General features: G+C 36.7%; 3 protein-coding genes and 2 long non-coding RNA genes across 8 annotated transcripts; 2 read left to right on the top strand and 3 right to left on the bottom strand.

The window, feature by feature from the left end:
• The first annotated feature begins 37,690 nt into the window (after positions 1-37,690).
• Positions 37,691-38,564, top strand: LOC124460500. The gene is made up of 3 exons (XR_006954410.1): positions 37,691-37,911; positions 38,278-38,283; positions 38,372-38,564. It is a non-coding gene; the product is annotated as an uncharacterized LOC124460500 (long non-coding RNA).
• Positions 38,565-39,323: 759 nt separating this feature from the next.
• On the bottom strand, positions 39,324-39,911 carry LOC6648894 (myb-like protein AA). Its single transcript, XM_023179092.2, has one exon. The coding sequence runs from the start codon at positions 39,909-39,911 to the stop codon at positions 39,444-39,446; it is 468 nt and encodes a 155-aa protein (XP_023034860.1). The 3' UTR covers positions 39,324-39,443.
• Positions 39,912-42,753: 2,842 nt separating this feature from the next.
• LOC6648893 (uncharacterized calcium-binding protein B0563.7) lies at positions 42,754-62,564 on the bottom strand. 4 transcript variants are annotated; one of them, XM_023179485.2, is made up of 5 exons: positions 62,143-62,209; positions 43,691-44,480; positions 43,477-43,620; positions 43,198-43,407; positions 42,754-43,065 (listed from the first exon to the last, which is right to left on the bottom strand). In XM_023179485.2, the coding sequence occupies exons 2-5, from the start codon at positions 44,406-44,408 to the stop codon at positions 42,893-42,895; spliced, it is 1,245 nt and encodes a 414-aa protein (XP_023035253.1). In that variant the 5' UTR covers positions 44,409-44,480; positions 62,143-62,209; the 3' UTR covers positions 42,754-42,892. The 4 variants fall into 4 exon arrangements, with proteins under 4 accessions (XP_023035253.1, XP_023035252.1, XP_002071773.3 ...); XM_023179484.2 differs by lacking the exon at positions 62,143-62,209 and adding an exon at positions 45,002-45,231; XM_002071737.4 differs by lacking the exon at positions 62,143-62,209 and adding an exon at positions 44,554-44,880.
• On the top strand, positions 46,974-47,861 carry LOC111519321. Its single transcript, XR_002724320.2, has 3 exons — positions 46,974-47,143; positions 47,420-47,675; positions 47,737-47,861. It is a non-coding gene; the product is annotated as an uncharacterized LOC111519321 (long non-coding RNA).
• On the bottom strand, positions 57,477-57,892 carry LOC111519320 (mitochondrial import inner membrane translocase subunit Tim13-like). Its single transcript, XM_023179487.2, has one exon. It carries the CDS (start codon positions 57,825-57,827, stop codon positions 57,564-57,566), a length of 264 nt encoding a protein of 87 aa, XP_023035255.1. The 5' UTR covers positions 57,828-57,892; the 3' UTR covers positions 57,477-57,563.
• Positions 62,565-72,089: the final 9,525 nt, after the last annotated feature.

Here is a 72,089-nt window from a genome sequence, read left to right as displayed (position 1 = left end):
CATAGATTTTGACTTTCACTCAGAGACTTATCTCGGGATTTCGGTTTCGGCTTATTCGGTTGGAGATTTAAGATTTGGATTTGGATTTGAGTTGAGTGACTTTTGAGCTCGTTTTAGCTAAATGTTAATGTCGCCTTGTGTTGTGATATGAAAGTTTTTGGCATGGACCGAAACAATTTGGGATTGTTTTATTTTTTTTTATTTTTTTGTTGTGTTTTTTTCCTTGTTTCGTTTCGTTGTTGGTTGGGCTAGGTAAGGGTAATAGTAACGGTGTGAGTGGGGGTAAGAAAGGAATCGGGCAGCCCATTACAATTGTAAGCAATGTATGAGTATCTTTTTCGCTTTTTCTTTCTTCCTGTATGTGTGTGTGTGTGAATGTGTGTCTGAGTGTGTGTGTTTGTGAGTGTATTCTTGGCGCGTGTTTGTGTTTCTAAGTTCGTTTGCTGCCGCTGCTGCTAACAACTCAGCGTTAAAGTTTTTGCGGTAATGGCGCTCTGGGACGTCGCCTGATGGACTGTCGAACGAGTAGGAAATGTAGGCAGAGTTCCGTTGAGCCAGGGGCAAAGGCGGGGGCGGGGGCGGTGGTGTGGAAAGGAGAGTTTTGTACCGTGTGGGCGGTGCAAAGTGGTGTCGGGTTGCTTTCGCTCTAGTCCCGGCATCATCATCATCATCAACATCAACAGAAGGAGCAGCAGCAGTACCAGCTTCTCGCCAGCGTCTTGGCCCATTAGGCTATGAGTGCGTTTTACTTAGCTGTAAACTTGCTTGCTCAATTGTTTGCTTTTATACATAGAAAATGATGTTGGCCAGAAAACGACAAAGAAGCAGAAGAAGATGTAGAGCTAAAGCCACGGTTTTTCATTTTATTTTGCCGCTCTATTTTTGGGTTGTATTTGGTAGTCCCATTACCATTACCAAAATTCTCTTTATTCCTCTTCCTCTCTCTCTCTCCCTTTCTCTTTTCCCTCATCCTTGGCGCGTGAAATAATTTTAATTGAAATTACGAAAAGCAAAATTACACGCGCTGCCTGAAAACTGGACTTTGGTTTGGCTTTCCTTTCATTTTCCTCATTTCCATCCGTTCCATTTCCCTTCTATCTCTCTCTCTCCCTGTACCTTCCTGTTTACTCTATCTGCATCTCTAGCTCATGGCCTAGGCAGACCAAAAAAAAAAAAGAAAAAAAACAAACAAAAAGTTATAATTTTAAATCATTTTGTGTGAGGCCACAAAAAAATGGGCAAATAAATGTCGTAATACTTGTACATTGCCCTTATATAGGCAATATGTTAGGAGATAAAAAGGCGGAGACCTATCTAAGAATACATTTGGTATTTTGTTCCCCTTAAATTTTCTGGGAATCAGTTTCTATTTCTTGCGAAAAATTACCTAGACAAGTCCCATAATCAAAACTTCTTTGAAGGGTCATGCTTTAAATATGTCGGGTGAGACACACAGACAGACAGACAGTCACTTCCTTTGAAAAAGTTGCTGGCGATAATCAAATTTCGTCCTCTTCCCTTTCACCACAACTTTAATACTTGTTGCAGAATGGAATAAGTTCAAATATTTCTTGTTCGTAAATATATGTATGTATTTTTTAAGTTTAGTTAAAAAATTAGCGGGTTGTCTTTATAGCAATTATATTGGGTCGATAATCATAATCTGCCGAAGGAAAAGTGAAGGAAAAACTTCTTTCTTTTCAAAATTTGTGAAAACATTATACATACAGTGGCGGACCGTGCATTCGATTTTGGGGGGGGAAATCGAAGACAAAAATTTTTGTAGACCAAGTATGGAAAAAATTTCATTTTATTACACTAAGTCAAAAATAATATATACATACATACATAGAAGTGTTTTCAAACTGGATTTTTGGTATATTATATTACGCGTAGATGACAAATCTACAATTCATCAAAGAATATACGTTAATGAGATTAATAACACAAATAAGTTGCTGTCTCAAACATAAATTGCAAAACCATTCGGTGTGCTCCTAGATTTGCAAACCGTTGAATGATATCTTCTGGTCTTACTTCAATGTCATAATGAATATTCAGCAGTGCTAGGCCTACCAATCTATTCTGTAGCATGGTTGTTCTTAGCCATGTTTTCATACGTCGCAAGGTTGAAAAGGACCGTTCGGCGCTTGCATTTGTGACGCACAGTGTACATAAAATTCTGAGCAAAGCGTGAATTGTAGGATAGACATCTTTGTCGCAAAGTTCCAATGTTTCCAAAGCACTAACTGGTATCGCAGAGTTTTTCGGAGAAATCTGGGTTATTTTATTTTTCCAAAAGTACTGCCAGTGGGTCATTTCTCCTTTGAGTCTCAGGTGCAAAAGTTTTTCTGGTTACTTAAGTAGAGTGCCGAATCGTTGAATTAAACAGTTGATTAAATCTGTATTTTCGTTTGATGTCATATCCTTAACATTTGCTGGAAGCAATGAACATAATTTGAAGCCATCTAGAACTTCTTGAGAAAATCGAATTTTTAAATCTTCAATAATATTTTCCAGAAGTGGAATATACATGGAGACTCGGAAGTAATCTTCACAGTTAGACGTGTCGTGATTTTCACGTTTCGTTTGTCTACCTGCTGTTCTTGGTTTCTTTACTTCTATATTCAATTCCTCAGCCAATTTTTCTGCATCTGTGTATATTTGTTTGAACTTCTCGTCGGCCTCTTGCCTTTGATTCGCTAAAACTTCAACTAGACATTTAATTTTTTGGGAAGCTTTCGCCAAATCCATGTCTTCTTTTTGAAGAATTACACTGAGGGGTCGTGTCAAGGATAAAACATCACTCAAAGAAAACAGCGCAATGATGAAGTCGAAAGAGCTAAGAGCAGCAATAAGTAATGTTGCTTTACCCGCTGTTTCTCTGTTGTTCCATTTACTCACTTTGGTCAACGCCTTAAAAATTTTCGGCAAATCCACTACAAACTGGAGAACAGAATCATGTCGTTCGACCCATCTTGTATCGCATAAACTTTTCAGCTTGTGTCCAAGTAATTTTGATAATGCTGTACAACGTTTTGGATGTGCATTCTGGAAGAATTTTGTCACCTCTCGTATGACGTCGGAAACTTTTTGAATTGACTGAATATTAGAAGATTTCATGAGACTGCTTTTAAGTTTGTGAGAGAAGCATGGAACCATAGTAGCGTTATTTGCTTCTTTTCTGATTTCATTCACAGCTCCACATTTTTCTGAAATGTTAACAGCACACGCATCAGCCCCAATGGAGATACAGTTTTCTAAATTCAAATTTAGTTTCTTCATTGCTTTTAAAACGATCCTGCCTAGAGAAACTCCGGTCAGTGATAATTCTACGTCGTTTTCCGAATCTTCATCATTTTCATCGTTATCTTCATCGTCTTTAGTCCCCTCATAAACATAATTTCCCTCTTCTTTACAAAGTTATATAATATATTCACAAAAAGTCTCGCAATCCACGCACAAACAAGTAGTTGAATTTGTCAACCAAAATCTGATATTCTATCCGACTCGGAGTTTTGGGGGGGGAAATTTCCCCTATTTCACCCCCCGTAGATCCGCCACTGTATACATATCGTATCTGGCTAAAAAGAGACATTAAATATCTTGATTGTAATGAATCTTTGCAGGTGATACTAGGGAAGAATGAAAGCAATTTCCTTTCGCCAGTTTGTCGCGTTTCTATATCGAAGAACTCTTTATCCTCCAAAACGCTCTCTTTGCCCTCGATTGTTGATTTCCCCCATCAAAATTTAGACCTGACTGATTAATCTACATGCTTATGGCTAAATTATGGACTGATATATTTAAAAATCATTCTAAAAACGTTTTAGAATATTGATATATTATTTCTTATATATCAAAGTCATTTCAGGATAATAGCTTAGAGTATTAATCTAGTCGTTGCCATAAATATTTGTGGCAGGAGTCAGAAACAAAACATATATATTACGAATGAAATTGATTTAAATTCCAGCAAGTCGTGACTTAATTTTTGCACATATATTTTAGTATTTCAGGATTTTTTAACTTGTGGTGAAAGGGGGATGGGCGGATTGGGAGGTAAAAGAGGATTTCCTGCTGTCTCACTGCCCCAACCGTCCGCCTTATCGTTCCTTCGTGAATTCATCTTATTTGTTGTTCATCTTGTTGCTTTTATGTTGTCTCTAGTTTTATATGCCATAGTTCCGTAGCGCTTGTCTGGCCACCCATGCCCCCTCTCTCTCTCTCACTCTCTCTCTTATCTCTCTTTTTCTCTGACTCTTCCTTTTTGAGATGGGATCTCCCCTCCTCTCTAGTGTTTTTTTTTTTTTTATTATTAAAATAATTTCATGCATTTGGCCTATAAACTACAGGAAGAGGCGGTGCTGCAGAGGAGTTTGGAATCATAAAAAAACGCCGCTTGAAATGAAAATCGCATAGCAACGCTACATAAAACAAAAACAAAAAAAGAAAAAAACCAGAGCAACAACTTGAAAAACACACTCACACACCCACATGACCACATAAACAAGAACAGCAAAAAAAAAAAAAATTGTAATACAAAATGAAAATGCTAAAAAATAAAATTAGTTTTAATAAAGTCAAAAAGCCACAGGAAACGAAACGGTCATAGACCAACAAGATACTGGATGATAGAAAGAGATAGAGATGAAGAGTGGTTGTGGCGGGGCGGGGAAAAGAAGTGGAGTGTGAGCAGTCCACAATGGACGTTAAATTTCAAAAGCAAATGAACCTGGGCGCGAAAGAGACAGGAAGTGCGAAAGATAAAGAGGGAGAGAGAGAGAGGGAGAAAAAGCGATGCGAATGAAATGAAATTAAATGTGCAAAATAAAAACGATGAGTACAGCTATTAAATTGAACAAAGATCAACTACTCAATACCCTGTAGTTTAATTCTATTCATCAATACCCACAGGCGACACCTAGCGGGCATATTGAAATACTCGGCATACGTCTCTGCAAATTTTTATCCAAAATTGCTTGGAAACTGCTTCTGCAATTGAATTGTTGCCAAAAATATTATAAATACTAACATTCTGGCGCCATCTAGCGCCATCTAGAAATTGGCTTGTATTAATCTGTTCTTGTTTACCTATATCTATGTTAAGCTTATTGTTAGATATTTAAGATATATCTCAAAAATAAAAGTCTATATCGTTTGATTAAGCATTTGCCTAGTCCCAATATACCCAAATTGCCAGAGGCAATAGAAAATAAATCAGTATAAAAGCAAAGAACAACAAGATTGACAAACATGAATGAATCCGAACACAATAATATCCATATATATGTATATACTTGTATATACCTTTGGATATACTTGTATTCCCATGGTAATATGATAATATAATTTATTGTCAGATTCAATCAAATACGATTGAGGTTATATCTTTCAATATTCGTGTGGTTTTTAAATTTTTTGCCGTAACCGAAATATGCCTGGCATATGTAAGTGAATATATATCAGGATCGTGATGTGCCTACAATTTAAAAACTAAAAACCAATAAACGTTATTGAATTCAATTAGATTTTTGCCATTTTTGTTGAAATTGAATTTCAAACGGGCTCTAATCTGCATACAACAAGTTAAACATGGCCAGAAAGCCATATGGATATATGTAGATGTCATTTAGTGTACAGTATATTTGTAAAGAACTATATGGTGGAAATATATATATATATACATATATGGATACTATATAAACATATGTACAGATGTCTGTGAGTGACGAACAAATACATACATAGATAGATGAGGAGAAGAAGAATGCCCTGTCATGCTCTGCCCGTTGGCAATTGTTTTTTTTCCTGTTTACTTAAACTATTTACCCAGATAGATATATATATATATATATATATATAAACATTGTACATACATATGTATGTATACCTATCATATGTGTAAATGTGTGTGTGTGTGTTGTATTGTTGTTGTTTTTCTTTCGTTCCATTTGCTGGTATTTGTTCGAAGGCCCTTGCAACGTTAGGCAAATTGAAATGACTGAATGACGGACATTGAAGAAGTCCCCCATTGGCCATCACCCATCCCCCCGCGTCCCATCGCCCTCATCTACCATACTGACAGCAACAGCTATGTCCAAAATAGAAACATCAGAGCGAAAACAACTATGATGATGACACTGGAATTGGAGTATTTCTTGTTTTTGCTCTCGTTCTCGTTCTCATTCTCGTTTTCTTTTTTCGTTCTCACTCTTTTCTGTTTTCTTTGCACTGAGTTAGACTAATAAGTAAATAAGACGTACTTCGCATAACAACAAGAGGGCAATGCCAAATGCAGTTGCTTCCCTCAATTCCCCCTAGCTAACTTAGTCAAGTGTCAAATAAAGTTGCCACAGTGAGAAATTTCGCCAGCCAATATAAAGGCATAAGAAAATCACAATGAAGATCAGTCAAAAGAAGACTCAGCTACAAAACAAAAAAGGATTTGATAACCAAACTAATTTTGAGCTTTATATAGCTGTTTCTTTCGTTATTCTAAGTCCTGTCTAAAGGCCCAGTTAGCTCTCTGGTAGATAAAAATAGGAACAGAAATTACTCATCTAATACATAGTTCTATCAAGAAGTTTTTCACTTAGAAAACTAATCGAGAAAATGTGATATAGTCATTCTCCTACCAATCCTATTCTCGTTTTATAAAAAGTTATAGAAGATATCCATTGTTCGGTCAAATCCATATGCGAGTCATCAGATTGAAGCCACCCAGCCCACTTACTTAAATTAAGTTTCTAAACATCTTTTATGTATCCAGTTTGAATCGTTTTTTCTAATTTGTTTTCGATAGTTAGCCTACATTTTTTTTCTGTCATGTTTAAACGATTGGAAAAAATAAATCTTGTTTTCAAGATTGCCAATTTTTGGCAGAAACATAAAACTTTCTTGACCCATCAGCGAGGACAAAGACACAGCATTCTATTGAGTGAGAAGCCTTCACTTGACTCGACTTTTATTTAAGTAGATATATGTATGTATGTATACTTTTGTGATACAGTGAAAACGAAATTGACTCACACAGGAGATCTCACTCATTCACAATTGAACTTGTTACTTTTTTTGCGGATTTCGGTCAGTGTATGCAGTTTATTCAACTGCTGCTCGTTGTGTTGTTCTGCTACCTCAATGGGTACTTGGCATTTATGGTGTGCCGTGCACCGTGCACCGTGCACCTTATGCCTCGTGTCTTGTGCCTGCTTCTCTATCAAACTTTCTGCAACAATGGCCAACAACAACAACAACAAAGGCAGCAGCAGTAGGAGCAGCAGCAAAGGACAACAACAAAGTCGGTCCCTGCCTCGCTTGTCCACACACAGTTTCGTGCTGCCAGCTTCGAGCTCCGACCATGACCATTTTGGACTGCAGCAAAAGCTGGCACTTTGCAATTGTTGGCGGATTTAGCGATATTCGCTTTATGGCCCGCCAGAAGTTGACTTCGGGACTAAGGGGACTGAGAGACAGACACGGACGCGAACATGGACACCGACATGGACATGCACACGGACCCGGACACTGAATCTCATTCTGACTACGCCTCGGACACGAAGTCAATAACTGTGTGTCCTGGTTGGGCCATTTCGCAAAAAAAAAACAAAAAAAGGGAAATAAAAATGGGGCACACGATGCCAAGGCGATGCAAAATCGGATCGGAACTGCTTAAGTTGAAACGGCTTTTAGTATCTTTATTTTTGCCTTTTTTGATTGGTGTTTTGTTTCTTCTTTACCTGCCGATTGTTCTTGCCATTCTGGGCTGCAGTTAAAATTTATTATATGCACTTATATAAATAATATTCATTTCCCCCAGAGAGATGCAAACGTATAATGAGAAGCATGCATAAAGGTGAAGGAGGCGATGAAATTCAATTTCTGTTAATGGAAACTCATCGAGATGGACGACGATAAACTGAGATAAACCAAACCAATCTTTTGTCATGGTATGAGTAAAACAAAAAAACATGGAAAGAAATTTTAAAAACCGAGATCAAGTCCATTTCTGATGGTAAAGAAGATCAAGGGAATGTGAAACGAATAATTTTGAGATAAGTTATAAACATTTTGCCTTAATAATCTTTGATCTTTCTCTCAATTTATGTAAATTTTTTGCATTTCCCTTTTCGTGTTTCTGATATCTTCAGTTTAACCACATTTCGTGTTCCCAGGAAAGCAATTGCTTTTAATTGTCGGCACTCTGATTATTGCCAAATCTATTGTCTCTTGATCTATGTCATTTGACCTAACCTTTGACCGCAACCACCTCGATTCCCCGCACCGAACCACTCGGCCTGTTGGCCTGTTAGCTTTGGGGTTTCTGTCGCATTGTTGTCTTTGTGTTTTCTTTACATTTTATTTTTTGTTTTGTTGTTTTTATAAACTTTCTGCCAACTCGCATTATAATAACGGGCATATAATTATGTAAATATATTTTAACTTGCCCTGGGCAGCACAATTGCATTGACACTGGGGCGAGACGAGAAGGACAACAAAAAGGGGTCGAAAGCTAAAGTCTTTGGGAAAATGTTTATTATATTTGGACGTAGTTTTTAAGTTAAACTTTCTCTACCCCCGTTCCTAACTTCCAGTATCCCATGCACCCACTACCCACTACACACACACACACACATACATACACACAGTTCAAGCAATCCTCGGGCTGCTCATAACCCAAAGTCCATGCCATGGCAATTGCTACGTGCTCTGTGCAATGGAATTTTTATTTTTCCGCTTTTGGCTTTGGTCTTAACTGTTAAGGCCAACTTTCTATTAGCGATGATAACGTGATAATCATCATTATTATTATTATTCTGCTTCTTCTGTTATCATTATCCAATATATATATATATAGATATATATATAAAGTTCTTAAAACGAATTTAATTGCCTCAAGCAAAAACAACATTCCAATCTATTTGCCAAATAGCAAGATGAAAAAGTTCTTCAACTTTGAAAATTAAATGGCCATCAATAAAAATTACTGTAGACGAATTTTATTAGCTACAACAGCAAAAATTACAAAGCATTTTACCTTCTACTTGAATATATACAAAGTTTAATACCTTTTAGGTTTAGTGGATTTACATTAGGGCGGGTCAATTTGTTTGGAGATAAAAACTCCTTATAATCGTCCACCAGATTTGGATTCCACGAGGAGTTCTCAGACATTTTCCCTATATACAACTATGTCTAAAATGAATTCCTAGCCCGTGGTGAGAAGCCTCAAGTTTTGAGTTCAGGTATTTTTTTATGTATTTCAGGTATTAACGTATTTTTTAAAAATGTTAGATTGAAGTCTGATTCATATTGATGACAAACAAATTTCATAAGTATTTTCAATACCTCAAATACCTAAAAATACTTCAACCGGAAAACTTCAGGCTTTTTTTGGATCGAAATTTTGTTATGGAAAATCTGTTTGAAGTTATTTTGGTTTAAGAATTCACCTCAACTTTTAGGGCTTCAGAAATTGTTTCTCTCGAATAGCTTTGAGGCGAATATTTAAACTAATTTAAGTACTTTGTATCAATTTACATTATAACTTTACCATTTTAAATTTCTATCTACACAGTTTTCGCAGCAACTTATCTATGTTGTCAATCGAGAGATATGTGTATATACATATATATTGTATTTCATTCTTATTCACATTTGTATGTAGATAGTTTAATTTGCCTGAACGTGACACACGTTTTCATGGACACAAACTTCATTTTTATTTCCATCTCCAGTGCACTGTTTCTAGCTAGGGAGTCGCGAGTTTGGGGGATTCAAGAAACTCGAAGTGGAGATGAAGGTGAAGCTATAGAGAGAGAGAAAGGGATAGTGGGAGAGAGAGGCAGTTTAATACCGCCTTGTGTAGTAGTAGTATATGTAGTATATGGCTTGGCTATTAAATTTCCAGTTCAATGATTAACGAAATTTATGTTTCGGCTTATGTGTGTGAGTGTGAGTGAAAGTGAGTATGGGTTGGTATGTGTGCGTGTAAGTGCGTGACGGTTTCAAGGTAGTATTAAGCTAAGGATGCCCTGTTGCCGCCTGCCGCCTGCCGCCCATCCTTTTTGCCTCTACATACATATGAGGCAAGGCAACAAATTTTGCCTTGAGGCTGCCGCGCGGCATTATGAGACGACACCATATCGCAATCGCAAAGCGCGCGCGAGACGTGTCGGTGGCTCATTAAATATGTATGTCTTGTACTATAGAACAGCTGCTGCCAGCCTGCCATTCAGACAGCCAGCCATCCAGCCGGCAGGCAAAGCTAACGCCAACGCCTCAGCCATTCAATTAAGGCGCATTTTGTTGCCTTCACTAATCTGTTTGAAATATTGACCATGCGCAAAATGGTGTCAGGCCCAAAAAAAAAAAAAAAAAAGGAGAGAGGAGAAAAAATTAAACAGAAAATGGAACGTCTAAGCAAAACGTCTATGTGGACGGTAAATTGAAAGTGAAAGGCATAAGCCAACATGTTCAGGGATGCAAAATAATGAAGTTGAAGCGCAATTAATTTGAAGTTGCATACTGCCTAACCTGGTCAAAGTAGTGCTAACGGCAGAAGTTTAGTTCGTATGGCGGAACAGTCTCAACACACGCACACAGACACTCAGACCCAAAGGCAGAGAGAGGAAAGGAAAACTGCATAGTAAACCAGTTCACTGAAGGTAAAGCAAAGTTAGAGTGAACCTAAAACGCAAAAAATTTCCTACTCCAGCTGGAAAATGAACTTCCTCAAATAATATAATACGAAAGCGTAACTCTAAAAAAAACACAATTTTAAGTTAAGATGATCTAGAAACTAGAAAATAACTATCATGCAAATCCAATTAAAAAGAAAATATGAATCGAAATTCTTACAATTTGATAAGCTAGCAGAATTACTTGGCTTTTGGTTTTTTATTTTCTTCTTTGTGTTTTTTTTTTTTATTTGTTTGCCTTTAATCTGGATATTTTCTATTTTGCCCAGTCAGCACTTGGAAGCAAGCCGAACGCATCAACGGCAATATCAACCTGAACCTGGACAGAGGCTAACCCGCTCAAATCTCGGCCATGGACCGCCTTTGCACCACCTCGACATGCAGCCTAACGTCACTATCACCATCAGCATCATCATCATCATCATCATCATCATCATCATCATCATCATCATCATCATCATCTCGAATGATGGTGCCTTTGGCCAGTAGTCGACTTACTTTGCTCAATGGCAAAAAGAATTTTCTTGGCAGTAAGTCTGTTGTTTTTGTTGTCGTTTCCTCTGCCTCTGGACTGTGCATTGTGTAAGTGTGTGTGTGTGTGTTTGTGTGTTCTTTTAGTCCGTTGGGAACTGGGACTTCATATACACGAGTATATAACATCTGTATATATAAATATATATATATAGTTAAATGTTTGTATGTAGGTATAGGTATGTGAATATGTCTAGATGGGTTTTTATATAGAAAGCCGTTTTTCTATGTCAGTTGCATTTTTGTGATACGCCTCAGTTACATTTTGGTGTGTGAGTGAGAAAGAAAGCGAAAATGGGAGGAACAATGGGGTGGAAGTTGCTCCTCTGACCCTGTCGACAAACCGAATTCGTTGTCGTACTAGCGCGATAGGAAAAGCTTTTTTCAATTGTTTCCGTTTCGAGGTCATGACAAATGCATTCGTTTCTCTTTATTTTCCATCTTTTTCACAATGTTTTTCACCGCTCTTGCTCTTTCCAACTCTCCATCTGCCTCTCTCTCTCTCTCCCTCTGTCTCTTTCTCTCTCTCTCTCTTTATGGTTTTTTATGGTTGTGCAGATTTTTCGGAGCAAACAAGCGACAGGCGGCAATGAACTATTCCAACATTCCTCCCCCTCCTATTCGTTCCTAACCTTTCCCCTTCCCCATCCCCCTATTCACCCAAACTCTTGCACATCTCTCCCCCAGCTCATGTAAGCTGTATGTCATTTTTGCGTTTAATGTCGAGACCTCAATAAAAATTGCTTACCTTATGCGGGGGAGCAAAGAGATAACAACGCATCAGAAGAGGTGGAAGAGGAGAGGTATGGAGCATGCGGAATGACAGGCAAAACCTGCAACAACAACAAGAAATTATTACAAAAAAACCCAAAAATAATAGTTGACACAACTGATGCTCTTTTTTTTTTTTTTGTGGCAGAAGACAACGTTATCTGCTATTCCACAGAAAGCAGCCCCAAAAAGCAGGCAACAGTTCTTTAACCAGTATGTAGGCACTTAATGCGACAATGCCCAAATAAGTAGGCAATTAATTGCGTTTAATTGCAGTAATGCGAAAGCGGGAATCAGAAAAACCAATTACCAATTTCAAAAAAGAAGAGTGGGTAAAACTCATTAAGAGGAAACTAGTTAATCAATTGCAAACAAAACAAATTAAAATCCTCTCAATTTAGATCAATAAACTAACTAATGTGTTTAATTTAGTACTAGATACTCCATAACAAAAGGCAACTACAACCATTTGGATACTACTTTAGAGATGCAATTAATGAACTGTTGTTAAATTGCCACGTGTAAGGAAAGAATGCAAACCCACACCTAAGAATTGAAAGATCAACAGAGGTCCAAGAGCAACTTAAACAGACAGATTAAGTAAGTGAAGCAAAAAGCAGAAATCTTATTTTCCACACTTTTGCCCACGCAACATGGTTGGTCAATGAAGATTATACGGCACACACATACATACATACATATATCAAAAGTGGACCAAAATTCGAATGAGATTTGAATGGTTTCAGATTCATTCAGATGTGAGCCATTAATCATTTCCAACTCAAGTCATTTGCAAGTTCCCACTCAAAGTGCATATGCCCCATAACTTTGCTGATTCGTTGAGGTGCCGCTGGCCCCTTTAACAAAATCAGGCGATGATGGCAACAGTGCTGGGAACAACAACAACAACTGCTACGACTACTACGGCATCGTCGTCGTCATCATTCTTCTTCTTATTGTTGTTGACGTCCTTATCCTCGTCCTGCTGCTTGTTGTCGCCGACGATGACGACTGTTGCAAAGTGCTTTGACTTTGGTGCTTCTTTTGCTGCTGCTGCTGTTGTTGCTGCTTCTGAAAAACGGGTGGTTGCCGCTGGTTCCTGGTAGTCATAAAAAATGTAGTTTATATTCAAAATAAATGAGGTTGACTTTATTTACGCGCTTATGCTTTTTATGCGCTTTGCAACAAATAAGAAAACAAACACAAAAAACGAACAAGAAACGAGCGCGCAAAAAAAAAAAACAATGCAAAGCCAAGAAGCAAAGGGAAACATTGCTGCCGCTTTCTACTCTCTTTCTTGATTTTCTGCTTGCTTTCCCTTTTTTGTGTTTTGTTTTGCTTTGTCTCTGTCTGCCGTTGACTGCTGCAACAGCAACCATCGAAATGCCTAAGGTAAGGGCTCAGGTGTGATATGGTGGCTTTGGCGTGGGCTGCTTATTCGGATAGGAGAAGGTGGCGCACATGGAGTGTGCAGGTTGTAAATATTTCTGGCCCAAAACGGTTAGCGTAATGTTTGTAAGTGATTTGGCGGCAGCATTGTTACATGTCGTGCACTGCAAAAAAAAAAATAAAAATCAAAGCAGTAGAAAATCGTGGAAATTGCTGAAAGGATTGTGAACACAAGGAATTTCAAACTACATATCTAGTTTGGATAACTTTCCGATTTCCAATTGGTTGCACTTTGCAATACACACAGCAAATCAAACATTGGACATTGATTTAGTAGTTTTCTTCTCGTTTCGTTTAGACACTTGTTTATCTCGCTTGAAGATTTTTAGCTCAATAAATTGGCCATCAACAGATTTGCAATTAAACTTTTTAGACAAATTGCTAACTTGTGTTATTTAATAATATTTTACAAATGTCATGATCTTTTTATACCATACACCCATAGGGTGAAATGGTATATTAAAGTCGCCAAAATGTATGTAACAGGCAGAAAGAAGCATCTCCGACCCCACAAAGTATATATATTCTTAATCAGGATCAACAACCGAGTCGATCTAGCCATGTCCGTCTGTCCGTCCGTCCGTCCGTCCGTCCGTCCGTCCGTCCGTCCGTCCGTCCGTCCGTCCGTCTGTCCGTATGAACACCTAGATCTCGGAGACTGTAAGAGCTAGAGCCACCAAACTTACACTTACTCGTGTAGTATGTAGAGTGATCAAGTTTATTTCAAATTTCTGCCACGCCCCTTTCCGCCCCCCCAATTTAAAAAAAGCGTTTATCTCAAAAACTATTCCAGCTAGAGACACAATATTTGGTATGTATATTCGCTTAGTAATAATAAATTACTAATTTTACGTAATTTGAAAAACTTGATTATCTCCCGTATTTTTTTACCTTATGCAATCAAATTTGGCACACTTAAATTTAATACTAATATCTAGCAAAATACCAAATTTTATCAAAATCGGAAAGAAAACAGTCGAGTTATGCATATAAACGTTTTTCCATAAGGTCGGAGTTGGCCGTTGGCTGGTGGGGGCGCTAGGGTGCTCGTATGATTGAGTGAGCGAAATACTAACAATAAGATATGCTTGTAAGAAGCATGTGAAAATGCATTTGTTTAATAGAGTTGAAATGTTTGCTTTACTGGTGTATGGTATACCTAAGTCGGCGAGACGACTTACTTACTTCATTTCATCTTGATCATAAACTTTGACTTTTCAATATACAAGTTTATACGTTTTGGGTTAAAGTTAAAATTCAAAGATAAGTTGTAAAATTTCAAACGCAAATCAACTAAATTCGGCATTATAAACTAAAATTGACTCACCGAAAATTTCCATCTATTAATATATAAAAATTAAAATGATTGCATGCATTTCATTAGTTGCATGACTTTTTCTTCTTCTTGCAGAAACATCCCAAAGAACCTAAAAACAAAAAAAAAATGGTTTAAGGCGATAGTACATTGAAAAGGTTTTGCTTGAAATATTGAGTGATTTCTCTCAGTGCATGTGTTTTTAGTGCCTGGGCACGCAAATCACGGGGCCTTCTATGATAATTATTTTTGTGTGTTCAATGGTAAAGGACGAAATCTACGTACATATGTATGTATATGTTTGTATGTAGCAATCCGATTCAAGCCCACCGCAGAGCTCTTAGCCACGCCTACCATCCCGCCCAAGCATGGACCAGCCTGCACAATAATTTGTATAGTTGGGAAATTCTGTTCACATTGTTTTGAACGCATTGTTGTTGTTGCTGTTGTTGTTGTTGGTGTGTGTGCATGTTGCCGTTGCTAAGCGAACGACCGAATGGCGGGAAAACTTTTTGCCTTTGCTTTTCCTCTGTATTTTCCTTTTTTTTTTTGTTTTGGCTTTAGATTTCGCTTTATTTGTGTTAGGTTTTTATGCTTTTTTTTGGTTATATTTCGAAAATTAATAGCGGGTAAAATGTGTAACATTTTGTCATTGTCCAGCCAGTGAATAGAGGAAATGCAAAGCCGAGGAAGAGAAGCAGAAGCAGCAGGAACAGGATTCAGTGCTGGAGCAGAGGGAACAGGAGTGAAAGGAGTTGGTCCTTCACCGGACGCATTTGTTTATGATTAAACCGAGCTTGTTGTGGAGGCGGTTTGTTTAGTTTTTGCGGTGGGCGTGGCTTGCAGATAATGTTCTTTCCCCCTCCCTCTCTCTCTTTCTCTGTGTATACAATTATATGTATGTTTCTTTTTGTTTTTGCTTTTTGCTACTTTTTCGGTTTTTGTGTGTTGTTGGCAAAATGTATCAATGGGGTTAACTCGGTTTTCAGCTAGAATGATTCGGATTCAGATTTGGTTTCTGATTTCGTTCCCAATGTGTGGGAGTAATTTCCCCTCCTTCCAACTCACCGCGCTTTAGTACACATAATACAATTAGCAATTTGACTATAGATGATGGTAGGTTCAGTGGAAGGACATTCATACACATACTGTGTGGGTGATATATGTTGGGAAAGGGGGGGAAGATTTAATGCTGAATGGAATAATGGTTTTGTTCGGCTTGAGGTTGGTCTGATGGCTCGAACAGAGAAGCTGATGATGATGATGATGGGGGAAAAGCTTCATCAATCATTTAGTCAGTGATTCATACATAGTTTAGTCCTAATTAAATTGAATTGAAATAATGCATAAATTGAAACTTGTAAGATCAAATAATAGAAACAATAATTGATTCAATTAACCGCCACATGAAACTTAATTGCATAATTATTCAAGCAATTAAGTGTTAAGAGGATTAAGGTCAAAGGAATTCTTTAAATAACTAATTTAGAATGAAATTAATCGGAATAATCCCTGCCAAGTCTCAATGCCAAATCACAAATTTTAATGACTTTGGTTCTCATCTCTTAATTATAAACATTTTTTGTGTTTTCATACAATTGCGGTTATTAATATTTAATTCACTTGTTTGTTTTGACAAATCAATGTTCAATCAATTGCAAAGTTCAATCAACTAAATTGCCACTCTATTATTGCAATAATCAATTAGCAATTTGAGGCTTCAATCAATCAACATTAATCGCCATCAATTGTCCATATTTCAACAAAACTCACAATTCAAAATTAGTGCAACAATCAATCAAAAAACTTTGATAGGAACACAAAAAAAAAAAAGAAAACAAAAATTCTTCCTCCCCCTCCCTCGAGGCCCTTTAAAGACCAACAGTTCGGGCAAGCAAATCAATTAGTCAGTCCGCCCAACCACGCCTCCTTTATCAACATGATTGTCATCTATTTCAATCAAGGGTCCTCCCGAGTCGCATCGGGCCAAGAACCAGCCTAAGCCGCTTGACCTCAAAATGCAGAAAAATCCCAAAAACAAAAAAAAAAAAGAAAAGAAAATAAACCAAAAGAGAACGAAATTCTAAAGTTATGAGAAGAAACCCAATCTGCTCGATTAGACATATAAACCATAAGCCGTAAAACGTAAAGCCATAGCCATGGCCGTAAACCTTTAAGCGTAAGCCATAACCCAGTTTCAATTGAACGCATTTTCACATGCCATTGCACGGAATTTGAACAGCTCCAGCTTCAGCCACCGTCAACACCACCAACACCACCCACAACAGTCCACCCAGCACCACCCAATCTGCAGCTCTTTCTAGCATTTAAGCATGCATGCGACCATGTGAGGAGCAAAACAACTCGATTTATGTGATGTGGCCAAGAGATGATGACGACAGGCAGTGAAAGCTGATCTGAAGGTCGTTCGTTTCTATTTTATGCCAACTTGGCTTATTATTTTCTCTTAGAGTGTATGTGTGTGTGTGTGTGTGTGTGTGTGTGCGGCCAATTTGACTGACTGGCCAAGGCAATAAGCAAACGAAATTGAAATGAAACACAGGCACGCACCATCAAAAACCATCATCATGGACATCATGGCCATCATCATCATGCTCTTGTATAGTATATCTATACGTATGAATCCTAACTGCCCCACACCATCTGATTCCATCCCATCCTAACACTTTCCCTCCGTAGTACGTGTATATGTTCGTGTCAAATCTTTACGAGGCGACTTTAATTGCCGGGGCCAGCAGCAATCAAAGAGGCCACGAAAAAGCGCCATCAAATCGTGTGGAAAACTCGCGTGTCTCAACTCGCTTAAAATCACCTTAATCGTTGAATGTTCGTGGGAGGATGAGAGGAAGAGACAGAGAAAGAGAGAGTGAGAGATTGAAAAAGAGAGAGAGAGGACACGCTTTTGACGATGATGATGATGATGACGATAGCGACGGATGGCGAATGGCGGATGGCATTGCCAAAGTGTTAAGTGTGTTGCCAATGTGTTAACAAATGTGCAACATTATTTTGGCTGAGTTTATGCGCGAGCAAAAATACTCATAATTTGCACATCCTGAAAATTGATAACTGAATCTGTCAATAAAGATTCAATAACAGGAAAAGTTTATCAAAAGCATTATTGATAAATGAATATAAAATATTAAACAACTTGATGTTTGTCTCTAAAATTTATTCCAAGTCTTTTCATCGTTCACACATTCACATATTTTGTTTCATTTTGTATTCATTTCAAAGGACACGTGCAGCTGCTTTCCTTTTTCGTGTTCAAGTTTGTAAATATTTTCCAAAAGAATAATTAATGAAAATAATTTATTTTCGAAATCGATATCGATAATTTATTGCAACAAGGATAAGGAAGATTTCACATTTCACGCTAGCGAAAGTAAAATCATAACAAAGTTAAAATAATTTAAATTAAACTATATAACATTTAATAACAAATATCAATTTACATCTAGGACTTCCGTTGGGTTAGATTTTTAATTGACTCAACAACTTATACAAGTTAAGAGTATGAAGGCAACTCATGGTATAATTTAACCGCATAAACCATATGAAATATGGCCAAAGAGTTCGGTGCGATGGGGGTGGGGGGTGGGTGGGGATGCGGTGAGGGTAGGGGTAGGAAGCACAGACGAAAAGCAGACCGTCATCAACTTTGTTGACATTTTGCATTGCTGTTGACCGATTATGGGGCCAGCATATGGTCAGATGATTTGATGATAACAAATTGACGCATAAACATATCTCTTCATCACTCAGAGCCCAAAGAACCCCTTCAAACTCCTCTCGATTTTTCTCAGTGTTCCGTGCATGTGTTTGCCTGTGTGTGCGTGTGTACAAGCGTGTGTAAGCTGCACTTTGTAAAAGTGTTTTGCCCATTTACGAGCCAGCGAACAGCAGCAGCATCGTCGTCGTCGTCATCAGACTCGGCACTTGCGCTGATTTTTATGCCATGTTGTTTGATGTTGACACGCCCCCTGCCAGCTACCTCAGCCCCCTGTGCCTTTCACTAGCATGCCATACCATACCATACCTTAACGCCCTTTTTTGTCGACTGCTGCTAGATGTTGCTTTGTCAATCAGCAAACTTATGTGGATGCATGTGCTATGTACATGTGTGTGTGTGTGTGTGTGTGTGCGTGTACGGGGGCGTGGCTGTTGCCCATTTTTACAAGTGTTGTTTGTGCCGTTGTTGCAACATTTCAACAGAAAATGCACACGCAGCAGCAAATGCAGCAAGCATCTCCCCCCTCCATCCGAGCTATTCTACCAGCTCAACCTTTGCTCACATTTTCTGCCCTTCTCCCTTGGAAGATATATGTTGACAGCTTGGAAAAATATGAGCAGCATTTTGCTAGTGCCAGCCAAATGTGTTGAAAAATTGAAAAATATTTCGCCATCGATGCGCTAAAATATGGTCTATACGGGTCCATAGCCGCCCCCGCGCTCCCCCCTTTGGTATACTTCTTTGCCCCCATTCCACTTAGCAATTTCTTTAGCGAAAGCAAATCGCGTTGCAAACGATTTTCTATGGCGAAAGTTTGTTTTCCATGTTGGCTAACTGCCAGAAGCTAGAACGGAACGGAATAACAGGAGGAGCTGGTACAGGGAGCAGGAAATGGGCAGCATGTTTTTAAAGGCCCTTTCCTAGTTCTCTTCTCACTCTCCTTCTCCTTCTCCCTCTCATTCTCCTACTGGTTCTGTTTATGTCTTGTTGCTTGCTTTGTTATTTTTACTGGACTACCAGGACGATATGACAGCAGGACGGCAGAACGGGAGAACGAAGGAGAACGGGGGGTAACCAGGGGCAAAGCGTGGCTTTTACTTTGATTAACCGACGAGCGGCAGGCAATTGGCACAATTGAAGTAGACGAAACAGGACGCAAAGCCCCAAGTCCTGTCCTACAGTTGTTGCCTGGCATCATTGTTGATTTAGGATAACGCAAGCGAAAAGGTTAACAAATTTATCTCTTTTGCCACAAAAAAAAAAATGAAAAAAATGGCAAAACAAAAGAAGCAACAACATGAAAAATAAAAGGAAACGCAAAAGATGAGCAGCTGAAAATATTTTTCCATCTTCATATAACGCACAGAGAAATCAGAGTGGAAAATCTGGAAAATAAACTTTAAGCATGTTCCTTATAGATTTTCATATCATATATGTATGTATGTATATACACTTACATAGTTAGCAACTTAGTTTAACCATTACTATCAATTCTTTCTCATTCTCTTCCGATTTGCCCTTTGTCAAGTTCAAGTTGCCATCGTCCCCCATTAACCTCCTGTAAATAATGAAAAATCTCATACTAAACCTTGGCGCACTTCTGGCTCTAAGTACATACTTGTAGTATATGGTACAAGTATAACACAAAACCAAACCAAACCAAAATAAAAAAACCAAAAAAACAAAAACGAGTCCAAAGAGTCAAGTCAATTTGTTATCTATGACAAAGTTTCTATACCCTTTTAAGATTTGAGTACAAAAACATTTCATTTCTACTATCGTAACATCTTTTATAGAAAGCTTATTATTGCCGCATCTGACCACAATAATATTCTTAATATCAACTTACACTGCTCTCCACATAAATAGAATACCCTCCACAAAGTGTATTGTGGATAAAGATTAAATGTTAAAACTTAAAATCCAAATTTGGCGACACTTTCGTCAATTAGATTTAGAATTTAATTCTTCTGTTCTAAATTTCAACTATTAAATGCATAGAGTTTTTTCTTTCTTTTGATTGTGGCCTAAAATGGTTATACCCCTTTCACCAAGAGCATACCAAAAAACGAAAGAAAAAAAAAGATTCCAACAACTTGTTAACTTTGCTTTTTATTTTTGGCAAATGGTTAAGGATGAGGCCGAAACTGGCGGAAACTGAGAATGAGAAAAACAAGAGGTTTAAAAGCAGAGAGGGTATATGAGGTTTACTGGCAGCTAGCAATCTGGGCACCAGCTGTTGCAGCCCATATGAAAATGATGCTAAGGGCCTTGTCCTTACCAACTCGACCCCAACCAATCCCGACACCATTCCCAAGCCAACCTCTTGCTGTTGCTGTTGCTGTTTCTGTTGCTTTTGCTGCTTCTGCTTTTGCCTCTGGTTTATTTATGGCTCAAACCAAAACGGCGCCATGGTCGGTTTGGCTGAAAATGGGAAGCATGGTAGGTGCTGCTGCCATAGATAGAGCAAGTGTTATGCGGGGTATGAGAGAAGGGAGGTAGATATAAAATTTGGCGTCGCCAAAGCTTGATTAGTATACGTAGACAAGGCTGGCGGCTTTACATTTCAATTGAATGGAATTTAATGCATCTATACATATATGTATATACGTATATATATTAATGTTTATATGGTATATTGGAATTTTGTACATTATCTATATCAAGGGACATTGGCACACTGGTTTCAGTTAATGTGAATGGCCAAAAAGCTTAAAAAGCTAATTTATGTTATCCCAAAACAAAAAAAAAATTTTAAATCAGAGACCATAAACAAGAGAATGTTTATGGACATGATTAAAAAGCGTTTTATTTAAAGTCGTAAAATTTTCCATAAACTACGTCATATGTGATCAGAAACTAGATCTAAACATATCTAAAAATCCACATTTAACATTATATAGCATTACAATATCTAAAGGATAGTTGGGTAATTAAAAATGAAATCAAGGAAATGTAAATGAATGCGGCTTTAAGTGAGTTTGACCAATGTTTTTGGGTTTTGGAAATTCATCGTTTGACTGGTTTCCGGGGATTTTGGGGCCACTTTGCGCCAAACCGTAGAATAATCTATTTTAAATTACACATTATTAACATTTTTCACAGTGCCGTGTAAAATTGTTTGGCAACGTTTCTGTTTACTTTTTGTATGTGTTTATATTTTGGGCCAAAAATTAAAATTCATTTGAATTTACCCTCAACGCTGAAAAGTAGGCAACCAAAAACAGAAACTGAACTCAGCAGGCACCTTCCTACCACCTACCACCTACAACCTACCTACCTACCTATCGGCCCTCATCATGACTTTGTTTATAAATATTTAAGTGCTTAAAGCAAATGTTGAGACCTAAGACACAGCTTAAGCTAACAAAAGCTGCTGACCAAGCCCAAAATGCCAAGGTCCTTCCGCCATTCACCTCCCTTCCTTCCCCACCACCCCCAAAACATCACCACTTTCAGGACCAACAGCGATGCTAAAAACTTTTCTGGGTTTTTCGGGGTTTAATACGTTTTGGAAAAGGGGAAAATTTAAGTTATAATCTCATGCAGCTTTTGGCTCATTATCAATAGGGATTTAATGACTGGCTGACTTTCTTTGTAATGGGTATAATTTACATGTATAGCTTCCTACTCATCAAATCCCCACCCCAGGCCAACCTCATTCTACTTAATACAAACACAAAGACACACACAAACACACATTCTATCCTCTATTAGCTATTGTCAATTGGTTGGTCCGGTTAATTAGTAAATAGTGGCCAATACATGAATAAAATGAATAGGCCAACTTGGTAACCAAATCACAAATCATGGCCTCTACATAAAATGAGACTAGTTAACCATTCAAATCACACACACAGACACACATAGACATATACAAGGACTCTCCCTATCTTTCTCTCTCGGAAATGGGCATCATTCTATAGCAAATTGGAGTTAAAAACATGTTTATTAAAACACAAATACATAGGTAATAAATACAAATAAACATCGAACAATATTTGAAAAAGTTTGTTTCTGTTTTTACAGCATAAATCAATAAATTTACAGAATAAATTAATGAATTTTTTGAATCTATGATTCCTTTATCATCTTACAGGTTTATTAAGTTAATTATTTTTTCCTGCTTGACACAGCTTTTCTTAAAACCTAATCATCGTGTTATTAGAGGGCTGCGATTCCCTTGTCTTTATACACTTAACCCTTAATTGCCAACGTGGGTAAAAGTTCTTGAAAATCCAATCCTCATCCAACATCGTGTTAAGTAAGACATAAACTTCATTTCAATTTTAATTTTCGGTGTTTTTTATGCTGAAATATATATTCAAAGTGAAATAAATTTCATGTCATTTATACTTTTTGATAAAATTTACTTATTGCCCCCTATGGACAGATTTCCAACAAATGTCCCAAGAAAACAAGCAATAAAAATAATTAGCCTTAAAAAGTCAACAAATTTAATTTTGTAAAATTGTCTAATACTAGACAGTAAACACCTTGATTAAAAACAGCTCCAAAACTGAATTGTTTGTGCTCCATATATTAAAATATTATGTTCTATCGTATTCGCATATAGTGCGCAAATAAATTTGTTTTTAAGTACTATCAAAATTTTCAAACCTGCAGTTGAATTTGATACTAGGTGTATTATGATACTCAGTAGTATCAATCAAACTATCAAACTTTTATCGTATTTTAGTGAAAGATATATTATCCACTCGCTTTTGTATAAATTAGTGTCAGCATCAGGCCAAAAGACTCCGATTTTGCGATTAGAAATTTGTGGTAAGCAGTTTATATTAGGTTTTCCAGATCTATAACTTCATTGAGGGGTACACATATTAAAATTTTTTGAAAGAACGTGTATAACCATTGTCAAAGATGAGTGCTTTTTGCCTAAGTGCAGCTGTAGAAAAACGGCGAAAGTTGACATGACGACATTTATTAATCATCACCTAAATACAATAACCAACAATTTGTTTATTAAGTTACTTGGAAGCCAAGAAAATCACAATCAAAGTTAAGTAACCCAAAACGTTAGAATCTAGAGGCCACCCCTCTATACAGGGGTATATTGCTAAATCGGATTCTAAAAAAGGGCTTAGTTGCCTTTGATTGTTTGTATTGCCTAAAAGACCTATTGTCAGGGTCATTTTCATGGTCATGCGGCATCATTAGATATTTATCTTCATATGATTTTGATAAAAGGTTTATTGAGACCTTTGTGGATATTGGATTTGGTCATGGACTAGTACCATATCGATGTGTAAGTTGCTAGCTTTTCTTCACAGATCCAAGCCGTTTTTGATTATTTTAATTGTCTTTCTATTAGGGGGCTTGAAATCTACAAAAATTGATGTTAGACTAGTTTCTCTTTTTCTTTTTGAAGCATTTGAACCGCTGACTTTTAAATCTTTGATAATCTCAACTGTTCGCAATTTCCATTTTATCTTTTACAAAATTTCAAAATTCTCTACATTTTTACAAGCAATTATTACATTTATCCATCTAATTGTTCCATTTTAAAAATACCAAATAATGGAAAAATATTAAGTTTTATGATCAAACAAGTTTTGGCAGATTGTTAAAGTTTTTCGCTTAAACTTAAATGTAATGAGACCATAATGACCATATGCAAACAATAACCGAAATAACCTTAACGATGTTTTGGTGCCGTTGGGAGGAAAAACTCGTATTTAAGCATATTTTCCCTTCAATTATCCGTAGGCAAATTGAATTTTTCATTTTGGCCAAATTATGATGGCCATAAGCAAATTCACAGCTTCAAGCTTGACTAAGGAAATTTCGCCTAAGCTTTGCCAAAAAGTCTATGCTAGTGAGTGAAAGTGTGAGACAGAGACAGAAACAAAGAGAGAGAGAGAGGAAAAGTTGATAAAAGTGAATGATAGAAAGAGATAGATGGAAAAGTTGCTTGGTCGTCATCTGTTCACTAATTGCAACATTTTTCGACTGAACTTGTTGGAGGTTGGGGAAAAGTATGAATGGATATTCTTCTATATCGCATTCCCCCTGCACACCAATAGTCTCCCATACCTCATTTCGTAGTTTCTTCCAGCTTATACAATACTTTTGGGTTCAACTCGTCGTCGTCGTCGTTGTGTCATGTGCAGAAATTGCTGCTTATTAATGTCAGAAATTTCTAATTGCAATTGCTGCATACAAATTGCTAGTAAAATCTCCACCAAAACTAACATTTCTTCCTCTCGCCCCATTCCTGACCATGGTCTGCCACAATTCTATAGTCAACAGTGAAATATTTGCACTAATTTCGAACAATAAATTTTGATTATTTGTGTGTGGGTGTATGTGTGTGTGTGTGGGTGAGAGTGTGGAGGGGGAAGTATTGCGAAGCCCGCTCACTTTTTGAGGCTTACCCCAAAAATATGGTACGGGGCCCAAGTGAGGGATGGCAAAGTTGGGACATAAGTAAAGTTTGCATAAAATTTTGAAGCCTGGCATCGCCTTAAAGCCAAACCAAAAATGGGTTTGAGTTTGAATTTTCATTTTCAGTTCTGGACTTTTCTGCCTTGCAGCAACAACAAAAATGTTTCCCATTTTCATACTCTGTAACCCATGCAGCATATTAAGATTGAGCATGTTTTTAATATTTGTTGGTCTCTTAAGCATATTTTAAGCACACATGCTTAAAATTCAGGAAAGATGCATCGATCTCTTTGATCGTCACTACTGTCAGAGTACGATTGAGTACGGAAAGCCCTCAATTTGTCCAAGGACAAAACATATTTTCTATTGCATCCAGGGTATTTCAATATTCTGTACACTTAAATATCCAACACTTTGTCTTTTTTTGCACTCAGCAACCATAATCAAGCAAAGAAAGAATAAAAAGAGAAGTAAAGCCAAACCAAAATTTGCATATTTTTACACAATTCAATGGTGTGTGGGGGGGTTGAAAAGTGGTGTGGCGGGTGGACAGTCAAGGCAAAGGCATGGCCAGGGCAGGGTAGGGTAGCAGGGATAGGCAAAGCATAGCATAGCCAGAATGAGGTACAGGATAATCAAGCGGAAGAGCCGGCTTTCGGTTTGGCAGGTTTCGAGTTGAAGAGAAGATGATGCTTATGCTTCAGATTTATTACAGTCGAGGCAGTGGAAAGACAATTAAACAGGGTCACCTTCTTCTTGTTATACCCTTGCAAAAAGGGTATATTAATTTTGGTCAAAAGTGTGCAACGCATAGAAGGAAGCATCTCCGACCATATAAAGTATATATATTCTTGATCAGCACGACGAGACGAGTTCAAATAGCCATGTCCGTCCGTCCGTCCGTCCGTCCGTCCGTCCGTCCGTCCGTCCGTCCGTCCGTCCGTCCGTCTGGATCAACGCAAACTCCTCCTAGACCGTTAAAGCTACAGAGCTGAAATTTTGCATGTAGGCTTGTATATACTGCAGGCGTTGTATATCTCGGATTCAGCCGGATCGGATCACTATATCATATAGCTCCCATACAAATGGCAAAGTCACGAACAGTGACTTTTCTTAATAACTTCGTTATTTTCTGAGCTATTGTCGTGAAATTTAATATTGGTGAGTTAATTTCACATATAAACGACTACGCCAAATTTTATCAAGATCGGGTGACTATATCATATAGCTCCCATAGGAACGATCTTTCGAAAACAGTGACTTTTGTCAATAACTTCGTTACTTTTGCCGCGATTGCTTTCAAATTAAACATTTGTTAGTTTAATATATCTGTTAATGACTGTGCCAAATTCGATAAGGATCGGGTATCTATATCATATAGCTCCCATAGGAACAATCGGTGGAAAACAGTGACTTTGATCAATATCTTCGTTATTTCCTATGTAGGCCGTTCTTTTGGAAACATTAGCCTTTTTAGCTTAAACGTTTTTCCACTTTGATGGCTATAGGTAAGGAAAAAGTTACCAAAAAAATTGCAAGGGTATACAAACTTTGACGCGGTCGAAGTTAGCCCCGGCCCTCTGGTTTTCTTTTTTTTTTGTTTTTCTTCCGTTAGCCTTAAACAAGAAGTCCACTTTCATCTTCCACTCGGCATTCTCTTTACCCAATCTGAACGGATATAATATAAAACCCATAACAACAGGGCCAAACAGAAAAGTTTACTTACACACATGCACGCACACACACACACACAGACATAAACACACATGCACACTCAGTCCATTCACTTATACAGAGACGCATTTGCCTGTAACCAGAACCCAATTTTGTGGCTGTTGCCAATGTCCGACAATGGACAATCGGACACCGGACTCAATTCTCTATGGATAGAGAAGGTAGGGGGTCCTGACAGTGCGAGGGAGGGGGCCAGTGGGATGTACATATGAGCGGGCTGTTGGCTATACGAGCGGATGGGTCATCTGAGATACAAATACAGTATACCAAAATTGGCAATTTTGCATAATATTATAAATATTATATGGATTTTGGCAAAATAGTTTTTTTCACACAACAAGCAAACAAACAGAACAGAACAGCACTGAACAGAAAAGGCAAACAATTGCTTCTCATGGACCACGGAGTGGTGGAGATGGCAACGTATCTACATACATACATACATACATACATATATAGATATATGTACATATATGTAGATGACATTTACCATGGGAAAATTGTGGCATAAACAATTGTGGCAAAGAGTGTTAAAAGTGTCTCGCAAAAATTTATGAATGCATTTTTTTTTTATCAATTGAAAAATAGACCAAAAAAAACATTGGATTTTGGTTTTGAATTAATGTGGTAAATGGAAAATGGAAAGAAAAAAAACACATACATTTACAATCGATAGATTCACTCTGCAAATTAAAGAGTCAAACAGTCATAAAAACTTAGCTTACTAAAGCAAACACATTAAAATTTTTACAAGAAAAACCAACTACTACTACTACCACTTCCAAAACTATTCTTAAAAGAGTTTTTGAGTTACGAAAATACATTTTTAGATATCAGACAAATGCTTTATCCTAATAGAGTCAACATGGCGAATGAGTAATATTTGTCAACATGTATGTACACTTGATTTACAATTGTGTTAGATTTCGACGATTAACTTCAAAAGCAATTAGTCCTTTCTTAGTTAAATTTTTTATATATAAGTATACATTTTTGCTACTGAATATTTACAAAGTCCATAAAATTAAACACAAAATTAAAATTAATATAAAAATTATGTAAGCTCATGCAGTGACTTTTCTGAATTGCTGTCATTTGTTTAATTGGTAAGTGTATTTATATACCCAATCGGAAATGGTCCGAGCAATTGGAATCAATGAAATAATCGCCGACAGTTTTAAAACCACTGATGAAACTGTCACTACTTTTTGATTAGTTTTGGAAGCACTGAAAAAACTCTAATCGCTTTTTCGTCAGTTTTCAAGGGACTAGCTGTCCTACCCTCAAAATTGAAAGACATTGGTGAGAATAAGCGTGGGCTACTGCCAATTTTGTAGGCACTGATGTAAATCTATTTAGATTTAAGGAGGCAAGAATCTGGCTTGATGACTTAGTGGAAAGACATTTTGTCTACAATATAAGAAAACTTAAGTTTGAGTGCCGACCATGAACAAATACAATTTTTTAAATGGTTTGATCTTAGTCACTTCTGCGCAAGTGATTAACAAAGCTATTCACTTTTTAGCTGTAGAAATGAGGTTGGTAAGTGATGAAATTTTTGCCTGCTTCTCATCAATAGTAAGTGCTCACTGTGTAGCTTACTTTTACCCAATAGTAACCAGTTTTGTAATCGATTAGTTTATTTTTTTGAAACTCTTCTTTAATTTAGGAAATAGGCAACCACACAAAAGCAAGATATGTTGTAATGGAGAAATGCATAAGACTGGAATGGAAACTGTTCACAAAGTAAGGAACATGTAACCTATTACTGCATTAAGTAAATTTCGATTGGGTACATTTATATGTGGGTATATACGGTTGTTTTCTGTGTGTGTTTTAGTCACAGTTTATCACTGAAATGTCATCAATTGGTGTTCCATTGGATGGCTTAAAAATCAATTAAAAAATGTATATACAATATAAAAACTCATTGACACCCAATCAATTAACAAAAAAAACAAAATTAATCCCAGACTTAAGGACTTAAGCCACCTAACGATGGCTCGTATATACATCACACAGTCTCGTGGACAAGCTCGTGACATGTCGTGACGCCCATGGTGCATAACTATTGTGTGACCAGAGCCCAAAAAGGACATGTTCAAGTCCTTTCGCTTTCTCTTTCAGCCCCCCCCCCCCCCCCCTGTGCTCTTTTTCTTGTTGGTTGCATTTTTACCTGTTCCCCTCAATACATATTTTTGTGCATTGGCTCCTGGTAAACTTTTTTTTACTTTTGCCTTTCGTTTTTTGTTGTTACTATTGTTGCTTACTTATATTTAACAATTCCTCGCATATAGACATGGGATATAAGAGACAGAAAGAGAGAGGAAGAGAGTGAGTGAGAGACGAATGGGAAGGTTGGATGGATTTTGGGTTTTTTGGACGTTTTCATCGACGTTTCATTTCGTTTTGTTTCGTTTCGTTACGTTTGTTCAGTTGAGTTTAAGTTCTGTTCTGTTTTTACTGTTTGCCTGTCAGTAGGTAAAAATTCCAATAAATAATTGAAATGGCTGTTTGTTATACCAGCCACCCTACCCCCGCATCCAGCTTTCCCTCTATCACAAACTGCCAACCATATTCACTACTTGGCTTGCCCCTCAGCGTATGCTATGCTTTCCTCTGCTTTTGCCTGTCTTTTGTTTGCCTGTTTGTCTGTCTGTTGTTTTTATATCTTTTGCAACGAAGATCCATAGCAGGCAGAAAGAGAAAGAGCTACAGAGAGAGAGGGAGACAGATAGGAGAATAGCGAGACAAAGGCAGACACGACATAAGCTTTTGGCATTTTTATTACAACTGCACCAATAACACCCTCAACTGCCTCCCACAATTGCCGCATTTACATTCTTTTTTTACGTTCGATATTTTTGTGCATACAAATAACCACAAAAGAAATAAATATTCTACAAATAATTTGTGTATGCCAAACAATTTTTGTAACTTTATTAACTGTCTTTTTTTTTTTTTTTTGCCTAAATCAATATTCACATATTTAAACCACTGCAAAAATTTGGAAAAAGTTCAAACAAATTAAATGAAGCCAAAGTTACAGCTGAAGCCAAATTGTCTATTGGTATGTTAGACAAAAAGTTGTTGGCCTGGAAACTCTTCAAAACGGATTTTGTTATCAAAAGAAACTTTCCATGAATTTCCACGATTTCAAAGGTTATGCCAGCAAATGAAAATTCTTGGAAATTTTTTCCAATGCTTCGAACAGAGCTATGTTTTATTTCACTACATTCACAAGGCGGAAATTTACATACAATTGTGTTAAAAAAAATAAAAATAGGAATTCTTATGACATCGTAAGCTCGTTTTTACATAATTTGAACTTGAAATTCATCATAATTCCACATTTTTTCAATAACATAATCAAAACAAGAGAGTAATAGTAGACCGTTAAAGCTAAAGAGCTGAAATTTTGCATTGGAGTAGTTGCAGTAGTTGTATATCTCGGATTCAACTGAATCAGATAACTAAATCATATAGTGCCATAGAGTTTTTCAGAGTCTAATATACCTATTAATGACTGTGCCAAATTTCATCCTGATCGGTTTAGCATATCCTAGGAAAGGACTTTGACTTTTATCAATACCTTCGTGACTTTTCATGCGATGCGGAAACGTTTTTCCACTTTGAAGGTAAGGGAAATTCATCTTCTAAATACGTAATAAACTCCAAACAGTTTGCTGTTTATCATTGGATTATATGAACTAAAGTTATTCTGAGAGTGATTAACCCATTGCAGAGTAAGGATTATAAAAAAATTTATGCGATGCGAAGTATTCTAGTCTAAAAGGCTAGTATTACATTTTTCGTTATTTAAAATTCTATGGGATAACTTGCGCCACAAACAGTCAAACTGCTTAGCATTTGTTTTGAACTCGTTAAGGAATTAAGAGCGTACTGGAACTCAACGCAAGTTTAGAAATAAATTGGAAGACTTAAGCGAAAATCCAAAAACTTTCACTATCTAAACGGCTGAGATATCTCTATGTCCTTAAAGAGCGAGGGTGACTTAAGGACTTTAAGGATATAGCAGATCGATCACATGACCATCAACATGAAATGGAGTCATTGTTCACAAACCGAGCTAAAGAAAATGTTGGCCTGGTGGTTCCAAAACAGAAGCCACCCAAGGTTGATTACATCCTGGAGTACATTGTATCGGTTAAAGCGATTCGAAATGAGCCCGTTTTCTATGTCAAATAGTTGAGCTATGACAAAAGTAGCAACACCTGGGAAACTTTAAATAATTGAAATTATATGAAAAGTATATTACTCAAGTATTGGAGGAATTGGAAGAGCAGCTGAAAATACTACAAAAAAAGGAGAATTTTACCAAATAGATGAATTCGAACGAACAAAACTTCAATTGGATCTTATATTGCTGACTCAATATCAGGCATCGAATAGTCGTGTCCTTGTGTAACGTACACGCATTACCAATATTTTGAAGGACTATCATACCTGAAGATGTCAGCAACTGATTTAATTGACCAAGTTTGATAAACTTGTAAAGAAGGAACCATATCCACCAATTCGTGTGGAAACTCACTTATATCTTGAGACTATTGATTCGAGTTTTAACAACATACAGAATAACATTTTACATATGTGCGAACTCACCAAGTCCACAGGAAGGAGTTTTGGGTTGCAAATTCCATGATGATGGGGCAGATCTTCTTATCCAGCACGGACGCAATCATGAATCGGTTCTCTTTAAGAACCTCTCTCTTTAAGCAAATACATTGGCTGAAGTGTACGTCCATGCATTGCGCAAAGATGAATTCATCTGTGAATTTATTGGCGAAATTATAACCAGTGATGAGGAAGGATCTACATCAATCGCCGATCGTCGATCTGGCACTTAATCAATGTTGCTCTTGAATTTTTCCCTGCCACACTTGGCAAGGCTGGCGAAAAACTCATCTTTGATTATATTGGTATGAACAATGAGGAGGTTTTCTATGAGAACCTAACAAAGGCCGCGCGTGTAGAATGCCCTTATGGCACTAGCAATTGTCGAAAGGTTTTGTTTGAAGTCTTTCATCAGACCAGACTGGCGTTTTGTTCATATAGAAACTTTCTTTTTTTTTTGTATTAATAAATTAACTATTATATTATATAAAATTACACTCTACTATTGTTTGGATTGTTAGAAAAGCAAACATTTACAACATTTACAACCAATATAAAACATCGGCTATGGCGAAGATTAAATGCCCTTGCTATTTTTTTTGTACTCTTGCCAGAACAACCAAACATTTCTCGATTTCGTAAAATCAAAAACAATCGGGCTTACATAAGCCCAAGTACGTTTAACTTAACAGTGCACTGCAGTGTTCAAATTTGAACGCCAAAATACACACGGTTAAAACTACGCGGCTAAAAAACAACAGACTGTCAGCACTATAATCCATAAAAAACATCGTTGCCAGCACTAAATCTCGCTTTAACCGATTTGGTAATATTTACTTAAGCTATTTGGGCCCAAAACAGCCACAATATACATAAATTTGGTATCAAACAAAATGAAAAAAATTGCACCAGCAAGACCACGTCTGAATAGTTCTTGTGTAATTAACAAGAGAATAATTTTATTTTTATCGGGATTATAGCTAAGAAAGGTTGCTTCCGGCTAAAAGAAAGCTGTCAAATTTTGAGATAGCGTTGCCAGATGCCACATTTCGGATACACAAAACGCGGGCTTTTTGAATCTTTTTAAAACTTTTGATCGCACTATTTTCTACAAACGAAAATACTGTTGAGTTGACAATATTTCTTGATTACATAGAACAAATATAGTTCTGCTCTAGCAGCCGAATATACCTCTTATATTTTATAATACAAAAGACTGTTTACTATACAATATTCGTCTGCTCTGGGCATAAAAAATAGCGTTTGCCAACCAGTGGCGGATCGTGCGCTCGATTTTGGGAGGGGAAATCGAAGTCAAAAATTTGTTTGACCACGTAAAATTTCATAACCAAACTCTGATTGTCTATCCGACTCGGAGTTTTGGGGGGGGAAATTTCCCCTTTTTCACCCCCCGTAGATCCGCTACTGTTGCCAACACTAAATCTCGCTTTAGCCAATTTTTCCGTCTTTTTACTTTTTTTAGCACTGAAATCTCGAGTAGTTTGAGTAAATATTTACCAAGCTTTTGCTGTGCTCAAAAAATAACATGAAAACATTAAAATAAGTTGTTATAATTTGTTCTCATTTAAACATCTATGCCTTGATACCGTAGATATTTTGTAGAGTGCATTCTATAATCTATTATTCTCTTTCACTATTAAACCCCAATGTCTGAAAAATCCCCTCGAGCGTTGTCTCGATCTTGTCGAGTCAATAAGTTTAAAAACCAAGGGTTAAGTTAAACTATGAAAAATAGTATACTTAAGTTTGAAATAGGTTTATCAACGTTCTTTGCATTACCCATGAAATGGATATATGATGGGATATCAATGAATAAAGGGGATTTTCTAAGATGGTTCTATAATGTCTAAAGGTTCTATCAGTATATTAAGTTTGCTGCCAATATGGTAGTCATGGTCTTATGGTTTTGAGTCACTCGTTTCTTAAGATGTGACAATAACTAACAACTGGCAAATTTAAGACGCAACTCTATTCGTTTTTTCAATTTGTTTGATTATGAGAAAAATGAGTTGTAACACCTTACAAGAACCGAATACCTCGTTTGGGCTATTGAATATATTCATATTAATGATTTTTTAAACTCAAATAAAACCTGAAACATCATTTTTGATCATTCGTACACAACCAATCAAATTAAAGTGCATGGTATATCAGATTCGTGTTGCTAATTTATGTATAAAATCAGCTAAACCATTCCTTACTACTGTAAGCCATGTGCAGAAAACAAAGTAATTCAAGGTAATTTAACTTATTTTTCCCCCCTTCAAATGTTGACTTGATGCTGGGGGATGCTGTGCACCTGCAGGACAAACACTTTGTGCTTTATCTACAAATGTTGCTGCTACTGCGGCTGCTGCTGGTGTTGCTGCCGCGTTTTTGTTTGTATTGGTGTTGGAGCTGCTGCTGTCACAGTGGCATAAACTGCAGAGTTTTTGGGGTTTGCCGCTGCGTGATTTATCAACAACGAGCAACGAGAAAAAGGAAAATGGTAAAGTGAAAAAAACAAAAAAATGAACGAAAACGAAAAATCCCCAACAAGCATAGAACGTTCCATAACGACAATATTTTTGATAGTCATGACCCCAAAAATTGCATTGAAAAAAATGAAGAGCCATAAAATTGCTTGACTCTTGGGTTGCGTTTGCGTTTTTAGTGCATAAGTTTCAGACTGGCAAATGATAAGTCGAAATGAAGCGCAAAGACAGCGCGAAAGGCAATGGCAACTCGTTGATTTATGATGTCAGGGGAAAGTTTGTTAAAGTTTTTATTTTCCTTTTGCTTGACTATGCTTCTTTTCCCCCATTCTGGTGTCTAAAACTTGCAGTTTAGCGCCTTGCCAAGTGATAAACTGCAATGACTTTGAACTTTGCTTTTGCCTTGCTTCGAATTGCTTATTAGATTGTATTTAATGGTTTAGGTTTTCAACATAGATCCAAGATGTCTAGTTCTTTTCATTCAACGAGTGGCGAGAGAGCACAAAGATTGCGAACCAATAGACCAATCTAAATTAGCGAATGGGCAATTTCTATTTCTCAAGTGATATTTAGAATTCTTAGTATTAACAGCTTGAAAACTATCGATGGTAGTATCGATGATTACAAATGTAATAGAATTATTGCTCAAAAAGAGCAGAAGTTCAAATAAAAGCAATATCATTAGCACTAGTTCTTGATTTGTATGTAAAAACCAACAACCTAAAAGTTGAAATATTACTTTACGTTGGACAGATGAACAAAATCCTCATTGCTACCTCCGACTTTGATATATTTGGATATTCATAAATTGAACGACTATAGATTATCTCCCAAAATCTAGACTTAACACCTAAATCATTCAATGTAAAGATATTGCATAGGATCCGTTCTGCGTTCCTGTGCAAGCTATCGATAGTAGCACCATCGATAAACCGGTTTTTACTATCGAGTAAATAACTTTTTATCAATAATTTGCCACCTCTATTATGAATAACTGTCACAAATAAGAATTTGCACAAGAAGCAAGTACAGGCTCTCTGAGTATAAAATTGGAAAAAATTGGAAAAAGTTCTATTGAGAAATCCGAATTTTCAGGTAAGTAAGAGCTATTGATTATTGACGAGTGGCTTAAGGGAATGTGGTTTAATTTTGGTTCGAGATCAGAGTCCAATATGCAATAAGGGAAACCTAGAGTTTGCTACTGCAAACTGAAGCTCCATATTTTTAGACTTCATTGCTTCACAAGAGAAAAAAATTGATAGGGAACTAAGTCAACCTCGCCGCATCGTGTTTGTTCCCTAGAAATCTCATTAATTTAGTCATCTCGTTGGCATTTAATTTTATTTTTTTTCCACGTTTCTTTGGTTGCCACGTTTTCTTTTTTGCTCGTTGTTGTTGCTTGCCTTCCCCACGATTCGTGGCCAATTCTCAAATGAGGCGGCACAGAGGACAAAGTTAACGATGAGTACTCGCACTCGCACTCGCATTCGCACTCAACGTTGTACTTTGGGGACCTTTTTTTTCTTATGCCACATTCCAGCACACACATTCCGCTGCCCAAAAGGGGAGCAGAAGGTACTGAAAGACTAGTGACTAGTCGAGTTCAATGCACTCCCACTTAAAGTCCCATTCTCTAGTCATTCGCATCGAATTCTTGGACCTCTTAGACGACACGGAAGCCTCCAGCCGCACCACCCACACCACCACCCTTTGTGTGTGTGCCGCGTAGTGGCTTAGTGTTCCGCTTGACTGCGCTTTTTGGGTTCGCTACGCTCATACACACACACACCTTTCTATGTATGTGTGCGTAGTGCCTACATAGATTGCAATGTCGCCTTCTGCCTCGTTTATGGCCAGGCTGTCAAATTAATTGGCTTTTCCGGCTCCGGCATTTGGCATCGTCGTGTCGCTTGACAACTCATTTCCTACCCGACTAGCTCTCTGTCCCTCTCTCTCTCACTCTCTTTGCCTCTCTCTCTCTGTTCCTCTATTTCTCAGAACATTTCGCACGTAATGCAACGAGGCATGCCATTTGAATTTGCCGGCAAAAACTTTCTCTTGAAATTCGGTCAGGCTTGATCAGAATAAATACAACACAAAAAAAGAAAAAAAAAACAAAAAGGTCGAAAATGAAAACTCCAAACTCGTGCAAGAAGATTCCCATCCTTGTCCTTGATTTCGATTCCTCACTTCACACTTGCTTTGATCACGCACTGGCAGCAATCTCTACCTCTCAGTTTCGGTGCCAAGTACTATGCATATTTTAGCGTAAAGTACTTCAGTTCTTCTTTTTATAGAATTTCCACCTTAGGCTACGTTTTGATTGCCCTATGACCAAGTTAAACGAAAAGGATTTGAGTGAGTTTTTACAAATAAGGAACAAGTGGAGCGCTCGGCTCAAAGTGACCACACTCAAAACGTTTGTCCCAAAATCGCAGCCCCTGATTTCTCCTATTTTTGGTACACATATTGCAGAAATGATAGAATGATAATACCTAGAGGGACGAAGATTGGCTCAATTCACTATAAAGCGTATTGAATCAAATTTACCATATTTAAAAATCAGTTTTAAATATCAGATAGATTTCATTTCTTTAATTAGCCTTCTAACTAGTTGATCTAACCAGATATTTAGTGATACATTTTTGTAAATATTTTCAAAATAATTTCAATGATTTGATTCAATTTATCAACAGATAAATCCATAAATATTTTTAATGTCAATAAATTGACATTAAAAACTCTTCAAATACCGTTACATTAATCTCAAAAAATTTGAACTTTCTCTTTAAATATAAGCTTGCATATATATCGTAAATCGTTTTTGATCTAAAAGCATTAACCGTTTCGATCTAAATCTTAGCGATCTAAATTGTTTTGGGATATTTAAAACCATAATATAAATTTACATTTGCAAGTTGTTTTATCGTAAAAGGATGTACTAATATCCCGAATTTCCTTTAAGGACATTTCCATTTTCTAAGAAATCATGTACAATCTTTTGGGAAAATTTTCTGTCCTTAGTGAAATAACTTTATGGTAAAGCATAGACACAAAACAAAATTCAAATTATCTAGGACAACAAATGGAATAGGTTTCGAAAGCTTACTCACTGGCGCCATCTGTAAGGACACATACACTAGCGGTGCTAACTTCCCCATGGAGCTTACTTTTTGTTTGAACCGTTAGAAATGCAAAAAGTAGCTTTTCTTCTTTTATTTTATTATGAGCTAGGCATTTCGAACTGAATTGTTGTATGTAAAAATTCATTTAATAAAGTTGCTAATTTTTTACTTTTTTTCTACTTTCCCCGTTATATCCTTTAGATAAAAAGAGGAGCAATGGCCGACAAGAAGCAAAGATCCAGTGAATTCAATCTTTATAGTAACTTCGTTCCAGCCTCTGAGCCATTTACAACGACTACGTTTCCAACCGATATTAATCTGTTTAATATGCTGGCTTTGGAACTTCAGTGTCAACTCGCGAACAGGCAAAATGTTATGGACGGCAAGACGGAGGAACCTGAGTATATTGATGAAGATGATGAAGACGATGTGTTCTTAGACATCGATATGTCCTCAGAAGATCTCTAAAGACCCGAAGATAATGCAACCAATTGAACTGAAGAAGCTATCCAAGAGCTGAAATCAATTACGCCCTCGCAAATAAAAGACTATTTACCATTTAGTTTGATTTGTTTTCTTCTTTAGCTATTTGAAACGAATCCAAGTTAATGTTGGTCATGCATAACAGAAGCAATTCTCATTGATTTATTTTTAACATAGTTAGTTAAATTTTTAAGTTTCTTCAAGTTATGTAAAAACTCAAATTTCAAACCATTAAATTAGTTTGAGCTGAATTTACTCGAACTTATCGAATTATTTCTTTGAAACTTCTGTGACTACATTCGAACATTCTCTTGATTCGTAATTACAATTAAATTACTGTAGTTTTTAAGGCCAAAACTAACTAAGATTTGTCTATATTGATTTATACATTATTAATTAATTATTACTTTCTATCCTTTTGAGCGGAATCACAGACGAAAAAAGAAACAAAGAAACCTCCAAGAGTAGTCAACAGTTTTGAATGAAGAACAGCCAAACAAGGAATCTTCAGGTAACCTTCAATGCCTGTGTATGTGTGTGTGTGTTTGTGTGTGTGTAGAAACATCCGCTGTTTGTGTTGGCCTTGTCCAAAGGCCGAGACAGAATCAGGGCTAAGCGGCTGTTAGATAATATTTTCCGTTTTTAACTCTGACAATTGTCGAGCCGCCTGCTTTTGTCTGCATTTGGCCGGAAACGGAAACGGTACACACATGCGCGCACACACACAAACAGACGATGACTATATGCCATAATATACACATTCCTTCTTACATATGTATATTGACATTGATACCGAAAACTGTTATTTGAAATATACTTTTTATTGGCAATGAAACATGCAAATGGAAATACATATTACTACATATATAATGGATAGATAGAGGTGAGGGTTTGTTGTAATTCAACTAATTTGTTTCGATTTAGCGATTACAATCTTTTAATATCGCTAATTTAATGCTTCTTTATGCAAGCCAAAGTCTTAGGGCGTAAAATCCTCGACGAGTGAAATATTTATGAAGTGTGAAAATGCAGAGAAAGAGGAAGCGGCATGCGGCAAATGGAGACAAAATGAGGCTGTGGCAAAAAAAAAACGAAACTTTTTCAATTATAAACGCTTTGAGAGATAAGCAAAGACAGCAGCAACAGCAACAAGGACAACAAAATGAAATTGTCTCCTGACCACAAAAAAAGGAAGAGAAAAATAAAAATGAGAAACCCAAAACTTAAGCAGATGACGCCACTCAACTGGCAACTGGCGCCTTTTGCTTGATGATATTTAATTGAATAATATTGTTTACTATTTAATCCAATCTTCATACAGACCCCTTTTGCCTGCAATATCTTAATAAAATTATTTGGCAACTGGGATTATTTAAAAATTCTTAATGCAGAACTTTATTATGAGAGCAAAGCAAGAAAATTGTTAGTTAGTTACTACCAAGACATTGACTATGTGCATACGATTTGTAGCTAAATATAGGATAAAATTCTAGTTGGTTAACCAACCATGTCAAATATATAAGTGTATATGTACATATTTACTATTGTTGCCAAGTAAAATTTATATGTAAGATAGATATCAGAAGGCGATAAAATGGGGGAAAAGTAAATAAAGTTGAGCACTCCCTCTCTCCCATATCCAGGAGCTTTTAAAGTGCTCTGTCATTCAGAGGTCACATTAGATGCAGGACACTAACCCCATCAGATCTCCCTCCACACACACACACACACACATTGCATAATGCCGGGGCAACAAATCAGACAGCTAGAGGATATAGAGAACGATATCAGGATATAAGGACGACGACATTAAATTGGCATATCACGTAGCATTTGTTACACTGTAAAATGTAAACAAAATGCATAAACTATGAATACAAACATTAATATACAAATGTATTCTGACAATGAAAACAATTTGTATAAATCTTATGAAACTTGAAAAGGATAAATTTATTAAACGCCTCTTCAATCCAGCCAGCAGACATTATTATGGTTATAAAAAAAAAAAAAAAAAATCAACTCCCGTGGAAAAAGGTCCTCTTAGTCTCCAACTTCCATACCTTTTTGCTCTTGCTTATTGAGTTTTGTTTTGAGTATATTTTCCAATTTGACACAGAATTCAGATTTGGCTATGCCCGTATCTAAATAGACTTCTGACTTTTTTTGTTGCTTCTGCTGCTGACGGTCCAGCTTGGCCTGCTGCTGCTGCCTCCTCTTTAGTGTGGCCTTGGATACCTGGTCAGTGACAATTGTTGCCCCCAATGATTCGCTTGGGTTCGCTGACAAATTGGTTTCAGATCTTGGCATTTTGCTGGCACCACGAAAATAATTGTAGCCAGGTAACCAGCGACGTAGCAAGCGATCCAATCGATTGACAAAGTTCATTTTGGAGCTGCTTGTCGAACGCAGATCATCATCCTCCTCCTCACGTAATTGGTTTTGTTGCTGCTGCTGTTGTTGTTGTTGTTGTTCCTGCTGCTGCTGCTGTCCTGCGATTTGGTTAGCCATTCTGTTTTTGTTTTTGGTTATGTGGTTCTCTTTTCTTTTATTTTTCTTTTTCCTTTTTATTTGGCTGCTGCTGTTTGGCTTGGGGGGGGCTCTCTAATTTTGCATGCAAATCTACAAATGTTATTGGCTTAAGAAATGATTTCTTTTTTTCTGATTTTTCATCGAACGCTCTGTGTTGAAATATTGCAAAATAATAAAACATCTACATATGAAAAAATTATGAATTTCCAATACTATCTAAGCAAGGCAACTTGGATCGTCAGTGAAAACAGTTTCTCAATCGTCAAAACAATTCATGACTAGTTGATTTTCGTGAATTGATTTTAATCAAATTTTATTTAATAATAATTCTAACAAAGGAAAGCCTGGAATGCTTCTAGTGATTTATGTTTGATTATGCCTTGCACACATTAATACATATATCAATTTATATCATGCACACACATACACACACACACACACGCACACATAAATATATCAGCAATATATCAATCAAGCAAGCACATAAAGAGAAAGAGAAAGGGAACTAAGATGATATTGATTTTCTATCCTCATTAAAATTAATTAGAAATAATGACCGCAAATAAATGCAGACTTCATATTAACAATCAAATAACAATAACAACAAATAACGTAAAAAAGAAAGGCAGCAGCATTGAAAAGCTTTTACAAATTGGCAAAAATTTAAGTTGAAATTCCCCATTGCCATTCCCATGCTCTATGGTCTCGATTGTTAATCAGTCAAAATCCAAACAATAATTATAAAACTGGGGAGCAACAAAAAAAAAAAAAAAAAAAAAAAAAACCAAACGAAAACGAAACTCAAACACAGCACTCAAAATGCCTCCAGGGGAGAGGTGGCCGGGTGGGCACCGAGAGGCTTTGTTGTGCTTAGAAGCCACTCAGCAGCCGCTTGATTGTGTGACAAATTGACAGTCATGACAACAACAGAAGTGCCCGGACAACTGAAGGTCTAAAGGATGAAGGATGCAGAGTGAAGAGCTAAAGGAACATAAATGAAAGCAAAAAAGGCGACGCCACTTGAAACAATCAATGTGGTTGCTAGCGGAATTTTTGCAGTTTAAATGGAACACAAAATTCGCTAAGCAGATTGAAATTGCGAAATAAAAAAATTCGCCACAACTTCACTTCAGGGAGGACCATTTAGCCAAGAATATATAACAAAGTCATGTCTTACTTAATGCATTATTTTCACTTCATTTTCTGAAAAGTCTTAAAAAAATGAGTGGAAAAACTCATTCGAAACACATGTATTTATATTTTGATTTAATTTCGAATTACAACTAAAGCCACATTAAACGAAAGGTACAAAAAGACAATGAGACAAATGGCAAAATGAGAGAGGCACAGGTGGAGGTGGAGAGGCAAGAGGATTGGGTCGAACCCTTGACAAAGAGCTAAGCACCGCAAAACCAAGTTGCCAACAACATTGCCAGCTCGTTAAGACCCCACTGGACGACAGTAGTAGCAGCCGCTCTTCAAGTGTCTAACTGTCTCTCTGTCTGACTGTCTGTCTGCCTGTCTGTTTGTCAGTGTATTACAATCCCTTTTTGCAACTGCCCCTTTGCTTTTCCATCTGTCACCCTATCTTCTCAACCCATCATAATTTAAGTGCGTGTATGGGTGTGTGTTTGTGTGTAGTCGGCACACACTTGAGTTGCGTCGTTTACATGACCATTAATGTAACTTTGTGCCTACGCAGCTTTAACCAAGTTGTAGATTCCAGTGCCCCCATGTTTGTGGCTGCTGACCACAGAAGGATGAACAACAAATGGTAAAATGACTGCAAAAAGGATTCCCCGATGAGTGGGCGGTGTGGGGCGGTTGGTTCGTGTTTGTTGCCTTTGTTTATTTGCTCTGCTCTTCCTGCAAGCATGACTGACTGACAACACACACACAAAATGTTGCCTACTTTTTTGGGCCTAATGACTTTTCTCTCGGCCAGCAAACAGACCGAACGAAGAGAAAAGACACAGACATACAATTATAATGTTAATTTAGAAACAGCATCTCGAACAATTTCATAAAATTAAATTAATTGCCAACATTTTCACCACACTTTTAAGTACTTTTTTGCTGCATTACGCAACCAAAATATATGGTGTTTAGGTACTTAAACACATTTTGGTCCTGCAAATTGTCTTTTAAAATGTTTAATCTTGAAAAGTGAAGAGAAAAATACTCTTGATCCCTTTATAGATATGTGCAAATTTAAGATTTAAAATAAACAAAACTTAAAAAAACAAGAAACCCATTGAAAAAATATACACACTTAATTTTTTAGTATTTAGAATTTCATATTTAAATTTATTAGCAAATTGTTTCTTTTTGTTGTGTTTTGTTTGAAAAAACCAAAAAAAAAAAACCAAAGAGCAGAAAAAACAATTTGAGCAAATATTTGCTTAATTAAAATAATTACTTTTTAATTGCTTTTGGAGTGCAAGAGAGTGAAAATTATATTTGAGATTCTAAAATTCTAGGAGGGTCAAACACATTTACATAGATAGAGACGAGGCGCATTTTAATGATATGTTTGAAAATAGATTTTGAATTTGTTTTGTTTGTTTTATTATTATTATTATTATTATTGTTATTATATTATTATAATTATTAAATTAAATTAAATTGGTGTAATTCTCTATATATATATATATATTTATAAGTATATTTTGTAATTTTAATGCTTGTATTTGTATATAGTCAAAGTCCGTATTATAATTAATTAGTAAAGATTTGATTTTTGATTTCTAGTTTGATTTAAGTTTTTTGTAAATTTTTTTAAGCTGAATATTTTAAAAGTTTTTAAGAAATCTAAGTAATATTATTATAATTATAATTATTATGGTATGCATTAATACTGATAAAGTACTCGTACGTTATTTGTTAAATTGTTTTTGCTTTCATTAGATTCATTGGATTAATTCAATATGTTTTTGTTTTGTGCTCAATTGGTATAGCCTTCAATCATAGCTAAGGGAAATCGCTGACTTGGGTGTAGGCAACGGCGATGTGGTATTTTCCTCCTCATCATCATTCTCCTGGGAGTCTTCCGGTTCGCCCAACGCATGAACAAACTCATAGAAATCAATGCGACCATCACCATCCACATCCACCTCTTTGATCATATCCTCGACTAAAATCAAAGAGCAGAATATAGCACACCAAATAAAATCATCAAAGAATCAATGATATAAACAAACGAAAATTGTGAAAGACACATAGCAATAGGAAAAAGGAAGAGCACTAAATTGTACTGTGTACTCACTATCCTCCTCATCCAGATCCTCGCCGAGGCACTGCAGGACAGCTCTCAAATCGGAGGCAGTTATATAGCCACGATTGTGCTTATCAAATACACGAAAGGCATCACGTAGTTCACGCTCTTCCTGATCGGCCGAGGATAGACCCGATTTATCCTCGTAAGTCATATTCGAAAGTATGTCTACAAATTCTTCAAAACTAACATTGCCATCCCCTGGAGTTGGACGAGACGAAGAGAGAGAGTGAGTGACAGTTGGAATCAATTATCATCACCCATACCCACCATCCACATCAATCTCCTGAAGCATCTCCTGAAGCTCCTCGACACGAGCAAATTGTCCTAGCGAACGCATTACTGTGCCCAATTCCTCCTTGGTTATGCAGCCGTCGCCATCTTTATCAAACAGGCGAAATGCCTCACGGAACTCTAAAAAGAAGCATACACAGAGATAAGAGCACACTTACATACATGCATTCTGATTAGTTTAGAGATTCACCTCTCATCTGCCCTTTTGAAATGCATCGACGTTTATCCATGACATCTGTGGCTTCCGATTCATTTCCTGTATCATTATTGCCTCGTTGGGAGAATTGTCGTGTTTTCGTTTTGCGTTTATTACGCAAATTTCCCACACTTAACTTTGACTTGGAACGACCATCCGGGGCAAATGGCCTGGCAGATTCGTCATAGACATCAGCCTCCAGCTGCTCATCATTTTCATCGTCCTCTTCATCGTCGTCGTCGTCATCATCGTCCTCATCATCATCATAGTCATATGCCTCGCCGTCGTCATCGTCATTATTATCCCGATAGAATACCTGCTCATTGAGCAGATTCCTTTGTGCGTAACTGACCCGTGTAACCCTAGATGCTGGTCCACCGTTTACTTGTTCGCCATCCACATCGACATTCTCATCAGCGTCATCATCACCGCATGAGCTGGAGTCATCTGTTTCCGCATCGGATGTGGCACGACCAGTAGTAGTAGTAGTTCGTTGTTGTTGCTTTTGCTTTTGCTTTTGTTTTCGTTGCTGCTGGTGTTGCGGTTGCTGTGTGGTCACTTTTTTGCGTTGTCTTTGACGTCGCTGCAACTGAAGCGACTTTGTTGCCTTCTGCTCAATTGTGTGTTGCTGCTGCTGCTGAGTCTCCGTCTCCTCCTTCTCTTTTTCTTCATCATCTGCTGGCGCCGCCCCCAAAGTTTCACCATCCTCCATGGCTCCTGATGTTGTCTGCTGCTGTTGCTGCTCCTCGTCGGGTTCATCGCCACTAACTGCCGCGTTTCTCGTCTGCAAACATTGGCAAAAGCAAAAAGAAAGTAAGTCCAAATTGTTCACTCAAATGAAATCAATATAAAGCTACATTTGAGTTTGCTATTTAGGAACTTTATAACTCATACGCCATGTTACACAGCAAACAAATCAATCAATGGCATGATTTAAACTGAAGACCTGTTTCAATGCACAAAATATAAAAGTCACTATGTGAACTACACTCATGGCCAGTTTAATAGGTGTGAGCCTGAGGATTTGAGAACTCTCCATAGAAATTTTATGTGGCAATATTAGAAAACTGATTCTGTGGTATCACGTATTCACAGGAATTTCAAAAATGTCGACTATTTAAGGCGGCTAACTTAAAACTTGGTCTGGACATAATGATAGGAATAAAATAAAAAATTTTTTTTGCAAAAGGTTTTCTTAATTTTTCAAATGTGATAATAATAAAAAAGATTGTTTAGTTTAAGTTTTTGTAGATTAAAATTAATATATTTTCGAAAAATGTTAAAAAAAAAAAAAAAGAAACTCACCATTAGCTGCCTTAATTCACGGGCAATTGTTGAACCAGTTAAAAATTTATTAACTGCTGTAAAAAGCCGTTTTCCTTCCAATGTGGCGGCCTTTTGTTTGCTTCAGCAATTCGCGTTTGAGACTTAAAGTATTAAAACCCAACGGCCGACTGAATTGGTTGCCGTTTCTCCTTCACTCTTTATTGTGTTTTATTTTTAATGTTGTTTTAAATTTGCCTTTTTACTTTTTTGTTGCTTTTTGCTGCGTCCTGCTGCCTGAATATTCAAATTTTCTAATTGGCCATTGCTGCTGATGCTAACCTAAAACAGAGAGATAAAGACAAACACAGAGAAGGAGAGAGAGAGAGAGAGAGAGAGCGAGTATATAGAGGGTGGTCCACAGAATTAGAGAAATGTTAATTAAGCAATTTCACATTGCAATGCAATTGGAATTGGCCGCTTGTGTGTATGCAATTGATGTATATGTACATGTGTCTGTATGCCTGTATGTATACAATGGGAAGATTCAAAATGGAAAGGGATAGCAGATGGCAGTCGAATGAATTAGCACGTTTCTAATTTCAGACTAACGACCGACCCACCCATCGACCCACCTTTCGACCCCCAACTTGACCATGGATCACACACACACCACAGGTTGATAATGAGGCGGCACCGCCACTAATGAGCCGTTTCGATTTCATCAAATCTTGCAACAGTAGGATGAGAACAAGAACGAAGGGCAGGAGGCCAGAAGGGCAAACGAGCAGAGAGGCGGGAATGAATCAATCAAAAGACACATGATATTATAATACAATTCGCTGTGCATTTCATAAATAAATGACTAAGCAATTTAAGCAATGGCTAAAGATAACTCATTAATGGAACTTACATAGTATAAAAGTCAAACAGTAAAAGTATTTATGTAGTAATGAAATTCCATATATTAATAGATATTTATAATTTATTCAGTTGATTTTATACGTTATCCAATTCGTTTGGGCCTAATTATGGCGACTGTGGGGAGTTTTTAAACCGACAGTACGAAGATTGAGTCTCTTTCTTTGTAAAGTGCAATACAGAATTTGCGTTTTATATTTAGCAATTGATTTTCGATTTTTATGTTCTTGGCCATTATCACAAGCAACTGGGACTATGGAACACATAAAAATCCTTGATGTCGTGGTCTGCAGTGGATTCCTCCTCGACGGTTTAACAAGTGAGAAGAACTCCATGTATAAGTAAGTCCGTAAGTTGAGACCGAACAGGCCTCCATTGTTATATATCTTTTTCATTAGATGGGATCGCATGCCAGGAGTCAATAAGACTTTGAAATAAACTTTGTCCCCTGTGTATTTGCTTCCATTGCAAGAAAATGATGGATTTTTGAACTTGAACATCAAACACGGATTGCGTAAGAGCAGAGTTTCTATTATCTCGTCAAGGGGAAAGTCTTTCATCACTTGATCCTCAGTAAGGCAGCTGTTGGAACTTTCTTTGCTCTCGACGCTGGTGTTATCCTCACACTTGGCCACTGCCTGGGTCGCCTGACCATCTCCATGTGTGACTTCTTTACTGGTTTGTTCCTCCAATTTCTTGTCCTTCGCAGCGTTTACTGGTCGTTGCAATGCTTCATATCTTTCTATGAGTGTCCTGACCCGGGAATTCATTTCCTTGGAATTAACTGCCGTTTTAGACATTGAGAATTTTGGTAAAAAAAATTTGTAAAATAATCAAAAAAATAAATTTTTATAAAAGAAAAATCCAAATTTTTATTTTTGTGACCTACTCAAAACGAAACGATCGAATAACTGAAACTGAAATTTAGAGATTCAACCAAAGTCAAAATAACTTCATATCTTGGGCTACTATGATCGACTAGTTTTATCTGAAAAATTTCGATGGAAAGGAAAAACGTAGCCTAGATGATGATATGAATGGGAAAATTTGAAATAAGCAAAACCACATACAGGCATGAAATGCTGAATAATCTTGTGACGTTAGGATATTAGGGTCAGAATAGAAGATTCAAAATTTAATAAATAAATTTTAAAATTCTTTTTAAACTTGTTCACAACAACTGGGACTGTGAAATATAGTTCGATACATCGATTATAAATATTGCAGTGCAATAGATTTGGTCCTTCTTCAGTTACATCACGTGTAAGTTTCAATTAATGTCCTTTAGTTGCTCGTGGCGGACTTTAAGAAGATGTAGTCGACGAGCAGATGAAGAAAATTTTCACCTGTGTTTTTTCGATTGAACATTTTTACCTTACATTTATCCGATTATCACCTTGGGCGGTCAAAGAGAAGTGAAAAGTAAATGGCTAGGACATGGCCTCTCAGAACTGTATATCCTTTCTCCACTGCCCTTTAAATTGCATTTCAATTGCTTGTGTGTGTGTGTGTGAATTTTTACCATATTTCATTTCACAGCCGCAGGACACTGAACAGAGACTGGGACAGCGACTACAGGAAGGAAGGAAGCCTACATGCTGCTGATGCCTCGGAAAACTGTTGCAAAGCCACCGCAAAATAAATGACCAAAAGGAAGTGCCACCAACACCAAGCAAAAATACCGAGCAAGGACACCGCCAGAGTGAAAGGAGTGAGTTAACGAAAGAGAAAGAGAGAGTAGGAGAAAGGAAGCTAAAGTGTAAGGGGATGCAGCACATTTTTAAACTGCAGCCAAGTAATTTCAGTTTGTTAAATTTCTCCACAAAACTCGCCATCATCATTTTTTTCCTTTTCAGACCACATTCTCATTTGCATTCTAAGCACAAAAAAAAATCCCACCAAGTGAAAGCGAAAAATGAAATTCTCCTTGAAATTTCCAAACATTTTTATTTTTTTTTATTTTTTTTGTGCTACGGAAAGTTTTGTGACATGAAATAAATGAAGACACAAAAAACTCCAAGTGAGCTTACCTCCACTACCCTTCCCCCACGCATATCCCGGCCGGGCTCAAGCTCCTCCCTCAACCCACACCAAGCCGCCCCCCTGTCAATGTATATGCTTTAACAAATGCGCTTTGCATAACTTTGTCAACGTTAGTTTGCTTCTTTATTAACCGGAAGTTCCAATTTGTAGGCACGGAGCGCGGGGAGATGGAAGCAAAACTTTTGAATGAGTAGGCCATGGGTGTTTGTGGGTATCTCACCCACTTTCCACTTTCCACCTCCCACCTCCCACATACTTCCCCCATACCAAGTAAGTAATCAACGTTTGATAAATGAAATGCACAGTATATTCACTACACGCGCCGCTAATAAGCAAAGTTTTTAATAGATTCTGCATGTGCATGTGTGTGTGTGCGTGTGTGTGGTATATCCCTTGAAGAATGTGAACGAGAATTGGAAAAAAGGATATCAAATTTGGTTAACCAAATGCATAAACTACTCCGAAATCATAGTACAGAATCAAGTTTAAAAGGACATTGAAGATTTCGATACATCTCGATAATACTTAAGGGTAACCATAATACAATATCAATATAGATTTAATATAGATTTTCAACGAAAATATTTATTCCCTTAACAACTTAAACGTTCTATCCAAGAAACAATTTCAACAAGAAGCAAATTTATATCTTTTAATATATCAACAAAAATGTTAAATTATCATCATTTATATACTATATGTAACTCCCACTATCTTTTTATTAATCCTCATCTGTAAATATAATTTTAAGTAGACTAAACACAAGATAGAACATTATTTCAAAGGTCTAGTATCTACAGCTAACTTAAGAATTCCTCACAATATACAATTACGATTGAATTCAGACTATAATCAAATATATAAATTGTATAAATAAGTATAGACATTGTTATAAACTCTTTCTAATATAATTGCAAATAGCTTTACTCCTAAATCAACTAGAATCCAAATTTTGTTCTGAACAGACAAATTTAAAGCTATCTAGGAACAAAAAATGAGAGAAATATGTTTAGGCAGACAAAATCTGTATTAAAACTCTTTTGAAATAATCTTTACTTAAAACATGTTCTTATCCCTCAGGATACCTATTCCAAAGGACTTTTCGACTTCATATTGCATGCTTTTGGGGGATGCATATTCCAATTAAAACACATGCAAATACTAAATTCAGTAAAAAACATTTACCAATTATTTCAATTTATATATGTATGTACATAAATATAAATAGGAACACTTTTTACACTATTAATTATTAGTTAACAGAACTTTTGTTAGCCAGTAAATTAGCCAAAGTCAGCTTCGTCGATATACAATTCTAAAATGACAAGGCTTTAATTTTTTGATTGTAAACAAAATCAAATTTTTAAGTGCCATTTGTGCCAAGTGTTAGTCAGAAATTTGTGGTAAATGTACAATATGGCAATGCAACTTCCCACTGCTCTTCCCTGCCTTTCCGTCTATTGTTTTTATTGTTCAGTTTTGACTTTATGTATTGCGGTTAAAGGAAGATTCAGTGTAGGAAAGGTGCCCCAAGGGGGGGTAATGGGCGTGTTGAACCGCAGACTCAATAAATCAATTTGCAGTTTTCGGTTATCTTTTTTTTTATTCCTTTTTTCATTGGTGTCCGTTGTGCTCAGCTGTTGGAGTCGTTTCCATAAAACTCAAACTGAAATACAAATATTAAGCGAATAACAAAAAAAAAAAATAAAACATATGCGAGAAGAGAAAAGTTTACGCATTTCAAGCGCATAAATCACACAAACGAATGAACAAACAAACAAACAAACAAACGAATGGACAGACAGACAGACAGAGAAACCAACAAATTGAGGTGCCTGTCCTCCAATAACACCCACGTCCATCGCCACGAAAAAAAAAAATACAAAAATTATGCGGGGCGGAGCTATGTATATGTATATATGTCCTTTGACACGCCCACATTGACGGGCTTTCTGCAGCATTGCAACACGTAAATGTTTTTGTTTTTGCTGCTGCTACTGATGATGTTTTCGGTTAGTAATAAAATTTTAACAACTCAAACGAAAAGCAAATAAAATATACAGATATCGAAAACGACACACACAGGGTACAGTCACGCTCCCTCCAAGCTAACAGGATACCACGTGTTTTGGAAGGGCGTGGGTGGGCGTGAGTCCTGTGTGCATAAACAAGTATGTATAGGTACGTGACGTATACCATTGAAACTATTCCTACATATGTATATGAATAATATATAAAAATCGAAAGCCTCCATGGAGTTGTGATAACCAAAGGCAACATGTGCTCCCAAGACAAACTGGATTGAAGAATTTTCTAAAAAGATCCACTTTCGCCTGGCGAAAAGTTCTTCCACCACGATTTATCGAAATCGAAATTGATGTCTCCCGTCCCTTTCGTTTTCAAATAAGTTTGCCAAATTTATATGCCAATAATCGGAAGCGCGATACAAATACATCATTTTCATTTATCAAATTTGTAATACAAAATAAATGAAAGAAATGTCTTATTCAAAACTTAATTTATGAAACTAATTTGATTATTATTGATGATACTTTATTTAAATTTGAAGATGCAAACAATGTTAAAGTGCATAAGGAAGTATTTTTTAGAAATTACTTGAAGAACCTTTCAAGATAAAGATAAGAAGTTTTTAACAAATTTTAAACCTTTTGCATAACTAAAAATAATCCATAAATAATTCATTAAGAATCAGAAAATTTCAAAAGTTTTTTATATGCTTTAAAAAGCAATTCTTTTTCTGGCTACTTTAAAGGGCAAAGATCTACAGAATTTTGGCATTTGTTCAATTATGTTGAAGTTAAATTGTCTTAAATTGTTCGGATCTTCCAATTGTACATAACTCGACTAGGTTTAAAAGCATTTTTTTTTTTCAATTTTTACTGCATACAAAGACAGCTGATTGGAAGTTTCTTGGTCAGCAGAAAAAAATCAATCACATGAAAAGTTAAGCAACTTTGAAGCTTTTGTGAGTGGCTAAGAAAGAGGTACCAACAAAAATTAAATTATGAAAAAAATAGTTTATGATAAATAAAGAATATTGTGAATTGTAATTTTTGAGTATAATGTCTTATTCATCTAATTTTTTAATGTATTGTTGATGTTTATATTTTTAGGCTAAATCTATATATCTCTTTATAGGGGAAGAAAATGGATGAAGTTGAATTAGAAAACTTATTAAGTAAGCCTCTTAGAATGTGACACTATTTGATCTTCCTGTTCAATTTCGAAAAAAATAAGAGAATTCTCTTGTTAATTTAAAATAAAGTTTAGTTTTTTAGCATCTTTAAGACTTCATTTTCTCTTATAAACAACCTTAGCGAAGTTGTATTCGCTTGTGATTGAACATAATTGAACAACTCCCTTTTTTATCACATGTGAGTCACTGAGTCACTTCTTCTTCGACTCACTAAGATCCCTAAAAAAAACAATAAGGTCAGTACTTAGTTGAACAAGTCAGTTGAAAAGGAAGTGAGCAACTGAAGAAGTAAATGACTGATCGTATGAATAAGTGAGTAAATTAACTTGTTAACATATCAAAAAGTATGTCGGTAAAGTTGTTTATCTAAATGAGTCGTTTTGCCTAACTTTACACAAGAGCCTGTAGCAAAAGGAAAATAAAACTTTCATATTCGTATACATATTTCTACATACTTAGAATGACTATACACATAAATGCATATTTACATAAAACCGTGCTAAATGAATTTCATATTCATTCAGTTGATGGGAATGTATATACACAGCATGTGGTCGGGATAATGGAAGGAATGCAAAAGGATTTAGTAATTACAAAAGCTGCGGTCAGTTTAGCATACTCATTAAAGGGTAAAATATTTGCAAAATGTGAAATGGGTGTGCGAAATGAATGTGTGTGGTTAATGACGTTCCCTTTGTTGACTACTCATACATGGCACGTCACATGTTTGCGACACACTCTCTGAGTGTGTGTGTGAATGTGTGTTACCCTCATTCAATTGCATTAAATTTTAAAATAAAATCTAACAAAAGAAATGTGAATTTTGTTCATTCGTTTGTTCTCAACTCAATTGGCAATGCATTGGGGAACAGAACGGAATGCCAACTAACTATTCTGCGGACTTTCAAACAATTAGTTTGGCCCAAAAGGCCAAAGGAGAAAATGAAAAGTTTGAAGTAAACTTTTTTGCCTTCTCAGAAAACATGGCAAAAACTTTGCGATGACTTCGATTGAACATGGCAATCAGTTGAGAAAACATTCTGAAGCTGAGGGGCTTTGGGATATGACCGACTGACCAAATATCAAGACTACTTTCCTTTCCCTTCCTTTTTTTTTATTTTTTCTTTTTTTTTCGTTTTTTTTTTTTTGTTTGTTTTTTTGTTTTGTTATTTCCTAATGCCTTTACGTATAAAGGGCTCTAAACTAAACCTAAACAAACTGATACAGGAAATACATGTATACATATAGTTCATATTCAAATTCATGCTTAATTTCTATTTAAAGGCAAAAACAAATCATAATATATTTCATACTTTTGGTCTCTAGAGACTCGAGAAAATTAAAAGGAACTTGTTGATTATACAGTTTGGTATTCATATGTACGACTAAATGACTTAAACTTTAATGGGATGATATAGATTAAAGGATATGCTGGGTAGTTATGCTGCTAGCATCGTTAAAGGATGTCAGAAATTTGGTCCAAAACGTCCTGACCCTTGTAAGAGAAAAGAGTAAAAATATATAAATAAAAAACAATACAATAAACAAAAAGCAATAAATAAACTATTTTCTATGAACTGGAATCCAAAGACTAGTAAAATGTAAGTTAATTAAATATCGCTTGTATGCAACACGAAATAGAATTGATTTCATTAAAGCGAAAGACCATCACGGAAAATTGAGAATAAGATCAAACAACGAACAATTCTTGCATTCAGGCGACATTTTTTGATTACCCCCCTCCACCCAATCAACTCACAAAGTTCTCCAAAGTGATGGCACTGTTGCTTATTTCCTGGAAAATATATTGACTGGACGTAGTTGAAGAGAACATGGCATCCATTAGAAGGAAGCTTTGCATCGATTCATTTGCCTGTGTGGGATTTTCATTGTTATGTGTCAATGGTTCCTCAATCGGAGGAGAAGGATCACTTGTTGATGAAGCCTGTAGTAACTCCCACTCTAACTCAGGAGAAGTATCTGGCAAAGGTGACATTAATTGAAGAGGCGGCTCTGTCTCCAAGGGCATGGCCATATCCCAAGGACCCGTTGACGATACAAGGGTCGATGCTGTTGTCATATGCCATTCGAATGGCTGGTATAGAGTATACTCCTCAGAAATTGGTGCAATTGTTGATTCAGTATTTGCAACACAAGTTGTTGGGGGCAGAGCCATTGGCAGTTCCACTATTGGATGCATTGGAAGTTCCACTATTGGATCTATTGGCAGTTCCACTATTGGAGCCATTGGCAGTTCGACTATTGGATCCATTGGATGCTCCACTATTGGAGCCATTGGCAGTTCGACTACTGGATCTATTGGAAGTTCCACTATTGGAGCCATTGGCAGTTCCACTATTGGAGCTATCGGCAAAGTCAACGCCTGTAGGAATGGTTGGATATCCATCGGTTCTCCTGGCATACCCCCAATACAGGTGCATCGCAGTAGTCTGTATGAAGTATAAGTAGTTGTTGTTGACAATGCAAACGAAGTCGTTGACGAACTTGAAACTATTGGCAATTGAGCCTTGCTTGCCGTTGCTTTTGGCACTTTCCGATTTTTTGACTTTGGCTGGCTGCGTTTTTTCGAAGAAGATGTCGATTCTGCTTGACCCTTTCCAAGATTGGTTTTTGGTTTTGATGGTGAGCTAACTGGCGGCCCAGTTACTGTTGCAGTTGGCGCAGAACTCCTCTTCTTTTTTTTTTGCTTAATTTTGGTGCGTTTCTCGGAAGACGATCCAGTTGATAGTTGGCACTTGGAATCACTAGCTGTTGATAGTGGATATGATTGTAATGCCATCGATGGAGTGATGGAGTCATCGTTTGGCTTCAAATCGTCTGTATTAGCCTTTGACACTAAAGCCTTTGTAGTTTTGGATTGCTTCTCGAATGTCGCATCATATGGTAATTGGCGCTTTGCACCAGCTCTTGCTGACAAGGCCGTCGATGGTATAGGATCAAGTGTCATCAGTTTAATTGGAGATTCCAGAGCCCCTTCTGGGCGCACAGGGAACTTCTGTTTTCTGGATTTTCGCTGAGTGGCCCTTTCTGAGGGCACCTGTAGGATCTCCTTCTCTCCTTCACTCGAAGATGTAATCGGGGACTTTTTAGAAGCCGTTGTAATTTTGAACTTAGACTGAATGCTCTTTTCGGACATTGGACGTGCCGTCAAACTAGTTGTAGCTGGAGGGTCAGCTCCAGTTGAGGATGCCTTTGGACGTGCCTTCAAACTAGTTGTAGATTGAGGGTCAGCTCCAGTTGAGGATGACTTTGGACGTGCCTTCAAACTAGTTGTAGATTGAGGATCAGCTCCAGTTGAGGATGCCTTTGGACGTGCCTTCAATCTAGTTGTAGATTGAGGATCAGCTCCAGTTGAGGATGCCTTTGGACGTGCCTTCAAACTAGTTGTAGATTGAGGGTCAGCTCCAGTTGAGGATGCCTTTGGACGTGCCTTCGAACTAGTTGTAGCTGAAGGGTCAGCTCCAGTTGAGGATGCCTTTGGACGTGCCTTAAAAAAGGTAGTTGTAGGAGGCTCAGCTCCAGTTGTTGCAAAATGGATCAAACGGGGATACTCCTTTCCCACACTAGCTGCCAATGGCGTTGCCACTCTTGATGTAAGCTTTGGTATAGTTGCTTCTACAAACCGAGATGCAACTGTGGGAGACTTTAGCATCCAATTTTCCATATTATATGAATTGCGCTTCTCGGTTAGATGGCCTTGTTTTGCAGTGGATGTTGATGGCATCGTTGAAAGAGTTTCTACCGGCTCAGTTTCTTTTGTATCCAACGACCGCCATATTGAAGGTTTAATTGGAATGCGTTTCTTGGGAATTGATCCCAATTCTGGCTCACTTATTGGGGAAGGCAACGTCGTTGACATTGCAACGGAATGTTCTGTCTCAATTACATTAAGATCTTCCGGCTCTGGTTCAATTGTAGCAAAATGCTGCCATATTATAGGCTTAAATGGAATGCGTTTCTTGGGAATTGGTCCCAATTCTGGCTCACTTATTGGGGAATCCAAAGCCGTTGACAATGCAACGGGCTGTTCTGTTTCCATTACATTTGGCACTGAAAATTTTGTTACCCCCTTTCCAGGACTGCTTCCTACTGACGAAGATTTTGGGATTGCTCCTTGGTGCTTCGCCTCTGAACATATCGATTTAATTCGCTGTGGCTGTAGATCAGAAAACTGTTCGTCAAATGATTTTAGGTAGAAAATCTTCTTGGACGATGTTTCTGACAGTGGTATCAAGGGCGGAGGCGTATCTGAAGGCGCCAAAGATGAGTCGTCTGTCGCCATGAGCACCACCTCACCTTCAGGTGACGATAAATTATATTGTCTTTCATCTGCTGTCAATAAGGTAACAGTTCCTCTTTCGATTGCTGTCTTTAGATCTGTCATGGGTCCCAGATCTGGTATGGTGTTTTCGCTGTCATCCATGGCTAGTCCTTGTATGTTTTTTAGATTTGGTTACGTTTTGTTGAACTAAACCATTCCATATATAGATAGCTTTAAAATGTCAGAGTAGTGCTCAAGCACAATTTGAAAGAACTGAAAAATTAACAAATTAAAAAAATTAATAAAAAAAGAAAATAAATAATAAATAAAAATAATTTGCCATAATTAAAAATAAAACACACACAGGTAGATATACCAAATTCTTTTTGTGTTCAAGCAGACTCATTAGTTAGGGGACTTAAACACATCTCTTATTTATAAATAAATTACACTCCAAACTAAACAAAACGACAAATTAAGTGTGCGGATATGGGAGATGTGGGACAGTAGTGACAAGACAAGGATCGGGCATTAACACACACTCAACCCACCGAAAACCATCCAACCCAAACCCCACCCACTGATGGGTGGCGAGCTCAAAGCACTTTCTGAAACAAAGGACAAGGGCAAAGGCAAAGAGAATAAAAGGACAAAAACGAAAACTAAACGAAAATCTACCAAAACAAAAAAAAAAACACATACACATACACAACAACAAACAGACGTAAAAACAGTGAATAAGGAACCCAAAAATGTACGCGACTTTATATGCTTGTACATATGTATGTAATACATGGTATATATACTTATAGTGAATATGTATTTTGTCCTTATGCGGATGATGTGCCTTTACATATGTCAACTGTCTGTATCCCTTTATTGTTACACAAGCCTTTTATTTCACTTGTTTTTCTTGCTTTTTTGACGTCACCGTCAAAGTCGTATGCGTCTTGGTCCTGGTTTTCGTCCTTCTCCTCGTCGTCGTCGTTGGCGTTTAGCACTTTTAACCCTCCAGAGTTGGTTTTAGCCAGTGCCTGTGCCTTTGACTTTGCCCTTCCCCACCGCACACGCAAAGAAAGGCATCTCAAAATTTACATATTCAAACCAACCAGCAGACGCGTTTTTGGTGTGCTTCATCTATTTTACGTATTCATCGCTTATATTTACATGCGTTTTATTTCCGTCTGCTCGTTATCTCTGTGTGAGTTTTGTTACATATTCAAAGGCAGACACAAAAAAAATAATACATACATATATACATTGGCCTTCTCTTGTAACTGCCCTGCACACCCTCTAGCTGTTTAGCCGTGCCCCCCATCACCATTTCAAGTTTACTACATCTTCATTCGCAACAGGACCCTCCGTTGTTCCCTTTTTGTTTTTGTCTTTTGGTGGGCGTTTGCCATTTCCCCCTTATTCCTCTGTTGGCCATCAATTCAACTGTTGCCCTTTATTATTGTAGGTTTTTGGGGAGCAAGTGAGTTCCTGGTTGCATGCCACAACATGGGCGTAGTATTGTCCTTTACTCTATTTAGTAAGGCTTGCTCAATTGGTCCTAATACCTAGGTGACATCTCTCAATCTGCCAATTGAACTCTTTTGTTTTACAATAATTCTCTCCTAGAAGGGTTGAGAGAAAGCTATGTATCTAAGCCACTGTCTATGCATATGGCTAATAAGTACATACACAGGACTTTTTACTGTGTCCTAGCTGTATGTATCTGTGTTAGTGTTTTGGCTTACGTTAATATCAACATATTTCTGATGTGATTGCTTAGGGGAGATGATGTTGGGATGAGAATGAAGATAAATGCGAACCCCACCAAAAATTCACTCTATCGAAAGATAAAAAGTCCCTTGATAATACAGTTTTTCAATTTTTTTTCCTTTGCAAAAAGTCAAAGTCTTTTTCCGCCTGCCAAAAGCAGCAGAAAAAAAAAAGGATAAGAGAGATACAAAGCGGAAATCAATAATTAATGCACAGGCACACACAAATCGAGAACAAACTCTGCGGGAATTCGAATTGGATTTAAATGGGGGCGTGACTAAAAAGGATTGGTTTACTTTCACCTTTAATAAATGCAATGAGTGTGACGTGTGTTATATTTTCACAAATTTTGTTAGTCCTTTTCCATGATCTGGTCAATGCATTCCCCTGTACCTTGTCTCTCTACGCAAACGCTGGCCATAGGCACGTGAGACCAGATTGAAGGACTCCAGATAACGATCCATGCACTGTGCGATACAAGATTGCTCTGATCCAGCTAACTCAGAGCCGGGCTTATTGATGCACTTGTGAAAGCATTTGCTTGTTATTTTGGCCAACATATCGGAGGCATTAGCCAAAGCAATCTGTTGTCGCATTTGATTTAGTTCCTCTTCACATTGGCCAACATTGTTGCTCATTTTTTCTGTGTCCTAAACTAATTTTAATTTAAGTGTAAGTAAACCAAAGAAAATTAAATAAATAAAATAATAATGTCTAAAAAAAATTGACAATGAAAGCAAAACTAAAGCAACGAAATGAAAAAAGACACAAATTTCTTATGCATGCAAATCCCAAAATGCACTTTACTTCATCTCTTTCTTCTACTGCTTCTTTCGCTCTCTCCCTCTATGTCTCTATCTCTCACCCTCTCTCATCCACACGGCTAGAGGTCTCTTTTTCTTTCAGTTTGTTGCCAAAAATATACTAATTAAATGTGTATATATTCATGCCCATACATGTTTAATTATTATTAATATAAAATTATTATTAAAAATATAAAAAAAGAAAATTTGACAAAAATTGTAAAAGGGTATTAAAATATCGACTTTGCCAAAGTTAGTAGGCACCTTTCTTTACTACATATGTATGTTCTTTTGCTTTTCATTTTTTATTTTTTTTTTATAAAATATATTACAAGAAATTTCCATTTTACTAACAACAACTGACAATTTGACTTGGCTTGACTTTTTGATTTGGCTTTAACCTTGATTTGACTTGAGAGTTTTCTTTTGTGGAGGGGACGAGCTTTTCCATCACCCATCTTAGCGTTTGCATTTCTAGTTTAGAATCAAATTTAGCCAATTTAATCGTTGCTTCCTATCCTCATCATATACACACATAGCCTCATATCCGTCTCTAGATAATCTTGATCAATAAATTTTGTATGAGTATGGGGGAAGGAGGGGGTCAATTAATTTTCCCAAAGATGATGATGAACATTTTTGATGTCACATCCAAGGAGTCCGCCCCAAATATCCTCTATGTAAAAGAAAAAAAACGAGGATGGCTTGGGGAAGCATAATTGGAATGCTGGGGCATAATGCGAGGGAGGCTATAAAAATTTTGGGATTGGCCCAAAGATAATGATTATTTATTACCAATTTTCTCGGAAAGCTGCACATGAGATAACTTTTTACCAAAAAGTCGAAACCACAAAAAAGCAAGGAGTTGAAAAATGTAACATCTTTCTAACCAAATAGAAATTTCAAATTTGGCAAGACGGCAAAAACAACAAAACAATTTAAAGATGAAACATGAAAAAGGTTACAGAATGTGTAATATAAAATAAGTGTAAAAAGTTTGTAGTTTTTCACTTCAAGAATTCTTTCTTTTGCTTGTCTAAAATTTTATCTTGGGTTTTTTTTTTTCATTCTGTTAATCAAATCTAATCCAGTTTTATAATAGTATTATTCAAATTTTGTCAACGTGCATATTCAGTGTACACAAACACACGCAGGCACACACACACACACGCTGCATATGCTGGCCCTAGACAAATGGAGGTGGAAGACGGGGGGGTTAAGGAAGCGTAGGACGTAGAGAAAATGCAAAAATTCCTTTCCTTTTGGCTGCAGCCCGCCCTTCCATTCCTTTTGCCCAAATGTTGCCTGTGTGAAAATGCAATTTAAATCATGAGAAATATAATTTTCATTTAATGAATTGGATCATGTAGGGCGACGATGCATTCCATGTGTGTGAGAGTATTTCACATGAATGAGTCTCAGGCAGGGAAAAAAGAGAGACAACGACAGTGAGTGAGGGAGAAAGAGATAGCGAATAAAAGAGTGAGTGAGATAGACCTGAAGATGGAAGTAAAAGAGCAACAAAGTGGAAAAAGTTAACACGACAAAAGGGAACAGAAAGTCGTCACTACTCCGTGAAAACTTCTTGATGTGTAAATGACATTTAATAGTTTTACGAGCAAAGCAAAGGCGGGGGCGGCAGAAACGTAGATTTTCTTCATAATCCCCGGACACATGAAGTCAAGTCAAGGACGTTTAACTGTGAGCGAGAAAATGCAATTGCAATCAACATGGGCATGTGCCTAATCCCAAGCCCATGCCCATGCCAATGCCCAGAGGCAAGCCATTGGCTTGCGGGTTATGCAATAAGCTGTTAGCCATTTACTGCCTCCCCCTGCGTGCCTCGTCAAGACCAGGTGAGTTACTTCCGAAATTGCCTGAGCACACAAACTGCACAACAATGACACTGAAAACGGGCAACGACAGCAGGAAAGAAAGAGCCAGAGCCACAGCTAGAGCAATAGAGGCAGCAAAGCGTCGAAGAAAGGATGCGCAGGGATAACGCTTGATGGTTGGCCTTGCTTGTCCGTGCTCATGTCCCCAGATACACCCACACCCACACCCACACCCTCATCTCTTCCACCTTTTACCGACATTTCTCACAATGTTTCATGTTGTGGGCCAACAATAACCCAACAGTGAAACGACTACGAGAAATATCCAAAAGAAAATAAAAAAAAATACGAACCAACCAAGAGACGAGAACAGAGACACAAAAATTTTTTGGGCCCCCCTTCCTAAACACACACAGACATTCACAAAGTGTAATCCTAGAGTGACACACCATGGCAGTAGGACAGGAAGGAACCTTGGATTTGGTTTAACTGAGCGTGTGTCTGTTAGAATAGATATATAAATGCATATCTTTGGTGGAATAGGAGTCTTCAAAAACCCAAAAGAAGTGTCAATTTCTGTACCGATCCAAGCTAAGTTCTCTGTTTGATCAAAGCATTTTGTCTGATAGATTTCTATCCCTATTGCGAACAAATCTTCCTCTAACATTATGCTTGGAATATTCAATAGAATATGGAAATGCAAATTTGTGAATCGATTGCATAACGTTTGCATTCTATGATGAACGAAACACTAGCAACAAATAGAAACACTTAACAACAAAATGAAAATATTAGAAACATTAATCATACGCCAAATGGCCTGTGAAAGTGAGAAAAATATGACAAATGATTGACCACGCCAACACTGCAGTGAGGCGGATAGGGTGTTAGGGAAGGTGTTGGGTGGTGGGGTAGGAGAGGACAAAAATGAACGGCATGGGAAAACAACTTGTCTCAAAATTATATAGCTTGCCTTGTCGATTCTCCTTTTTCTATTGCTCTCTTTATCTATTTTCCTTTCTTTTCAGGTAGTTTACCCATTTTCAATCCACCAACCACACTCACATACACACACACACACGTCCCACCTCAACAGCAACCTGCAAGCATAACAATCTGAAATTGTTTTTCCTTCCTTCCTTCCGTTCGTCCTTCCGCCCTTTTTCCACTCCTTTACCAGCTTTTTGGCAGCTTTTGTTTTTCAACTCCAATGCAAAAGACGCGTGGGGGAAAAAAGCCAAGTCAAACCAAACAAAAACACAATTTCCGCTAAATTTGTGAATGTATTTGATTATGACTTAAAAAGAGGTGGAACCTGAGGGTGAGATAAGACAAGGAAAATGAATGGATGATGCTATCCCAGGAAACGCTTGAAACTTTTCCTTTTTGGAAAATTATTTAATTTGTTTGCGCTTTTTAGTAGGAAAATCGTGAATCCGGATTTTGTTTAACTTTCAATAAATTCTATGATATCTTTTTTATCAAATCAAATAACATCAACCAAGTAAAGTTTAGTTCGTGAGAACGCAAAACGGCAATCTATGGAGAGATATATGTAGGTTCTTAATGCTCCATCTATAATTTAATATCTTAAATTGCATCAAGGTTATTAACAAAAACTTACAATAATTTCATCATAACGAACGCTTCCCTCACATCTTAGGTTTTTTTTTTTATGTCTTTAATTCGCTTTGCGCCCTCAAGAGTATGCTATACATGTTTTATAAGTTAATCATTTGCCGCTTCGGTCACTCTTATTAAGAAATCTTTTTGACAGGCAATTAAGATTTTCCATCTTCGTTCTTTTCATGCCGGTGAGGCTTTTTTTCATTTTTAATTAGCTGTCTCTGTCTTTTCTTGCCTTTTATTATATTTACGGCTTTCTTAAACTTCAGCTTTTCCCCGAAAACCTTCTTGCGCTCTTTAATTTTTTTTTTAGCTACGGCACGACTACAGTCCACATGCTATTTTTTTAGCTTTTAATGTTTTTTTTTTTTTTACTTTCAGTTAAAAAAAAAATATGAAGAATTCATTTGATTATTCATGAATGTTAAAAAAACTGACAAAATGTCAAAATTACATTAGCATATTGAAAAATGCACTAAATAGTTTTCTTTAATTAGAATATGGAAATGGTTCCGAGAATTTGCATTTTTTAATTAAATTGCCACGCAACATAACCTCAAAGTTAGACAAAAAAAAGCGAAGCGGAAACATAAAAAAGTGCAACACGTGACAAAATGTTGAACGTTTTTTTTTTTTGGTTGCGAATGCCTGCTTCCCGTTTCACTTGAATTTGAGTTGGTCTTGCTTACCGTTTTTGACTGCTCGCCACGTGCTCTTCCAGTTGACTGAAATTCCGGAACTTTGCCAAAAAAAAGTTGCGCTCTAAAAAACAAAATGAAACAAATACATAGTTAAATAAAAGTAAAATCAAAGTAAAGCAAACAAAAAGCGGTAAAACAATGCAATTCTTTTTATGCTGTCTTCGGTCTTTTCTTATTTTTTTGATTTCCGTTTCCTGAGATTTATAATTTTTGACAGTTTGTCACTTCCACCATCACAAAAACAACATCTACAAAAAAAAATTTAATAACAACAACTTTAATACATTTTTACGAATTTCTCAGTGGTCGCTTTTGATGCTTTTTTTTACGCCACGCGTTGATAGATCCGCTTGTTACTTGCACCAACACTTCACGAAAACGTCTACGAAATGGCACACGACACGTTTTGCTTGAAAACAAAAACAACTGAGAAAGAGGCAAGAACAAAAAGTGTTACCAGCTTCGAAAAACTGGCCACCCAACAACCATTTATAATTCTTAATCGATAAAATATTACCCAATGAGCTTTTTTAATTCAAAACTATTGTGATTGCAATACTCATAGTCTCTTACATTAACAAGCTAGTTTTAATTTTGCATTTGTATTTTTGCAATTGCCATGTACTAAGCAAAATTTTATGGTGAATTTTTTAAAATAAATCAACTATTTCAAAAACTCCCCAAATCAAGTGCAATTTCATGTTCATCACACTAACACTTAATACAATGGACCAGATGCAGTCACTTTTTGCCATCCACTAAAAACACTAAAAACAAATAGAAATTTGAAATACAGGATAGATTTTTATCACAATCTGTTCGACAATATAATATAGAATAGTTTTGGGGTCTTTGTTTTTTTTTTTTTCATTTTCAGAAATATTTAGGCCAATATGTTTTATTTTTATTGACCCACACATCTACTACAACAGAAATTTTGTTTGTTGGCACTACCATGTTGTAGTCATTGATTCTTGGTCCCTTTGAATGCACTTATGAATTGTGAAGTTTGAAAGTATGTTTTACAGCATTTTTGACTTTAAAATTTGTCTCTTATAAAATTGTATACCCATCCTTCAAAGACCATTTTTTAAACTTCCAAATTTCTATTAAATATACTTCGATAAAATTATCCAATGTACTAAAAAATTACCAAATTTAAAAAATTACCAAATTTAAAAAATTATGTTAATATACATATATGCTAAAAATCAGTTTATTTCATCAATAATGATTAATTTAATATTTTCATAAGAAAACGTCAAAACGTTTTGGTCAACGGCTGTTTTGAAAAATTATATTTAACTGGAAAAAAGTATACTTTACTTTTTTACTAATTGGATCCGGCCAAAAGTATGCTACACATATTCAAATTCATTATGTCGATAACGATAACGTTGCGCCGATACTAATAATAAATCGACATTTGCTCCAATAACCGGCAAGAAATTGTTTGAAATTGCGCGCGCCGGCTATCTATGAGATATTCTGGCCTCGGCCTACATTTGTGAACCATGTCGCTTTTCACTTTCCACATAGCAAAAGAGGCACAAGCTCCACTTGCCACTGCCCATAACCGAATCTGATAATACATACTAATTTACAAAAGACACAATAAGAATTGTAACTTCCCTGTCGCTACCCAGCGACTGCGTCATCATTGGGGGTCATTTCGGTCTTTGGTCCACTTGAAAAATCTGGATGCATATATGTACATAAAATGTTTATAAATCTAAATTGTCTAAATTCTTAAAATAACTTATATATGACAAACAAATTTTACACTCTATTCGAGTTGACCGTGACATCATTGGCCAGTAGGAGCATCAGCCCTGCTCTCTCATTGCAGAAATCTATATTTAATTTGGGCAGCTGCTTCATTGCCGCATTGCAATAAATCTCAAGATAATCATTTTTCAGTTCCATCAATGATTTTTTTTGATTGAGATTTTCTGTATCTTTGGAATGGCACTGGCCGCTGATCATAGATACCTGCTCCGAGAATATCTCTTTCATAAAATTTGTGGTCATTAATTGGAAGACACTTTCACACCAAGACATGTCGATTTGTGGTGAAAATGACCCAATTAAATGGGGGCAAGGCACTGGTCAGTGTGTACGACAGATCATCCAACGACTTTAAATTTAGACGAGCACAATCACTAACGATCGCGACCATATTGAATCTGGCATCCAATCTGTCAGCTCGGAGCACTCTGCCAAGAGCAGTGGCCATAAGGTCTGAATTTGTGAGCTGCTTGATGTTGCTCTGGCAGATACTCTCGGCAAATACCAGCGTCTGAGTCCCGTCTTGGAGGCATGTCAGGAACACGACAAAGAACTGGAATTAAAAGCTGTTATTAGCTGTGAATATGTACATATAAATATTGTAAATATGCACCTTATGCACATAAGGCAGGTAGTGATTATGAAGTTCGTCGATATTTAACGCGTACACTGTGTCGCCTCTGACAACCGAGTCCAGCTTTGCTCGCAGCTTTCTCATGAAAAGCTCCTTTTCCTGGCATGTGTGATGAAATATTCCTGTAAAGAAAGAAATATCATACATATATTTTCCAAGTTTTATCTTTTGCAGGGAATCCATGGTGGCGCGCTTTTTAAAAGAGTCGCCAAGTTTTTTCATAGTGTGACCGTTTGTTTTAAATAATTCTCAAGGAAGGGTATATTGGGTGTAAAGCAACACACGCATACAAGCAAGTGCACACATACAACTAAACTTTTTTAGCGCTCTCTTTGTGCCGGGCCCTGCTTTAATGCAACGACTGTTGTGGCTGTCTATGATAATGATGATGATGCCGATTCCTATCAGTGTGTGGTTTCCTTTAAGGGTTATTCCAAAAATTTAACTACCACAGAAACATCATCTTCGGATGGAAGTTTAATTGATTTCAAATTGTATCGATTAGGCTGGTTTTTATGCTATTTGCTTGCAATTTAAATAGCAATATTTTAATTATAAATGTGTTAATATTTGTTGTTTAGTAATTAATAACTCGTTGTTTTTTGTTTAGGCTTGGTACCTCATATATGATTTAAGAATTGGTACAGTAAATACATAACTATTAAACTAAATAAGTCCATATGCCAGATAGGGCTATAATAAACTTTTCTTTCTTTGCGTTATTCACGGAATCAGTAGGCCAACTGGAACAACTCGTTTATTAAGCGATGCAACCATCCTAGACCCTTCCACCACACATTTTTTCTTGCTTTTCTTTTATTTCCGGATGTGTAGTCACAGTTTGGTTTGGTGACAATTATACATACATACATACATACATCACCACAGTGGCCCCTAATGATTGTTCTTTAAACTTTTTATACCATTCACGCATAGTGTGAAATGGTCTATTAAAATCGTCAAAATGTCTGTAACAGGCAGAAGGAAGCTTTTCCAACACCACAAAGGATATATATTTTTGATCAGGCAGAAGGAAGCTTTTCCAACACCACAAAGGATATTCCTGAAAAAGTCATCGATGTCATTTCTGATAAAGTCATTTCTAGAAATGTCATGGATGACTTTTTCAGAAATGTCTTGGATGGACTTTTCCAGAAATGTCATCGATGACTTTATCAGAAATGTCATGGATGACTTTTTCAGAAATGTCATGGATGACTTTTTCAGAAATGTCATGGATGACTTTTTCAGAAATGTCATCGATGACTTTTTCAGAAATGTCATCGATGACTTTTTCAGAAATGTCATCGATGACTTTTTCAGAAATGTCATGGATGACTTTTTCAGAAATGTCATGGATTTTTTTTTTTTTTTTTTTTTTTTTTTTTTTTTTTTTTTTTTTTTTTTTTGATTTTTTCAGAATGTATGATGACTTTTTCAGAAATGTCATGATGATTTTTCAGAATGTCATGGATGACTTTTTCAGAAATGTCATGGATGACTTTTTCAGAAATGTCATGGATGACTTTTTCAGAAATGTCATGGATGACTTTTTCAGAAATGTCGATGCTTTTAGTGTCATGATGACTTTTTCAGAAATGTCATGGATGACTTTTTCAGAAATGTCATGGATGACTTTTTCAGAAATGTCATGATGACTTTTTCAGAAATGTCATGGATGACTTTTTCAGAAATGTCATGGATGACTTTTTCAGAAATGTCATGGATGACTTTTTCAGAAATGTCATGGATGACTTTATGAGAAATGTCATGGATGACTTTTTCAGAAATGTCATGGATGACTTTTTCAGAAATGTCATGGATGACTTTTTCAGAAATGTCATGGATGACTTTTTCAGAAATGTCATGGATGACTTTTTCAGAAATGTCATGGATGACTTTTAGAAATGTCATCGATGACTTTTTCAGAAATGTCATGGATGACTTTTTCAGAAATGTCATGGATGACTTTTTCAGAAATGTCAGAAATGTCATGGATGACTTTTTCAGAAATGTCATGGATGACTTTTTCAGAAATGTCATGGATGACTTTTTCAGAAATGTCATGGATGACTTTATGAGAAATGTCATGGATGACTTTTTCAGAAATGTCATGGATGACTTTTTCAGAAATGTCATCGATGACTTTTCAGAAATGTCATGGATGACTTTTTCAGAAATGTCATGGATGACTTTTTCAGAAATGTCATGGATGACTTTTTCAGAAATGTCATGGATGACTTTTCAGAAATGTCATGGATGACTTTTTCAGAAATGTCATGGATGACTTTTTCAGAAATGTCATGATGACTTTTTCAGAAATGTCATCGATGACTTTTCAGAAATGTCATGGATGACTTTTTCAGAAATGTCATGGATGACTTTTTCAGAAATGTCATCGATGACTTTTTCAGAAATGTCATGGATGACTTTATGAGAGTAATGACTTTTTCAGAAATGTCATGGATGACTTTTTCAGAAATGTCATCGATGACTTTTTCAGAAATGTCATGGATGACTTTATGAGAAATGTCATCGATGACTTTTTCAGAAATGTCATGGATGACTTTTTCAGAAATGTCATGGATGACTTTTTCAGAAATGTCATGATGACTTTTTCAGAAATGTCATGGATGACTTTTTCAGAAATGTCATCGATGACTTTTTCAGAAATGTCATGGATGACTTTTTCAGAAATGTCATGGATGACTTTTTCAGAAATGTCATGGATGACTTTTTCAGAAATGTCATGGATGACTTTTTCAGAAATGTCATGGATGACTTTTTCAGAAATGTCATGGATGACTTTTTCAGAAATGTCATGGATGACTTTTCAGAAATGTCATGGATGACTTTTTCAGAAATGTCATGGATGACTTTTTCAGAAATGTCATGGATGACTTTTCAGAAATGTCATCGATGACTTTTTCAGAAATGTCATGGATGACTTTTTCAGAAATGTCATCGATGACTTTTTCAGAAATGTCATGGATGACTTTTAGAAATGTCATCGATGACTTTTTCAGAAATGTCATGGATGACTTTTTCAGAAATGTCATGGATGACTTTTTCAGAAATGTCATGGATGACTTTTTCAGAAATGTCATGGATGACTTTTTCAGAAATGTCATGGATGACTTTTTCAGAAATGTCATGGATGACTTTTTCAGAAATGTCATGGATGACTTTATGAGAAATGTCATCGATGACTTTTTCAGAAATGTCATGATGACTTTTTCAGAAATGTCATGGATGACTTTATGAGAAATGTCATCGATGACTTTTTCAGAAATGTCATGGATGACTTTTTCAGAAATGTCATGGATGACTTTTTCAGAAATGTCATGGATGACTTTTTCAGAAATGTCATGGATGACTTTTTCAGAAATGTCATGGATGACTTTTTCAGAAATGTCATCGATGACTTTTCAGAAATGTCATGGATGACTTTTTCAGAAATGTCATGGATGACTTTTTCAGAAATGTCATGGATGACTTTTTCAGAAATGTCATGGATGACTTTTTCAGAAATGTCATGGATGACTTTTTCAGAAATGTCATGGATGAATGTCATGTGACTTTTTCAGAAATGTCATGGATGACTTTTTCAGAAATGTCATGGATGACTTTTTCAGAAATGTCATGGATGACTTTTTCAGAAATGTCATCGATGACTTTTTCAGAAATGTCATGGATGACTTTTTCAGAAATGTCATGGATGACTTTTTGATGTTTCAGAAATGTCTTTTTCAGAATGTCATGGATGACTTTTTCAGAAATGTCATGGATGACTTTTTCAGAAATGTCATGGATGACTTTTTCAGAAATGTCATGGATGACTTTTTCAGAAATGTCATGGATGACTTTTTCAGAAATGTCATCGATGACTTTATGAGAAATGTCATCGATGACTTTTTCAGAAATGTCATGGATGACTTTATGAGAAATGTCATCGATGACTTTTTCAGAAATGTCATGGATGACTTTTTCAGAAATGTCATGGATGACTTTTTCAGAAATGTCATGGATGACTTTATGAGAAATGTCATGGATGACTTTTTCAGAAATGTCATCGATGACTTTTTCAGAAATGTCATCGATGACTTTTTCAGAAATGTCATGGATGACTTTATGAGAAATGTCATCGATGACTTTTTCAGAAATGTCATGGATGACTTTTTCAGAAATGTCATGGATGACTTTTTCAGAAATGTCATCGATGACTTTTTCAGAAATGTCATGGATGACTTTTTCAGAAATGTCATCGATGACTTTTTCAGAAATGACATTTCTCATAAAGTCATCGATGACAATTCTGAAAATGACTTTATGAGAAATGTCATGGATGACTTTATGAGAAATGTCATGGATGACTTTATGAGAAATGTCATGGATGACTTTTTCAGAAATGTCATGGATGACTTTTTCAGAAATGTCATCGATGACTTTTTCAGAAATGTCATCGATGACTTTATGAGAAATGTCATTTCTGAAAAAGTCATCGATGACATTTCTGAAAAAGTCATCCATGACATTTCTGAAAAAGTCATCCATGACATTACTATGAACTTCTATTACTGTTTTTGTTATTTTTTGAATATCTATTTATTTTTTTTGTTGTTATTTTTTAAGATAATATATATATAGTAAATAATATATATAGTAAATGAAAATTATATTAATAAAAAAATTATTTTCGTTGCAAATTATTCAAAATTTAATTCGAATATGAGTCAGAAATGATTAAACTATGACTCGTGGAAGACTCTTTTATGATTGGCTATTCCAAAGTTTATATACCCTTGCAGTCCTTGACAATAATATTTTTACTTTTTGAAATTTCTTTTCCTGCAACTCAATTCATCAATACACAAACAAAACATAATTTATCTTTTTACGACAATTTTTTCTTCTTCCATCATTGCCTAAGCAAAGCACGGCACGCATACATACAGTTCATGTAACGTTGTGTCTGTGTGTGTAATAATTCGTTTTTATACCATACACCCATAGGGTGAAATGGTATATTAAAGTCGCCAAAATGTATGTAACAGGCAGAAGGAAGCATCTCCGACCCCACAAAGTATATATATTCTTGATCAGGATCAACAACCGAGTCGATCTAGCCATGTCCGTCTGTCCGTCCGTCTGTCCGTCTGTCCGTCCGTCCGTCTGTCCGTCTGTCCGTATGAACACCTAGATCTCGGAGACTGTAAGAGCTAGAGCCACCAAATTTGGTATGTAGACTCGTGTAGTATGTAGAGTGATCAAGTTTATTTCAAATTTTTGCCACGCCCCTTTCCGCCCCCGCAATTTAAAAAAAGCGTTTATCTCAAAAACTATTCCAGCTAGAGACACCAAATTTGGTATGTATATTCGCTTAGTAAATGCACACATTTTGTATGTATGAAAATTTTGCCACGCCCTTTTCCGCCCCCGTAATTTCAAAAACTTGATTATCTCCCGTATTTTTTTACCTTATGCAACCAAATTTGGCACACTTAAATTTAATACTAATATCTAGCAAAACACCAAATTTGATCAAAATCGGACAGAAAACAGTCGAGTTATGCATATAAACGTTTTTCCATAAGGCCGGAGTTGGCCGATGGCTGGTGGGGGCGCTAGGGTGCTCGTATGATTGAGTGAGCGAGATACTAAGATATGCTTGTAAAAAGCATGTGAAAATGCATTTGTTTAATAAAGTTGAAATATTTGCTTTACTGGTGTATGGTATACCTAAGTCGGCGAGACGACTTACTTACTTCATTTTTACTATAAATGTTAGCAATTAGTGATACGTTTTATTTCAAAATACTTTAAATTTGTTTGCCATGGCAATAACATTGAATATTCTGTGTGGCATACTTAATACTAAATTTTTAATTGTCTCTGGGTCAATCTCCAGCCAAGCCTCCTCTATCGCATTTTTCAGTTCTTGAACTGTGTTGAACTGGCGATTTTCCTTGTAGACCTTACGGACTAAGATGCCCCACAGATTCTCAATTGGATTGAGGTCTGGTGATCTCGATGGCCAGGACATAAGGGCGATATTCTTTGAGGTAAACCACGACTTCGTCTCCCTACTGACGTGGACTGCGGCATTGGCTTGTTGGAAAATCCAGTCTCTATCCTCATTTTCATTCAAAAATGGGACGAGACTGTTTTCCAACACTTGGAAGTAATCTCCACTCTTCATTCGTGAAGATACGAATTGGAGATTCAGGCATCCAACTGAGGAAAAAGCTCCCCAAACCATCACGCTTCCTCCTCCAAAATTTCGCTTAGAGAAAACTTGTGGCTCTTTTCTCAGGTCATGCCAATATCTCCAAAAACCATCAGGACCATCCAAATTCCACTTCTTTTCATCCGAAAAGATGATCTGCAATTTTAATCCTTGCAATAAAAACGAATTGGGTTATTTTTTTGTGTGACTTACGGATGACCACTGTGTCTCCATATTTTGACGCCCAAAATCCATCCGAGCAAGTTTGTGTTCAGCTTTTAAAGCTGGAACGGAACTCATCAGCTTGTTTTTTATAAAGTTGGACCTATTTAGTGTCCGCCACACGGTGGTACGATTAACATTTTAATCGACTTCTCCTTGCAAGTCGCGCAAACTCTTACAAGTATTGCTAGCTTTATTGATAATTTTTCGCTCATCTCGGCTAGAAAGTAATTTCTTTCTTCCTGAGCGTTTTTTACAGCCATAGGCGTCAGGATCTTTCAAAAAAGTTTGGATAAGTCGGTGGCTCCTGCCCAGCTTGCGCGCGATTTCTCTGCCACTGCATCCTTCATCATTATTAGCCAATATTTGACCCTTTTCACGGTCGGTCAAATTTTTTCCACGCGGCATGTTAACTCACAATTTAAATTTGATCACTTTTTCACATAAAGAATACTGATCTTATCACTTGCACTGCAGAAACCATTAATTGAAAATTTGCGTAAATAGAAAAGTACCGTTAATCCTATTGATCCCAAAGTTGTTGTATGTTGTTGTTGTGCCCCAACAAGTATTTCGGTAGAACATTGTAACATCGAGAATTGTACCGTTAGACCAATATTTGAAATATATGGGTGGCGTTATAATTATGAAACGTACCTTAGTAGGCAGCGCTTGAGCCGATTTATATTGACGGAAACTTGTGTTCTATTTATCCGATCAGATTCAAATTTTGGGATCTGAGGTTTTATATCCAATACTATTATATTGGTAAATTTCATGGGATACTCCAATTTCTGCAAAAATGTTTCTTCTAGAACTATATGATATAGTAGTCCGATCCTAATGATTTTCATACTTTATCTTACCCGGGTAATAAAAAGCCCCAAAAAAGAATTTCATCCCGATAGCTCTTAAGATGGCTGAGTAAAACGCATACGCACCGACGGACAGACGGACATGGCTATATCGACTCAGCTTCTCATGCTGATCAAGAATATACATATATACTTTATGGGGTCGGAAACGTCTCCTTCTGTGCGATACAAACATCTGACCAATTTTATA

This window comes from Drosophila willistoni, assembly GCF_018902025.1.
Source record: "Drosophila willistoni isolate 14030-0811.24 chromosome XL unlocalized genomic scaffold, UCI_dwil_1.1 Seg141, whole genome shotgun sequence".
Lineage (NCBI taxonomy): Eukaryota > Metazoa > Arthropoda > Insecta > Diptera > Drosophilidae > Drosophila > Drosophila willistoni.
The sequence above is the reverse complement of the archived record's forward strand: the minus strand, read 5'-3'. Positions and strand labels throughout refer to the sequence as shown.

Excerpts from the sequence above, each read along its gene's own strand:
- LOC6648894 (XM_023179092.2), bottom strand. The coding sequence starts at position 39,911 with ATGGCTAACCAAATCGCAGGACAGCAGCAGCAGCAGGAACAACAACAA.
- LOC6648893 (XM_047011287.1), bottom strand. The coding sequence starts at position 55,584 with ATGGATGACAGCGAAAACACCATACCAGATCTGGGACCCATGACAGAT. Across the intron at positions 52,636-52,899 it reads CCATCACTTTGGAGAACTTT|GGTCAGGACGTTTTGGACCA; the intron begins GTGAGTTGATTG and ends TTCTCTTACAAG.
- LOC111519320 (XM_023179487.2), bottom strand. The coding sequence starts at position 57,827 with ATGAGCAACAATGTTGGCCAATGTGAAGAGGAACTAAATCAAATGCGA.